Source organism: Bufo bufo, chromosome 2 (assembly GCF_905171765.1).
Source record: "Bufo bufo chromosome 2, aBufBuf1.1, whole genome shotgun sequence".
In the NCBI taxonomy this organism is placed as follows: Eukaryota; Metazoa; Chordata; class Amphibia; order Anura; family Bufonidae; genus Bufo; species Bufo bufo.
In genome coordinates, this window is record NC_053390.1 from 659,764,956 (window position 1) to 659,837,044 (window position 72,089).

General features: G+C 44.7%; 1 protein-coding gene and 1 non-coding gene across 2 annotated transcripts; both read right to left on the bottom strand.

Moving 5' to 3' along the window:
* Positions 1-4,165: 4,165 nt before the first annotated feature.
* Positions 4,166-46,265, bottom strand: PLRG1 (pleiotropic regulator 1). Its single transcript, XM_040418562.1, has 15 exons — positions 46,135-46,265; positions 33,194-33,300; positions 31,362-31,489; positions 29,978-30,031; positions 26,601-26,694; positions 26,334-26,418; positions 24,395-24,496; positions 16,843-16,935; positions 13,680-13,829; positions 12,977-13,078; positions 12,695-12,797; positions 10,357-10,465; positions 9,643-9,782; positions 9,350-9,543; positions 4,166-4,613 (listed from the first exon to the last, which is right to left on the bottom strand). Exons 1-15 carry the CDS (start codon positions 46,162-46,164, stop codon positions 4,554-4,556), a joined length of 1,551 nt encoding a protein of 516 aa, XP_040274496.1. The 5' UTR covers positions 46,165-46,265; the 3' UTR covers positions 4,166-4,553.
* On the bottom strand, positions 41,801-41,891 carry LOC120992647. The gene has a single exon (XR_005777045.1). It is a non-coding gene; the product is annotated as a Z30 small nucleolar RNA (small nucleolar RNA).
* Positions 46,266-72,089: the final 25,824 nt, after the last annotated feature.

Below are 72,089 nucleotides of genomic sequence, written 5' to 3' on the forward strand. Positions count from 1 at the left end.
TTTGCAGGTCACCATGGTTAACAATGGAAGAACAATGATTTCAAGCATCACCCTCCTTTTAACATGTCAAGTCTGCCATTTTAATCCAATCAGCCTGACATAATGATCTCCAGCCTTGTGCTCGTCAACATTCTCACCTGAGTTAACAAGACGATTACTGAAATGATCTCAGCAGGTCCTTTAATGACAGCAATGAAATGCAGTGGAAAGGTCTTTTTGGGATTAAGTTAATTTTCATGGCAAACAAGGACTATGCAATTCATCTGATCACTCTTCATAACATTCTGGAGTATATGCAAATTGCTATTATAAAAACTTAAGCAGCAACTTTTCCAATATTTATGTAATTCTCAAAACTTTTGGCCACGACTGTACATTGTATAATGGCTGTGCTTGGTATTGCAGCTCAACCCTATTCACCCTAATGTGACTGATGAACATGTAGTCACCCGCCTAGGAAAAGCAGCGAGCGCCGCTGCCTTCTCGAACAGCTAATCAGTGGGGGTCCCACTGATCAGATACTGATTACCTAAAATCTTGGAAGACCTCTTTAAAGTTCTCTCTCTAATGGCTTCCTTCACACACAAATCCCTGTATCAAAAAAACAGCTGAAAATGTTTAATAAAGACTAACTGAAAAAAATTATTTTTAGCCCAAATCCAGTAAAAGGCAATCATAAAAAGAATTGCCCCTGAAGAGGTTAAGAAATATCGTCTCATGTCACATAGGCTCTGAAAAAAATGTCTAAGAATTCTCACAGCTTAGCGATATGAGAAGTAGGATTGCAGCGGATATCGAATTATCAATACCCAATCGATACTTTTGTACCCGGATGGATACCGGGATCTGCGATTTACCGGTACTAGGCTGCGCTACTGGGCAGCCTAGTATCTCTTGGAGAACATGGCATTCGCCGCTCTCAGCACGCACCATGTTCTCTTCAGCTGCACAGTGAAGAATGAGAGAGTATCTCCCTCCCCCTGTGCCGCTGCCACCAATGAGAAGAGAGAGGGGAGCGGCTGTGGCCACTGCGCCACCAATGAAGATACACATGAATGCCGCGGGTGCTGGTGGTATCATATACACATGCAGGGCCGCTGATAGGCCAGTACAGCTGGCCCAGTTGTACCGGGCCCGGCTGGCAGGGGGGCCCGGGCTGCCGACTCCCGAGCCATTTTAATTTTTTTGCTGTCAGTGGGCTGGCTCCAGTAACAGCAGGCAGTGTGGGGGCGGCGCTCACTCACTGACGTCACACGCCTGCTCCTCCCACTAGGCGGCGCAGGCGCGTGACGTCAGTGAGTGAGCGCTGCCGCCCGCACTTGTTACTGGAGGCTGGAGAGAGGAGGCAGGAGCTGAATGTAAGGTAGTATTTTAGTAAAGAGATGAGCGCTGTGCCTGTGCTAAAATTAAAGTTACTGTCTGCAGCCTGCACGGCTGCACCGATTTATTAATGTATACTACTGTGAGTGGCGGGGGGGGGGGGATCTATATGGATGACGTCATGAGACTCATGACGGCACTGTTATAGGGAGGGCGGGGGATCCGTGGATGGCACTGTTATGGGGGGGGGGGGGGGTCTGTCATGTGGATGACACTTATGGGGGGGGCCGGGGGGTCTGTGGATGACACTTATGGGGGGGATCTGTGGATGGCACCATTATGGAGGGGGATCTGTGGATGACACTGTTATGGGGGGGATCTGTGGATGACACTGTTATGGGGGGATCTGTGGATGACTGTTATGGGGGGGATCTGTGGATGGCACTGTTATGGAGGGTATCTGTGAATGGCACTGTTATGGAGGGGTATCTGTGGATGACACATAGCATAAGATGCTATATACGGTATGTGTCATCCACAGATCCCCCTCTATAACAGTGCCATCCACAGATCCCCCCATAACAGTGCCATCCACAGATCCCCCCATAACAGTGCCATCCACAGATCCCCCCATAACAGTGCCATCCACAGATCCCCCCATAACAGTGCCATCCACAGATCCCCCCCATAACAGTGCCATCCACAGATCCCCCCCATAACAGTGCCATCCACAGATCCCCCCATAACAGTGCCATCCACAGATCCCCCCATAACAGTGCCATCCACAGATCCCCCCATAACAGTGCCATCCACAGATCCCCCCATAACAGTGCCATCCACAGATCCCCCCATAACAGTGCCATCCACAGATCCCCTCCATAACAGTGCCATCCACAGATCCCCTCCATAACAGTGCCATCCACAGATCCCCTCCATAACAGTGCCATCCACAGATCCCCTCCATAACAGTGCCATCCACAGATCCCCTCCATAACAGTGCCATCCACAGATCCCCTCCATAACAGTGCCATCCACAGATCCCCTCCATAACAGTGCCATCCACAGATCCCCTCCATAACAGTGCCATCCACAGATCCCCTCCATAACAGTGCCATCCACAGATCCCCTCCATAACAGTGCCATCCACAGATCCCCTCCATAACAGCGCCATTCACAGACGACCCCCCAGCGCCATAAATATCACTTGTAGACAAATCTGCATGTTGTTTCAAGGCGGCGTCTGGGGAGGGGCCAAGGGCGGGGCCAGGGGTGTGGCTGAAGGAGGGATCAGGGGGTGGAGCTGAAGGGGGCCCCGTCATGTATGCTGTACGGGGCCCCATGATTTCTATCAGCGGCCCTGTACACATGCCTCTATGGTGGTGCAGTGGCAGCTTCCAATCGGAGCCCCAGCAGTGAAGTCGCCGGGCGCTGATCGGTTACCATGGCAGCCAGGATGATACTGAAGCCTTGGCTACCATGGTAAGCTCCATGCTGCCGTGTGCACAAAGCATAGGGCAGCAGGGAGAGTGTGAAGTCCTATTCACCCTAATAGTGCTCTATTAGGGTGAATAAGATCCCAGGTTCTAGCCCCTAAGGGGGGAAACAGTTAAGTTTAAAAAAAAACACACCAAAATGTTATATTTAAATCACCCCCTTTTCCAATTTTACATATAAAATATATAAATAAACATATTACATATCGCCACGTCCGAAAAGTCCAAAAAAATATCTCCTATGCGCCATAACAGAAAAAAATAAATAAAATAAAAACCGTCATTCACCATTTTTTTGTCACCTTGTCCCCCCCCCCAAAAAAAATAGGACATGACTGCTCTATGGGTCGGACGTTCCATAAAATGTCGAATGCATGTGGCTTTTTTGACGTTTTATTTTTATCGCATGGTATCGAATATGGCAATACGTTTTTTATGGTATCGAAACCAAATCAAAATTTTGGCATCGTGACAACCCTAATGAGAAGCGAAGATTTTGTGTGAGGATGGCTATAATTAAGACCATGTACCAGCTTTGCAAGGTTCTGATTGTGTGGCTTTCTTGGCATCTGCTGCCACACATTCTTCCATTTGGCTGATGAAGTGTAATTTGACTTGTTATATTGCCATTGATGTGCATGGTTCACAGGCCTCAGACTTAATCTGTCCAAATACATAAACTGTAAATATCCTTCCTGGCATACTGCGCACAATTAACATCTTTAGGAAGAAGCAGTTTGTTTAGATAATGTTATAAAGCTTAACTGCATTCACCGTTACATCATTTCCATTTTTTCCACCGCAACTTTGGCCAAAAAATGGCAAATCATTGATTGTTTCCTGTGTTATGACTCGAAGACGTAATCTGACAATCCTGGCACGTTCCTACCAACCATTGTCTCTTCTGCCTTGATAATAGCCAACATCTTACCTAAAACAGCTTCCATTTTTGGGCAAACAGAGTAAACGATACTATTATCCACTCCAGAGATTCCTTTTTAACAAGCGTGTCACTTCATAACCTCAAAATTCAGCATCTCGTCTTTCTACACAGCTCATTAACTCACCGACATGATACAGTTGTAGACTCAGGCATATGTTTTATTGGGACAAAGGAAATATAAAAACACTTCCTGAATGGAAAAAAAAAAAAAACTGGATGGCTGCAGAAAAGTTAGGCCCTGTTGCATCCTGTTGAAAGGTACTTTTTGTGGGGCAGAAAAAAATATTAACGTGGGTTCTTTTTTTGTAAAACCGAAGTTAAATCGCAATAAGGATAGCCAACCTGTTCCAACCCATTTAAAGGGTATTGCGTCTGATATATTTAAAAAAAAAAAAAAAAAAAATGTAAAAAGTTGTCTTTCAATAGGATGCAAAAACATGGCATGAACAGAGCCTTAAATATGCAAATAAAAATTATGTATTGGAGGATGACAATATCGAAAATGACTGTACTGAAAAATTACAATACGTATGTATGTCCGCTCACAACGTGCTCTAGTCTTTAAAACACACAATGGGTTTTGTTTCCTACGTCGGGAAGCCAAAGGTTTCTACTTTTTCTAAAGTGTGACAGCTTCCAGGGATCTTGGAAGAAATAGCCATAACAGGATGTACTTGGATACAGTGATGAAAGATAAAGGCCGCAGCCATTTTTAGGTTTGATGTTTGAAACGGAATCCATGCTATGTCAAGCTATGATAAACAATCTGGAACAAAAAAAATTACAGACGCAGCTTGTTAAAATCTTTTCCTTTTGAGAATTTCAGGTTTCCAGTTGATTGGATGGGTTTCTTCAGTCTGAAAGAGCGAAATAGAGAAGGTGGTTATTGAAGAAGCTCATGGTTCACATACGGTATTTTACATATCTTGAATTTGTCAATTAACCCTCTGGGGCTGCACAGTTTCTTTGTTATACATCACTGATATGAAGGATATTCAGAAGTCTGCACCTGTGAATAGTCCTTATTAAAGGAGCTGATCAATTAAAAAAAAAATATGTCTACTCTGCCATCTATGGCTGTCCCAGAGAACTGAATGGAGTTGCAGCGTTCCAATGCAAGGGGGGGAGGGGGGGGGGGGAACTAACTCTCCTTAGGGAGAGAGCACATTAATCAGTGTGAGGAGACTTGTAGGCCATACGTGCTTCTCTGGAATTCTGGGAGGGAAGAAATGCAAATGAGCTCTTAACAAGCTCTGCCTCTAATGCCACCAGATATAAGCCAGCTATCCTATAAGTCAATATTCAGCTCTTAAAATAAGCCTTGAGACATGACTTGGATATTCAATAAGCCAGCACCTCATCTGCAGACAGCTGTTTCGGGGTGATTGACCCTCATCAGTGCAGAGCAGAGAGTACTGGCTTAACTGGGTAGGAGGCCTGTGTCCGAGCAAGGGGGGAACTAACTCTCTGCTCTGCACTGATGAGGGGCAATCACCCCGAAACAGCTGTCTGCAGATGAGGTGCTGGCTTATTTAATATCCAAGTCATGTCTCGAGGCTTATTTTAAGACCTGAATATTGACTTATAGGATAGCTGCCTTATATCTGGTGGCATTAGAGGCAAAGCTGGTTAAAGAGCTCATTAACATTTCTTCCCTCCCAGCGTTCCAATGAAACACAGGACCCTGTCCGCATAATCTGCAGGTACCGAAGCAGTCAGACACCCACCAATTAGAAACTTATACGCTCCTTTTAGATGAACAGATCATCAGAGATGAGTGTTTGTATGAACGCTCATTCCTGATAATCTGCCTATGTGAAAGGTGCCGTCAATTACCCAATGAATGAGCACCAACAATCATTGCTCCTGTGCAGCAGATCAGTCTGTCAAAACAAAGATCTGCTGCGCAGGAATAATGATTCTCTATGGGTACAAACAAAATCGCCATATTGTCGCTTGACCCCATACATGTAAATGCAGCCCTCATCTCTGATAATGATCTAACATAATGGGAGGGACTGCTTCATTCCCGATAATCTGCCTATGTGAAAGATGTCGTCAATTACCCAATGAACAAGCACCAAAAATCATTGTTTCTCTGAAGCAGATCAGTTGGTCAAAACAAGGATTCTCTATGGGGACAAACAATCGCTACATTGTCGCTTAAGCAGATGCAGCCAATATCTGTCAGATCATCAGCGCAGATGAGGGATACATTTACATGCAGTCATACAGTGGAGGCGATTGCTGCATGTAAACGTAGCCCTCAACAGCGCCGATGACCTGACAGATATTGGCAGCGTCTGCTTCTTATCAATAATCTGCCAGATCATCTATACATGTAAAAGGACCTTTATTCCCTATCCTGTGGATGGGCATAAGGGGATAAGTGTTTGTGATGGGACAACCCCTTTAAATGATCAAAAAGAGCAAGTTCTAGAAATATGCCAGTTCCACAGAATGTCCTGGGCTGGCACATCACCTGGGTAATGTGTGAAATGGCCTCCTAGCTGGCTCATTTCAATATCTAAGCAAGTGCAGATGCTGTGACAGAGAAGACCTTGAAATAAGTCAGTATCCATGGTTACAGACAACAATGCGTGTAGTCTGATCCTGTGGTCATGTGTTACTCCCGGAGATAATGGAGTAACAGGATTCCAACATCATTAGTAATCAGGAAGACATAAGGTTACTTAAAGGTTGTTTTTTTTATAATTATTTGCCCAATTTTGCTATACTCCATGCAATTGAGAAATAACAAATGGCCGAGAAGATGATATTCTTGCCTGTTGTCTTATGTAGGGCTGAAACGATTACTCGATTGAATCGAGTAATTCGACACCAAAAAATCCTAGAGGATTCGTTTGTCTCATGTGACCACAGAGCGGGAGTGAAGTGCTTGCTACTACTCACCGCTTTGTCACCCACCGGCCCGCACGATGCACTGTCCTCCTGACACATAGTGCATGTATGCGTGCACTATGACCTGACGCTGCATGATGTCAGGATGATAGTGCAGCACGAGGAGAAGACGACAGAGGAGTTGTGGAGCGGCGCCCCTACAGGAGACGCAAGTATTAAAGGGCTGCTGGAGACTAGGAGCAGAGCTGATGGCACTGGGGGGAGCTGATGGCGCAAAGGACTGATGGCACTGGGGGGAGCTGATGGCACAGTGAAGCTGATGGCAAAAGGGGGGGGTGAGCTGATGGCACTGGGGGGAGCTGATGGCACAGTGAAGCTGATGGCGGCAAAAGGGGGGGGGTTGAGCTGATGGCGCAAAAGGACCGATGGCACGGGGTCTGATGACAGTTTATAAAGGACAATGTTTTTATTAGTTTTTTCTTATTAGAGTACTCGATTAATCATTGGATTAAACGATAGATTACTTAATTACTAAAATAAATCGACACAGCCCTAGTCCCATGTAGAAATACAAATAACTGTAGCAAAATTTCAGGTGGCTATCCTTGTAGAATACGTCAAAGTTTCCAAAAGCAATGACCAAAAACTCTGATACAAAGTCCTTCCTGTCTGGTTGTCAGATGTTTTACTGAAGCTTGGTTCTGTACCTGCTTCACTGATCAGTCATGATTCCACTGTAAGGATACATCAACCAGGTCCATGAGATCTGAAAACTGAAAGGTCACGTAGACGACCATTCTCTGCCATGAATAGTCTTTCATAATGTTAAAGAGAAGTCATTTATTCCGCCGGTGTGAAAGCCACATCAATAATTAATTTGGCAGCTCATATCAAAAACCATCTCAAAGTGATCTATTTAGTGACAGGAGCCCTGCTCAAATCTAATTAAAAAGAAAGACTGCTGAGTGGAGTCCCATTAGAGGCCTGCAGACATGCAAAGGACAAAGCTATGAAAGGAAACGATGCTACCTGGCTTTATAATGAAGGCCGCCATTCACTAGACGTCTGCTGAAAGCCAAATCTCCACTAACAGGAAAGGCTATAGAAAAGCTGTGTAACTGTCCCTCATGTGTACAGCACAGAAGCCTGGAGTGTGCTTTACGGTAATGGTTGGGTCTTGAAGGTGTAAAACGACACAGTTACAAAGTCTGGCATATCGCTAGGACATCTGCGGGAGTCTGACAGTGCGGCAGCCTATTCACTGTTCCTCAATGCACAGCCGTGGACCAACATCCTACTCAGGGAAATCAGTGAGCTGGGAAGGACACCAAAATCATGCTCCCCCCAACGGTTAAAAAGGATGGCAAATCTTAGTGAAGAACCTCCTAAATGTTCATAGAAAAGACTGATCCCGAGTTGTACCACATCCTCTTTTTCCTAAACACTCAAATCTGCATATAAAGAGATTTTCTGGTGGTTTAATATTTATGGTCTATCCTTTCACCGCCGAGGGTCAACTATTTAAAGAGGCCGTGGCACTCCACACAGAATACCAAGCACAGCTCCATATACTGTATAGCCGCCCAGGCCCATCCTCTTGAATGGGACTGAGCTGCAAATAGGCCATCTGTCCGATGAGCGAGATGCCAATGGCGTAGGAAGAGGCATTAAAGTCAATGCAGCTAAACAGGAAAAGTGCCACATCCGGTCAGGAGCTGGGCAGAGGAGCCCACAACCTGCTACAGTGCAGTGCAGATGGCAGTATCGGGAGAGCGAGGGAGAGTAAATCCTGTTTAAAAAAGCTTCCCTCCCCAGATTAGCACCAGTCACTGCTTGGCAGCTGAAGGCATCTGTGTTATCCCATTTGCCCGCATTGCTGAGAAAAATGATGTTTTAATATATGCAAATGATCCTCTAGGTGTAACGGCAACGCCCCTGTTGCACCTAGAGGCTCATTTGCATATATAAAAACATCATTTTTCTCAATGCGGGCACATATGCACATGGGACCACAAAGATGCCTTCAGCTGCCAAGTGAACATGCAACAGATCAGCCAGTTATGCACATACAAATCTGCTGACAGATGCCCTTTAGGGTCCATTCACAAGTCCGCAATTTCGTTTGCGGACCTATTCATTTCTATGTGCTGCCCGAATCCGGAATTGCGGATACGCACTTCCGTTCCCGAAAAAAATAGAACATGTCCTATTCTTGTCCGCAATTGCGGACAATAGGCATTTTCTATTAAGTGCCGGCGATGTGCGGTCCACAAAATACGGAACGCACATCGCCGATGTCCGTGTGAAAGGACCCTTAAAGGGGTTCTCCGAGCATTTCATCTAATTATTACATAGGACTTACACTCCCTCGCTTCCTTGATTTTGCCGCCTGCAGTTTTTTTTTTATTGCTATATTTCTTTGTACTGAAGTAAATGGGGAAAGTTTCGATCCTAACAATAGAACATCTGGTCAGTGCAGCAGCCGCAGCACATGGAAGACAACTTGTATGAAAGTGCCAGTAACGCCATGTTCAGACGTAGCAGAACAGATCCGCTGTGGAGCACATCACTCTCTGCACTGCATCAGACACAGCATGGGCTAAGGCCTGTGCAGACTTTGGACATTAGGAATGACATGAAAACCACCAATATAAAAAACCATAGACAATTTACAGGTGCTTTGCCTTCATTCACACTGTATGAGGCCGTTTCCAGTAAAGGTCATACATACCGCAGTATCATCCTCTCTGTAGACTTTGACAGTTTTATCGGCTTCGGCAGTGATTAATCGGCTCTCTGACTGGTCGAAGGTGCATGCAAATATACCAGATTCGCTGTCTAGAGAGCCCGGCTGGACAGCAGCGTGAATTCTCTGGAAATTATAACCTGTCCGCCAGTCCCATAGGTGCATTGTTCCATTGTCAGCTGCAAGACAGAAGTGGGAGAAGTCAGACAGAGCCCACTATGTACGGAAGGAAATCCAAGCATACAGGTATTTTGTCTTATGAAAAGAAAGCGGGGCACCTCCTGACACCAGCACTCCATCAGAGTTGACCGCCAACGTGTTGATTATGGCATTGTGACCGGAGAGGTTCTGGATGAAGTTTCCATCAGGGAATTTCCACTGCTTAATATTATCTGGTGACCCAGATGCAAATGTGTACCTAGAATAAAAGAAACGATTGTGGAGTGAAGAAATGAAGCGGATAACTTTGGAAGTCACACAATAAGAGAACTGCAGCGGCGGCACTTATTGTGTCACACGGAGAGCTGCATCTAATGCTATTCCTGGATCCTCTCAAGATTCTGCAGAAAAAGCTTTTCATACACATAACCAAGTCTAAATCATCATCTATTCCAATATTTTATGGGTTTTCTAAAGCATAAAATTATAACTAGCCACTATGACACCTCGACATTTGCATTGGATGGCAGAAGAACCATGATGTGAGGATGTGGCAGTGGGCTAGGAGGGCTGTGGAGTCCGTAATCTAAAACGTCTGATTTTTCTCTTTTTCCACACTCGACGGCCATATAAATGGCTCATTTCTAATTAGTAATAACAAATTTACCCAAGGAATTTATGGACACACAGGAAACGCCATACTCAGACTTCACAAATTATGTAAAAATGTTAACGATGACAATTATCTGAATTAATATGTGAAATTCCTATTACCACGAGTCATAAAATGACCTGGGCAATACTAGAGTAGTCAACAATGAAGAAGCTCTTACTGTCGTGGATGTAATACAACGGATCTGACAGACTTCTTGTGATTTGTCAGCGTGACGCGAGTCTTTCCACCCACCATGTCCCACAGCCTAATTGTGGTATCGTGGCTTCCTGGAAAACAAAAATGGGAGAGCCATATTGTAATGACAACCATTGCAACCTCAAAGTGATTTGGATCAAATTAAAGTGACTCCCTCAATTTAAGGTGTACCTGCTGCCTGTAAACTACAGATCCAGTAATACTTCCTCAATTTAAAGGGAATGGGTCATCAGAAAATGACCTATTGTTTAAATCACGTTTAACATTTTTTTGGATGATATTTTTAATTTTCCATGTCAATATCTATATTAAAACAGAAACCATAAAATCCTGCAGTTTTCACACTGGCTACTAAGCCTAATAATAGATAACAGACCGATTTGCAGTTATCTGCTTATCTGTTATTTTAATCCTGCCTATAAATGATATCACCTCTCACTACTGCTTTCTAAATGCTGTTAAAGGAAATGCGTCAACAACATTTTTCATTTTATAGTTAGTTATAGAGCAGGAGGAGATGAGCGGATTGAGGTATAGTTTTGAGGGACAATATTCAGTCATTTATACAAAATTAACTGGGACATTTATTAAGACCGGCGAATTATACGTCGGTCTTAACCCCTCTGCACTGCTGGTGGATGCGCCAAAGTTATGTAGAGGTGCAGGCCTCTACATAACTGACTCTTGCTGCCACCGGACATGCTTTAAACTACGCCAGGTCCCTTACTGGAATAGTTTAAAGCTATTTTCCACGGCATAAACAACCTTTGCGGGGGAAAAACGGACACTATGACGCTTGTGTGAACAGAGTTATTTTCAATTTCTCCTAACTGCGCTAAGCATAGTTTAAAAATGCCACTGAACCATTCACACACCATTGAGCAACCCCAGACGGAAGCTATTGAGCTTATTCCATTGATCGCTCCACTCTTGGGACTTGTTCAATACCCTGTCTGTACACTGCGCACACTTGTACTGCTCTGCTCGCATAAAGAAGCGCAATGAAGGACATAACTCGGAACAGGTACAGACTGTTCACATCAGCTAGCTTTGTAAGAAAGCAGGATTGATTAACCCGTTAAGTACAAGGATCATTTCAATTTCTGGACACAATTTTTCATGCTACTGTTCTTCATAAGTGTATCATTTTCAGATTCTGTTTCACTAAGGCTCCATTCACACGTCCGCATCTGTTCCGCAATTTTGCGGAACGGGTGCGGACCCATTCATTTTCTATGGGGACGGAATGAATGCGGACAGCACAGTGTGCTGTCCGCATCCGCAGAGCGCGGCCCCGATCTTCGGGTCCGCAGCTCCGCAAAAGATAGAACATGTCTTATTCTTGTCCGCAGCTGCGGACAAGAATAGGCATTTCTGTAGGGGTGCCGGGCGGGTGTGTTGCGGATCCGCAACACACCACGGACGTGTGAATGGAGCCTAATTGTGGATCAGACTTTGTATTTAGATTTAAAGAGGACCTTTCACTAGATTAAAAAATCTAAACTAAGTATACAGACATGGAGAGCGGCGCCCAGGGATTCCCCTGCACTTATTGTTATACCTGGGCGCCGCTCCGTTCGCCCAGTATAGCCTCCGGTATCTTCACATGTTAGGCTCCACCCAGGGAAACCTGCCGGCGTCTCTTTCTCCCATGCCGTAGCGCTGGCCAATCGCAGCGCTCAGCTCATAGCCTGAGAGTTTTTTTTCTCTCTCAGGCTATGAGCTGAGCGCTGTGATTGGCCAGCGCTACAGCATGGGAGAAAGACGCCGGCAGGTTCCCCTGGGTGGAGCCTAACATGTGAAGATACCGGAGGCTATACTGGGAGAACGGAGCGGCGCCCAGGTATAACAGTAAGTGCAGGGGGATCCCTGGGCGCCGCTCTACATGTCTGTATAGTTAGTTTAGATTTTTTAATCTAGTGAAAGGTCCTCTTTAAATCTAAATACAAAGTCTGATCCACAATTAGGCTCCATTCACACGTCCGTGGTGTGTTGCGGATCCGCAACACACCCGCCCGGCACCCCTACAGAAATGCCTATTCTTGTATAATCTAGTGAAAGGTCCTCTTTAACAACATTTTCTATCCTATGAGGCATTTATGTACGAGAAAAGCAACATGGATCCTTGATATTCTTATGTATAGAGCCATAGATTTCTTAACAATTGCATAAGTAATAGGAGCAAAAAAGTCCACATAAAAAAATAAAATAAAAAAAAAATAAAAAAAAAAAGACAGTCTAGCCTTGCATGCACCCAAAAACTAATAGTGAAAGTCTAACAGGAGACAAGTGTCTTTTACCTGTTATGATCTGAGGCTCGGCAGCCTGGCATCGTACTGTTGCCACAGCATTGGTATGTCCGACAAGTGTATGCACACCGGCTTTCGTTCTTATATCCCAGATCTATGTAAATAAAAAAGCATGAATGACGCTAGACTGAAATAGTAGAAGGCAACAGTGGTTCTCTTAGGTAACCAGTAATAATTGATAGCTTCTCAAAATAAAATAGTTGAAGTCCAGAAACACCAATCCACATAGTAAGGCGTTTGAGCCGGAAAGCGAACCCTCCATACATTACTTACCCGTGCTGTGGAATCTCTGCTGCAAGTCACAAGCACATCAATGGTGGGATGCAAGTCTAATCCGTAGACTGCACTTAAATGACCGTGGTAATGCCTTATGACCTAGTCGGGGAGAAAAATAAAATCACAAGTGAGCACCCAAGAGCTTTTACTTAGATCTGAACTGGAATTTTCTCTAAGGTCTCATGCAAACAACCATATTTTTTATCTGTGCACCATCTGCATTTTTTGCAAACTGCACGCGCAATTGGAATTTTTGCGGCTGTTCTGCAAATTATAGAACATGTCCAATATTTCTACACTGTGGACAAGAATAGTCATTTCTATTGATGGGAGAGAAAAAAAAAAAGAGAGGAATACATAGTGAAGGTGTCTGTACTTCGCAGACAGAAATACGGACACGGTCGTGTGAATGAGGACTAAATCACTAAGCATTTGAATCACTGCAAAGAGAATATAAGCTTGAGCCGCCTCAGTCTGACTGTATATATAAAGTTTAGAGAGATCACACAGCTAAAATCAGATGGCATTGAAAAAAAATAATAAATACATAAAGCAATAGCAGACTGTTCCACAGAACGTCAAAGGGATTTTCAGGTAAAATAGTTTATATACAAAAAGACCAACAAAAAATAAAAACATTGTGGGAAAGCATAAAGAGCTGCAGAACCTAGGATAACAGTTTTATGGATGTAAGGCATACCTTATTATATTCCAGATCCCAGCATTTCACCTGCTTGTCCTCGCCACAAGAAAACAAATACGGGCTCCTGGTACTTACAATCACTCCCCGGACAGTGCTTATGTGTCCAGTTAAGGACAGCTTTAATTTACCGCTTGCCAGATCCCAGATCTCGAGAGAAGGGAGAAATGAAATCAAACTCTGAGCAGCACATCATTAATATTGCATGACACAAATACTCTCCATAAAGCAAGAACCTTATTAAAACAATGGCATGGAAAGCACGCTAGAGTTGTGCTTTGTATTAAGCGGCTATTTCTCGGGGGTCCACTGACAGGAGCAGAAACCAAAGACAACGCAAGCCAGAATCGGGAAGACTATAAGACGACAAAAGTCAGAGCTTAGGAACGTGGAGCAGGACACAAACGTGACCAAAACCACTCCAGGTTCACACAGGTTTGACCCCGAGAAGACATTTTAAATATATTTTCCTGCAAAAAAAAACAAAAAAAAAAAACTTTAAACAAAAAGGAACGGATTATGAGTTTTGAAATGGCTCCACAGATCACTTCACCTTTTCGGCTTTTGTTCAGAATTTCCTGATGTTCCAGCCAAGAACCATACAAGATCATTGCTTCGAATGCTTGGTCAGATTTCCAGTAACAGATATTTCTGGGCAGTATACAGTAATATACTTATAGTACACAGTATATGTGTAGCAGTATATATATTATATATATATATATATATATATATATATATATATATATATATATATATATATATATATCCATTAAAGGGGTCTTCCGGCTTTAAATACTGATGGTCTATCCTCAGAACAGGCAACCAACATCAAATTAGTGGTGGTTTGACACTGAGCGCCACTACTGATCAGCTGTTTGAAGGACCCTTTTCAATGTTTACCTGCTGCCATCTACATGGTAGTATAAGTGCAGGTCCAAGCAGTTTACTTGAATGGTACAACGCTGTAATCACCCAGCAGCGCCATTACCATGTAGACGGAATGCAGAGTGTACATTGAAGGGGCAGTCCCATCAAACAGCTGATCGGCGTCGGGAGTCAGACTTCCATGTAATTGAAATTGATGGTCCATCCTAAGAATAGGTCTTTAACCTTCTGAAACCAGAAATCCCAGTATTAAAATCATTGGTGGCAGTGGCCACAGGGTCACCTCCTCTTCATTAGTGGCAGCTTCTGATCGGAGCCCCAGCTGTGTAATCCTGGGGCTCCGATCGGTTACCATGGCAGCCAGGACGCTACTGAAGCCCTGGCTGCCATGGTAACATCCCTGCTGCTGTGTGCACAGAGACAGTGTGAAGTCCTATTCACCCTAATAGAGCTCTATTAGGGTGAGGATGAAAAGATCCCAGGTTCTAGCCCTAAGGGGGGAAATAGTTATTAAATAAGTAAAAATGTTCCATGCACGTGGCTTTTTGGGCGTTTTATTTTTTTTTACGTGGTATCGAATGGTATAGAGTATCGCAATACTTTATGGTATCAAAATCGAATCAAAATTTTGGTATTGTGACAACCCTAAGCCCAGATGTACAAAAAATTACACAAGTTAATACCACACTGAGGGAGAGTCATGAAAACTGACAGGAAAACTGCCTTAGAGGCCCACAGCAGCCATACAGCGCAGCTTCCTTTTTCAACAGCAGTATAAGAAATAAAAAGTGCACTGTGGTTTCTAAGGGCAACAAAGTTTTTCTGTAAGACAACTTTTATGAATCTCCCGCACTGTGCTTTAGTAAGGGCTGTCACACAGCACACTTATAGGACTTGTCATTAGGAACATGGTTATTAAACTGGCTTTAGATGTGTGCTAGAGTCAGCTGAAGCTAACAGTCTTTTGTCCCTTCTTTCTAGGTGCCTGCATTTTTGTGAAAAATTAACTTATTTTATACAAATGAGCCTCTAGGAGCAATGGAGGTGTTTACCCCTACTTCATCTAGCAGCAACATGCTGATTGAGTGTTGACGTCACCCTGCCGGGCCCTGTCAATCAACACGATTAGGGTGTGGGAAGAGGATGGAGAAAAGAGCCTCTAGAAGTAGGGGCAACAACCCCATTGCTCCTAGAGGCTTATTTGCATAAAATAAAAGTTCATCACAAAAATTTATGTTCCTGATGGCAGAAGCTCTAAACAGAACCTATCGGCACAAAATGCAGTGTAAGCTACAAGTAGCATGTAGCAGAACTGAGCAGATTGATACTTGATACAGGGCAGGAAAAGCAGAGCAGATTGATAGTTTTTTTAGTTTCAGAAAAAGTTGTAATTTGCCCGTTTAAATCTCTGCACTTTCTGAGCTCAAGTTGGCCCATTTGACTTATCAGAGATTCTTGTGTCAATGTGTATACAAAGATAGCTGTCAGTCACTGATAAAATGGTCCCGTGTACAACTGCACATAGAAAGAGCAGAGATTTACATGTATAAATTACAAGTTATGCTGAATTCTGTCCTATAAAACTATGTCAATCTGCTCAGCTCCTCCTGCTCTATATCATGCTGCCTGCAGATCGCATTGAATTTCTTAGTGACAGGTTCTCTATAAAAGGGACTAAGAATAGAGAACGAATTATGCCATATGATTAGTGCAGGGAAGAATTTTGAATTTCCATTGAGCAATTTACTTATCTCTACTGAGTTCATCTTCTTAAAATCTCAACATGGAAAAGAAAATTGCTTTTTATCTCCTGCATTGAAAAGCTGCTGAAGCTGGCATGAAGTTACAAAGGACCAACAGGGGTGCTGGAACGTATACCCTTAAAGGGAACCTGTCACCGGGATTTTGTGTATAGAGCTGAGGACATGGGTTGCTAGATGGCCGCTAGTACATCCGCAATACCCAGTCCCCATAGCTCTGTGTGCTTTTATTGTGTAAAAAAAACCATTTCATACATATGCAATTTAACCTGAGATGAGTCATGTCCCTGATTCATCTCACATACAGGACTCATCTCAGGTTCATTTGCATATGTATCAAATCGTTTTTTTTACACAATAAAAGCACACAGAGCTATGGGGACTGGATATTGCGGATGTACTAGAGGCCATCTAGCAACCCATGTCCTCAGCTCTATACCCAAAATCCAGATGACAGGTTCCCTTTAAGGAGTTTGATTCACAACAGAAATGTTTCCCTAGCTAAGACACCTTACCTTTATTGTTCTATCGGCTGAGCCTGTGACAAACCACTGGTTCCCAGGTTCGACTGCGATACAACGCACCCACCCCAGGTGACCACTGATGACCTGTGAAAGAACACACACTACACTTATAATAAAGAAAACGATACAAACGCTGTGGGGCACAGTAACTTAAAAAAAATAAACTTTTTTTGCACCAATATACTGGCACTTTGCACTGCATTTATAAAAAAAAAAAATTTAACACTTTTCTAACCCTTTTATGCCTCATCCAACAAAGACGTGTTGCTTCACAGGAAAGGGGACAGGGCTTAAATGTGTCTCCGTCCCCCAAAAGATGGGCCAAAATGTTGGTGCATTTATTGGAGTAAAATCAAGTCAATTTAAAAGTGGTGTAACTTTAGACAACACAGTACAAAGATGGTACAGATTTATCATCCAGCATCAACCATGATAAATCTGGGGCAGTTTAAGGGAAAAAATGGGACATGTTCTATTTTTTTGTGGTGTGGGGGGCACAGCCTGAAAACCCACGGAAGCGTTCCATGGTGCTTCTGATATATGCCTCCGCTCCATATCTTGAGGACACATTCAAGTCAATGGGTCCGCATCCGTGATACGGAGTGCACACGAACGGTGCCCATATATTGCGGACCTGCAATACGGACACGTGGCACACTACAATTGTCTAAGTTAACACTGGCTTACTTTTAGATTGCATTCGGAAACCTGCCCCTATGTTCACATACAGGGAGACCTCAACACTTTGTAACGCATGCCCAGCTGGCATAGGATAAGAGCTACACCACACAATATACAAAATAACAAAAACACAGAAAACCTATTGCATTGGGATAAAAAAACTATTTTTGCACTCACCGTAAAATCCATTTCTCGTTTAATTCATTGGGGGACACAGCACCATGGGTATACACCCAGCTACCAGGAGGAGGTGACACTAGATATCAAAAAGGTTGGCTCCGCCCATGTGGGCTATACCCTCTCCACAGACACTAGGCTAATCAGTTTGTACCAATAGCAGTAGGAGAGAGAAACAAAAGCAAAGACCCAACATGTCCTGGACCGGGGAAGGAAGAGCAGCAGCCAGTTGACAGAAAGAGAATGAAAACAAAAAAAGGGTGAGATCCTAAATGAATTGAACGAGAAAGATTTTACGGCAAGTACAAAAATCCAAATTTTCTCTTTAATGTCATTGGGGGACACAGCACCATGGGACGTCCCAAAGCAGTCCCCGAGGGTGGGAAGGATATTTCATGCAAAAAGTTTGGTGCACAGGTGCAGGAGAACCATGTGACCCAACAGGACCAGGAGAGGCCATAGCATGAAATGGTAAAAAGAAAATTAGGGAAGTGAGCAGAGAGGCTCCAGGACCAGGAAGAGTCTAAAGAGAAAAATTATGGGAGACCGCCAGGATCCCAAGTACAAGGCCATATGCAACAATGGAACAAAGGGAAACGCCCAGCTCCACCCAAGGTGGGAAAAATAAGAAGCTAGGGAATCGGGAGCAGGGCTAGATGTCCTGCGCAAGAATCCAGAGTTGAACAAGTGCGCACTAGAGAGCCAGAAGAAGGATCTGGAAGGGCTCCCTCTGAAGAAACTGGAGAGCAGCACAACCGGAAGGCATCTGTTGGTAATGACCTAGCGCTCTGAATATAGAAGGATGCTCCAAGAGGAGGATCTATAAGGGGACAGACCCAACAAGAAAAATTAGACTGAGGGGACCAGGCAGGAAAGAAAATGCCTGGGAAAAGGACAGGAGCAGTCCTGAAGCGGAAAAAAACTTCCTGGAGACAAGCTAAAGGAAGACCCAGTGCACCACCCCTCGGCAAAAAGAAGGCGATACCATAAAGGCCTGGAAGCAAGGGAACCGGACCAGTAAGAGGATCCGGCACGGTTAAAAACTCTAAATTGTCTCAGACCAAAAACATGGCCTGTCCGTGGCAAACAAAATGTGAAGGCCAGGGTAGAGGAAACAAGGAAGCACTGGAGGCTGAACGATTGAGAGAAAATAGCAAAGACTCACCATGGGATAGGAGCAAGCCTCCTTCCACTGCAAGGCCGGTGGGAAAAGAGAAACACCCTATAAGAAGGTGGAAACCCCAGCCTGCCAGAGAAAGCAGCCAACCTCTGGGGGAAAAGGGGTCCTCGGTAATGGCCAGGAGAAGGGAACGTAAAGACATGCATCCTGTAAAAAGGAGGCGAGAATTGAGCCTCAGAAAAACTGGAACAAAACAAACTGAAATGTAAGACCAGAGAATCCCTGGCCACATGAATCCTCAGGATAGAAGGAACCAGTCGCAGGCCCTGGTAATACAAGTGGAGACACACTCGTCAGAGATATTGGAGTAGAAGAGAGAGGACTCCAAACAGCCTAAGGAGGAACAGTGCTCAATCGAGGGAAAGCTCCATCCCAGAAGTGGCCAAAAGGAATGTAACTACAAACCGGAGCAACAAAGCTCCCAGGTACCAGGATCTGACCCTGGGGAGATGGGAAGAGAGATTAGAATCTCAAGAGGGAAACAAGCCTATGGGGACCCAGGAGGGAAAAGAGCCAAACCGGGCCTAAAGAAGCAGCTGTCATACAGAGCATGTGCGGTCAAAGATGCCATGAATAGCTTCCCCAGAGGGAATCAGCCAGTGAAGGCAAGGGTAGATATATGGTCTAAGAACCATTGGGGCAGGGACTCCAAGCAGGATTACCCAGTCAGAGGCTCAAGTAGGGTCCACAGAACTGGACCACTTGAGGACAATAATAGCCAGATTAATCGAAGGAAAAATGAAATGTAGCAACCATAAAGGAAAAAAAAAAAAAAAAAACTCAGCCCTGGTTAACCAACCATCTCAAGTGTAGTGACTAGCATAATGTATAACACTGCCCCAGAAGGGGCAAGTACAGCACCCTGGATTTTGTAAAAGAATCACCAAATTTTGCCAGGGGAAGCCGGGACAGACTACACTAACATGTAGAAACCAGCTACCAGTAGAGCACAATGAAACCCCCACGAAAGGGACGGGAAGGGCCAAGCGAACGGCACTTCTGTCATGTAGCACACTAATTAGAGAACATAAGGGAGTACCAAGAACGCCCGGACCATGGAAGAACTACGGGACCATGTCCAATACCAGAGTGTGCAGCGGAAAATTCCACGCACCAAGTAGATGTGTGGCGCTCACTAGTCCTGTCACAGTCATACAATAAGTAAAAATTGTGCCTAGTACATGGGCAATGAGAAGACTTTGTGCACTCAGGGGGCCCGGTTCAGTAGTTACTGCACCGGGTGTCAGATCTGAACAGGCCAGCATATACTGGATCTAACAACTGTACTCCGTCCAAGAAGGGGGAACATATGGTTACATACTACCACCAGAATGGTTTTTCAGATACAGCGCCTTGAGATAGTACAAGTACACCACCGAGAACAACGGTAATGGGTGCCAGATGCATACTAGAACAGAATGATTAATACAGCGTCTGGGGATGGTACCATCAGTCCGCATGAAGAGGGGTCACATGATTGCCTAGCACACAGAGCCAGGAAAGGGCAATGCAGGAGCCATATGGGCCAGAGATAGTACCAATAGGGCACAGTGCTTGGAGATACTACAAATAATCCGCCTGAGAATAGGAGTAATCTGGCTGCATGATGCACACTATAATGGGAGTGGAGACATGGCTACAGCATCTGGAACTGGTATAGGTACTCCGCTTGATAAAGCAGTTATATGACTGCGTGATGCACACTAGAACCAGACAGGTGTAATGGCTACAGCATTTGGAAATGATACAGGTACTACACCTCTGCATGGTGCACACTAGAACCAGACCGGTGCAATAACTACAGCATCTGAAGATGGCACCTGTACTTCGCCTGATAAGGGAGAAATACAGCTGCATGGTGCACACTAGAACCAGACGAGTGAAATGGATATAGCGTCTTAAGATGGTATGGGTACTCCACCCAATAATGGAGTAATATAGTGCATGGAGCACATTAGAACAAGACAGGAGAAATGGCTATAGCATCTAAAGATGGTACAGGTACTCCGCTTGATAAGGGAGTAATATGGTTGCATGGTGCGCACTAGCACCAGGATGGTGTATTGGCTACAGCGTCTGGAGAAGTAATACTGTGGCCTAGAGGGTGTTTTGAATATAGCCCCTGGTAACAGTGAAATTACTCCAACTGAAAAGGAGATACATTGGAACCAGGAAAGTCTGCCAGATACAGCATTTGGCAGTGTTACGAGTACCCCCCTGAGAAGGGGAAGGAGTACGTACCCGGGACACCACATAGGTGGGCCGGCGTGCTAAACACGGTGGCAGATAAAGCACCACCTACTGGGAGGCGGCAAGCTGACTTACCTGTAAGGATAACTACCTTGCAACCAGGGGAGTGCCATCTGAAAATCCACTAAAAGGGATACCAACCCTGGAGAGGAGGGGTTCTTCATTGGACATTTGTCTTTGACCACCCAGAGAGATTCTGTATGGTGGAAGACCGCCTGGTGCTCTGTTCCAAGTCAGACTCAGTGCAGAGGAGTCCCCCGATGAGGCAGAAGAAACCTGAGGCATTTCCCTCAGTGTTAGTCCAGTCTTGGAAGGAAACCAGGATGCAGGGGATGAGCATGACCCATGAGGGTAGACCCTAGGCCGCCATTGGACTCTGCCCCCTGATATTGACCGAGGCAGGAAGCAGAAAGGACTCCCAGGTGGGGGCCTATGCTGCGGCATGAGGGCAGGGATTTCTGTCCTGGAAGCAGGACCTGGTTGAGACAACCCAAGGTCGATTACGGGACCTGGTGTCTGAGCATGAGCGTACCCAGTTAGCAGAGGAGTCCCCGGGGGGGCAGAGGCGGATGCATTTGGGCAGGCAAGCGGTCCAATAACTACACCATGGATTGGGAGGGTAGGGATAGATTCCCTATGGCCTGGGAAAGAGAAGGGACCCAATTCAGGAGGGGCCTACGTAGAAAGGGTGGGCAGGGAGCCCTGAGGCACAAACAGGGTAAGGATGATCCACGGCAAATTTCTACAGCAACAGGCGCTCAAAAAATATGTGGGATCCCGAAGGTGGGCTGGGAATAGGGGACTTCTCAGCATTGCCAGTCTGGAAGCGAGAAGGAAAAGAAAAAAAAAAATATCAGCCGCAGGCTGTCCTACCGGACCCCTAGGTGCTGTGTCCCCGAAGGGGAGCTGCAAAAGCGTGCAGGAAGGCTGTATGGGATGATGCTTGATGCTGGCAAGATGGAGGCCCTGAAGCCAGAGTTAAGGGAAGACTGCGCCCACAGGGAAAAAGCCCGCGCTTGAATGAGATTGGGGGGGGGGGGGGGGGGGGGGGTAAGAGACCCCACCAAAAAGCCGAGAGGAGCGGGGAGGGACCAGGAAAAAAGGCCGGAAAACCAGAAGGGGGAGGGAGAGGATGCGGCCTAGGCCTCGATTAATGTAGCGGCCGGAAAAAGTGACGGAACTGCGGGAAGCCAAGGCCCCTCCGTAAAAAAAAAAAAAAAACACAGGCGTGGCGCTCGGGGAGGGGAAAAAACGGGGCAAAAAGCGCACCTGGGATCCGAGGACAGGGTGAAGATGCGGTCTAGTCTCGGCAGAAGCCGGGGACTAAAGTAGAATAGAAGGCCAGGGTGAGGCATGGGTGGCCAGGAGGAGAAGGGTTTCCCAGGCCCCCCGAATAAAGTGAAACCCACCCCCTGGCCAAAAGGAGGGGAACTAATGTGACAGGGGGTAATACTTAACGTCCGGCGTCTTTAGGCACGGCAGGGTCATCCCTTCGGCAAACGCGCACATACGTGGGATTACCGGCATGCCACTGCGGATGCAGTAATGGGGGACTGGGTGACCAGCGAGGTGCTCAAAGTACGTGCCCGCAGGGGGTGCGACTTAAGTGGTTATCCAAGAATAAAAATAAAAAAGCTGCAAGACCTGCAAAAAAACAACAGCAGGTCATGTCTGCCTCCTACGGACTAGACTAAAACGGATTAGCCTAGTGTCTGTGGAGAGGGTATAGCCCACATGGGCAGAGCCAACCTTTTTGATATCTAGTGTAGCCTCCTAGTGGTATCTGGGCATATACCCATGGTGCTGTGTCCCCCAATGACATTAACTAGAAACTTACATCATAGTTTTATGCTGCCCTATCTGAGGTGGCGGCAGCTAGGAGCTCATGAGCTTTAGGACTCCCGAGCATGTGCATTGCACAGGGCAGGCTCCAGTGCTCGAGTCTTGCCCTAGTTGTTCAACGAAAATTTAAAAAAGGACACTGCCAACATATATATGAATACTCTGTCATTTTCTTCCTAATAAATAATGGGTGGATGGTTTTCTGGATATAATTTTTGAAGTCACTCCAAGTATTCTACTTCCTGTCCTGCATCTTTAACTTCCCCTTCGTTTGGACATTTAGTGTGGCAAACAGCCTCACTGGACTTGGTCAGACAGATTTCCCCCTTAGTGACTTAGAGGATCACACATTTCCCTCATGAATGCAAAGCTCTTCTCTGGGCATCCGCATCTAGGCCCATCAAGACAGCAACAGTGATGTGATACTATTATAATAATTCTAAACCAACGATTATAGCACAGATTAGCTAGCAGATAGCATCTTCTCCTCAGGGAAACAGTAAACAGACAACAGATCACCTGTCTATATAGGACGTCTTATGTGTTGACTGCTACAGATGGAGAACCTTTTGTATTTAATTTTCAAAAGCATAGCACTGTTGAAAAGAAGAAATCCAAAAGAAAAAAGGGATTTTTTTCTGAATATTGAGTTTATAAACATACTCCTTTATGATGGAAGTGTCACTTTAAAGAGGACCTTTCATCAGAATCAAGTATGTAAACTGAATATACATACATGGAGAGCGGCGCCCAGGGATCCCCCTGCACTTACTATTATCCCCGGGCGCCGCTCCGTTCTCCGGTTATAGCCTCCGGTATAGTCATTGTTAGGCTCCACCCACTTGAGCCTGCCGGCGTCTCTTTCTCCTATGCTGTAGCGCTGGCCAATCGCAGCGCTCAGCTCATAGCCTGGCTAAGAGCTGAGCGCTGCGATTGGCCAGCGCTACAGCATAGGAGAAAGAGACGCCGGCAGGTTCCCCTGGGTGGAGCCTAACAATGACTATACCGGAGGCTATAACCGGAGAACGGAGCGGCGCCCGGGGATAATAGTAAGTGCAAGGGGATCCCTGGGCGCCGCTCTACACGTCTGTATATTCAATTTACATACTTGATTCTGATGAAAGGTCCTCTTTAAGAAAAGAAATGAGCAAGGATAAAAGGTCTCTGTCACTAGTTTATGATGCCCTCAGATAAGACTGTATACACCTGATGACTTTTTTCATTTTATTTCCCCAATGCTTGATTTTGGCTTCAAAAAGTCGCAACCAGATATGCGTCTTTTCAATGCCAATGTCACTTCTCTAGTCGCACGGACTGCCAGAGGAGGCATGTAATGGCTGCGCCTTATCCTCCGGTCCTGACAAATCAGTGCCTTTATGGTGTTGTTATAAATAGATAAAGAGTAAGACTCACTCTGTACAGTTTCCAAGGTGGATGCCACTGTGGTTTGGGCATAGTTGGTGCTTTCTTTGCCATTAATGCAGAGTTCTTCATTCCACCAGACTCCATAGAAGCCTAAAACAGATATAGAAAATAAAACTTGTCACAAAGCCAGACAGTGAGGCCTATGAATAGGAAGAATTAAGAGGCAAGCAAACTATAAATCACTTAAGAGGACTTCTCATCACTCCTGACATGTCTGTCTTAGTAACTGATTGCATTAACCATTTAATAACACTTCTGAAGCATCTATTCTTATAACTCTATGCTGCACAATTTCTCTATCATTCCTACTAATATAGGAATGAGTTGCCAGCTGGAGGAGGTCCCTGCAAAGCCTGACACTATCCAAATCGGTGCTGCCAATGTCGGGCTGTGCAGGGACACACCCCCTTACAGGTAACACTCATCTGGACCTTCATTGTAAACGGCTAGTAATTCATTCATAACTTCTAGAAATAATAAACAAATGACACAGAGTTATAAGAATGGATGCTCCAGGAATTGTAAATTGGCTGGAGGAGGTGAGTGAGTGATCAGTCCTTGAGGAATACTTATATAGACGATACATTTTGAAGACGTGGGTTTCATTTTTGACCATTATAAAGATGACTTATCGACTGACCAGTTTGTTTATGCAAGCATGAAAAAGCTTGCTGGTCAGCAGCATGTCTGTTCCCCGAGCACTTTCAGTCCGCCTGTGTAAAGGCCTTTAAAACAAACAGCAGCGGCGTAAAAGGATCTTTCGAGCTGCACGATTATATGGAGTAATTATAGGAATACTCATTCCTGATAACTGGCCCGTATAATCGTGCAGCTGATCAGCAGACTCATTTGTCGGCTGATGGGCATCACTCATCAGGATGGAAGATGAATGATTATCCGCAGTACATCTCCCTGTGTAATCAGAAATGTGCTGCTGATATTCCGTAGAACCGAATAGGTAAACCACTGCAGTCTATGGTATAAGCCAGGGACGGCCAACCTGCAGCTCTCCAGCTGTTGTAAGACTACAACTCTCACCATGCCCTGCCGTAGGCCTAGTAGATGGGCCCCGACACAAGTTTGATCAAAATGTGCGCTAAGAGGTTCCATTTTTCCCATTTATAGTAGGTATACTACAACTTTAATTTAGAATGATCCCCATTTCTCAGCTCTATTGTTTGTATGTGTGCAGCCATTTTTTTTTATCAATCATGTTTGCTTTATGGATATGCACCTGTGACTATGAATATGAATGTGCTAGTCAAAATTTCTATATATTATATAGTAATAATGTAAAAATTAAAATCGCCCTCTTTCCCCATTTAAAAAAAAATTAAGACATTGGCCATTTTCAAACGTGGTGTTGCCAAAATATAATCTAAATGTATTTATCCGATATGGTGAATGGTGTAACAAAAAAAAATAATAATCAAAACAGCTGATTGGTCATTTCTGAGTCCCATCACCCACACCCCCTCCCCAAAACTCTTTTCAAAAAAGTGATCAAAAAGCCCCACACCCCAAAATAGTATGAATAAAAAAATACAGATTGTCCCACAAAAAATGAGCCTTCACACAGCTCTATAGACAGATACAAAAAACATTAAGGGGGTCAGAATATGGCGATGCAAACAAAAACACTGTAAAAACAAAACCCATAAAACAATAGCAGAACTGCATTTTTATTCCAATTCCACCCCATTTAGAATTGGTTTTGGCTTCCCACTACAACGTATGCAATATTACCCGATGCCATTAGAAAGTACAACTTGGCTTGCAAAAAAAAAAAAAAAAACAAGCCCTCTTACGACTTTGTGAATGGAACAATAAAAGTTAAAGCTCCGGGAAGGGAGTACAAATCAAAAAAATTGGAAAGGTGCTGCATCAGGAAGGGGTTAAATATATTAAGGCAAAAAAGTGAACTTACCAAACCAGGGGGCTGTGAACGCTCGGGATGTCCAGCCTGTCTGTAAATATCTCCAATACCAGGAGCAATGCGATGGGCATCCAGTCTGGTGACAGATGAAGATCAGAGAGGTTACAGGTTACCATCACAACAGTGACAAAATATCCTGGATGTGCTAATAAGTTATATTCACAAGTCTTATATGCTAATTTTTTGCAAAGAGTTAAAAAACACTGTACAGACAGTAGGTGTAGACTACATGTGGAAGGAAAGTTTAGTAGCAATTACCTTGCCTGTGAAGGAGGAAGCGCCAGTGCCAAGGACTGTGCTGCCGATTCACTCGGCATTCTCTGGATCTGAGTGTCAGCTGTTAAGGCTACACCTAGAAAAGAAATCAACACCAATATAGGTTTATTCTACGTGGCATACCAAAAATATAGAAATGCTATCGTTTTAATGAGTCACGCAATTCTTAGTTTCATGTAATCCTTTAACAGCAAGGTGTGCAATATTAACCCCTTAGTGACTAGCCTGTTTTGGGCCTTACTGACCAAGCGTTTTTCTTCCTTTTTTCATCGTCTTATAACTTTTTTATGTTTCCATCTATATAGCTTTATGGGGCTTGTTTTTTTGCGGGACAAGTTGTAGTTTTTAGGGGTACACAACTTTCTGATTAACTTTTATTAACGCTTTCTGTGAGGGAGATGGGGAAAAACAGCAATACTGCCACTGCGTTTTTACGTTATAAATTTTACAGCGTTCATTTTTCGGTATAAATAACAATCACTTTATTCCCTGGGTCAGTACGCTTACAGTGATACCAAACTTTTTTTTCACATTTTACTACTTTTTTGCAATAAAACCTTGTTAAATTATTATTTTTTTTTTTTAATTATGTCTTGTATTGCTGCTTCCCAAGACCCATAACTTTGAGTGGGGGGGCTTCATTTTTGCGGGACAACTTGTATTTTTCATTGGTATCATTTTGGAGTAAATGGTGCTTTTTGATCACTTATTAAATTTTTTTCGTTGGCAACCAAGAACAAATGATCAATTCTGTCTTTTTTTTTACGGCGTTCACCGTAGGGGATAATTTATGTGATATTTATGTAGTTCGGGTCATTACGGACGCAGCAATACCAAACAAATGGGGGATATTATTTTTTTGCAATTTTTTTTCACTGAAAACCATATTTTCAATGGAAATAAAGCGTAATATTTTTTATGGAATTTTATTTTTTTTACCACTTAATAATCTCAAAAGGGGACTATAACAGACAGTGTTTTGATTGCTTTTAAAATGTAATGCACTATCCCTATAGTGCATTGCCTTTTAATGGCAATGCTATTCTAACATTGACCAGCAGGCTGCGCCAGAGAGACACAGCATGCTGGAAATTACTCAAGGCTGGCCTGGGGCCTACATCAGAGCCCTGCTAGCCTTCACACACATCGGTACCCCGCGATCGCATTTGCAGGGTGCTGATGGGAGTCCGCTCCCTCTGTCAGCACTTAACATGACGCGGGCAATGGCGCCCGTCGCATGTAAAGTGTTCAACAGCTCGGATCGGCACTCCTGCCGGTACGGGCTGTTAGAGCAGGGCCGCGGCTCTCATGCGAGAGCCAGGTCCCAGCTCCTTGCTGCACGGGGGACCCATAAAAAAAGCAGCGGCCCAGCCTAAGGCTCCTTAGTGACTGCCGTAAAAAGGCGTATGGGTGGTCACTAAGGGGTCAATGCGATTTACTGGGAATTTCATGGCCTGTCTGTCTAACGGCAACCCCACAGATCGAGTTTCTCCCTGATCTGGTTCGCTTCGCACCGATACTGGTGCTAGCATCGCAACCATCAGCATCGCAATTATCAGAAACAGCATAAGCCGCAGCATAGTAACAATTCAGGTCGGCCGCCAGTGACACGTCCGCGTGCACCAGACTGGTAGGTTAAGATTTAGAATCCGTTATTCTCAGTACATACCAAAGGCTCCTAGCACCGCTCTGTTGGAAATGTAGCTCTAATTTTCTTCCATGGTGACATTTCACTTCCTTAACTGCTCTCCGGATGCTATATGATGCAGTCTTTTTATACTCGTCCATGTTTCCAGTGACGAGCCCCGTGTTTTAAGCTGCAGTATGGAGTGAAAAGGCATTCTGGATAATTCTATCCACCCATGGCTTCTGATCTGGGAATGATCTGATGGTATATCTGTGGATCGTATCATCCACAAACTTGGCAACAAACCCTACAACGCTTCCTCTGGCTAAACATATCAATCTGCATCGTCGGGAGCATCCTGCAGGGCGGCCTCTGAGTGATCTGTCCACCACAAGACCTCCCTCTGCACCGGAGCTACCCGCTTAAGTCCCTCTTCATGTTTGGGCATAAGAAAAATAGCAGCATGATCAGATTGGCCCAGTGGTGCTGTCTAGCCATCTCTAAATGGGGGTCTACCAATGATCCAATGTCCAGTTGCCTCTGGAAGGGCATGTTATGTGCTGGTAAAGATTCAGCTTTACAAGTTTGAGACTGTCGCTATTAAAATCTCCAGCTACAACGTGTGCAGAATCAGTGTTGTCAGAGGGCCTCATATAAAGCGTCGTCTCTGTTAGCCTGCGGTGTGATGTAGACAGCACTGACTAGAACAGAAGGGGTGACATTTCAACATTAGAAGCTCCAGATAAGGTGAGCAGGACAACACCATCCACTGTTCACCACTAAACTCACCCCCCCTCCACTATTTTTCTTAATACTAGTCGTGACGTCACTGGGCCAGCGGTAAACAGTGAGAAGGCCGCGGCGCTGCTGAAGCGCCGCTGCTTTCTCAAACAGCCAATCGGCGGGGGTCCCGGGTGTCAGACTCCCGCTGATCAGATCCTGATGATAGATCAGTTAAAACAAACTGCAGAACCCCTTTAAAGAGAGCCTGTCACCACAAAATGCAGTGCAATTTACAAGCTGTATGTCACAGAGCAGGAGGAGCTGAGCAGATTCATATATAGTTTTGTTGGAAAAGATTCAGTAAAACTCATAAATTTATATATTTATTTCTCTGCTTTTTTTGACCGTTTTAAGCTCAGACAGAGCAGAGATTTAAATGCATAAAAAAAGCTGTATATAAATCTGCTTAGCTCCTCCTGCTCTATAACATACTTTTAAAGTACAGTTGATGTCCTGTATCACCAGTTCCGGCGAACAGTAGAACCACAGGGGACTCTTTTAATGATCCCAAGTCCTGTGTCAGTTGGATATGATGTGGAAAGGAAGGGGCTGAGTCCATCAGAGTCTTCCATAGTAGCTCTTTGTTCTGGCGTATACAGTGGAGGGAGGGTCTTTAACATACATTAATTTCATAAAGGACACGAAAATAGTTGCATAAATGGCTCAGTGGTTAGCACTGGTGCCTTGCAGCACTGGTCCTGGGTTTGAATCCGACCAAGGACACCAGCTGCATGGAGTTTGTATGTTCTCCCCGTGTTTGGGTAGGTTTCCTCCGGTTTTCTCCCACACTCCAAAGACATACTGATAGGAACCTTAGATTGTGAGCCCCACTGGGGACATCATGATGCCAATGTCTGTAAAGCGCTGCGGAATACAGTAGCGCTATATAAGTGCATAAAATATTTCATTAGTATTTCTGAATATAACACAAATGAATAAGCTGAAATACCTGGTCCTGAAGGGTATGGGTGTGTTCCGGTTACCATGTATTCAGATTCAAGACCTAATAAAACATAAATATATTAGCAAACATATATTAGATAATTATTAGCAAAAGTCTTAACATTTTGTGGTAGAAATATAGGACAGGAACCAGGCTCATATTGGTCAGTGCTTGTGGACATAAACATAGGACTTATACCAGAGAAGTTAGACTCGATTATAAAAACAGCAACATTGCACAGACCTCTGCAGTAAAGTGGTCATTCTAGAAAACGGGGACCAGCAATGTCTGCAGGACTACACTAATAACACCTCCTACAAAGCCGGTATATTTCTGTGGGAGATCGGAGGGAAGAACAGCCATGAGGTATCGCTTCTCCACCGACAGCCAGTCATAATCTGCACATTAGGACCTGTGTGTCCTCAATCAACAATCTGCTTTTTTTTTGTTGCAATCATTTGATGTCTCAGGAGGATAAAACCAGTGGAAGACTACAGTGTGGTATAATGGGCAACTAGTAACTTTCATTTACTTGGGGGGGGGGGGGGATATTCTTCACTCTTAGGCTACATGCACACGACCGTTGTGTGTTTTGCGGTCCGCAAATTGCGGAACGGCTCGGGCAGCCTTTAATAACTGCCTATTCTTGTCCGCAAAGCGCAGACAAGAATAGGACAGGTTATAGTTTTGGGGGCGACCACGGAACAGAGCAACGGATGCGGACAGCACACAACACGGAGTGCTGTCGGCATCTTTTGCGGCCCCATTGAAGTGAATGGGTCCGCATCCGAGCCGCAAAAACTGCAGCTCAGATGCGGACCAAAACAACGGCCGTGTGCATGAGGCCTTAGTGAGTGTTCACACTTCAGTGATTTCCATCAGTAATTGTGAGCCAAAATCAGGTGTGGATCAAAAACACGGAATAGGAGCAAATCTTTCTATAATGCCTTATCCCTGTGTAGGCTCCACGTCTGGTTTGGCTCACTGATGAGAATCACGTGTGGTGAACTAGGCCTTAAGGTGGCTTTACATGTCCTGAGGAAGCAGGCGATTGCCCTGAATGAAGCGTTCCTTCTCGAAAACTGCCTGCCTATTAGTGGAGGTGAAGTGCAGCATTTACATGCAGTAATCACCTTCAACTGTACGGGCATGAGCGATGCCTACTGTTTTTGCCAACTCCCATACAGAGTCTTTGTTGCCCAGAAATAATGATTTAGATGTCTGCACGCTCGTTCATTGGGTCATCTGAGCAGATTATCAGGAACAAGAGTTCATATCAGGGTTCTTCCCCAATAATCGGCTCGACAAGCGGGCTGTGTAAATCCACCTTTAGAAAGGCCGTATTACTTATAGTATTACATGAAGAATGCAAATCTTCACTTGTGCAAACCTTGAATACTAGGGTAAAGTTCATATGGATCCCCCAAGGGTCCCTTGTCACGATTTTCTCTAACAGTAGGCATGTGTAACACAGGTCCATATTCAGTGCGTAACTTCACACACATCTTCAGCTTGTGGCTACAAGGAAAGAAATACAACTAACGTGAATTATTCTGCACATATCCACATTTCTATACATTCCCCAGTAGCTCAGAATGAAACAGGAGGAGAGCACACCTGTGCGACTTTGCTGGGCTGCCTCAACTTACATATAAAGAGAAAATAAAAAATAAAAATTAACAGAAAATAATAGCATAGTATATATATATATTTATTAAAAATTCCTAGGCAATGAACAGAACACATCCCACCTAGCACGAAAGGGGATCTCAGGAAGGCAGGGACCTACACCATTTGATACCATTAGGCAGTTAGTCAGGAGAGGCACTGTACTTCTGCATAGGATAATGTAAAGCACTTTTGCTAACAAAACATAGGTTACGGTGAGTTTACACTTCAGTATGGCCAGTTATTCCCATCAGTTTTTGTGAGCCAAAACCTGTAGTGAAGCCTCCACAGAGATCAGGTGTAATAGAAATATATACGCGGATTCTGTGTTTTTGACCCAGATCTGGTTTTGGCTCACAATAACTGATGGAAATAACTGAAGTGTGAACTCAACCTTCTTTTTTTTTTTTGGCAGGGAGCTGATTAAAATAAGAAAAAAATCCTTACCAAACAAATGTCGGATGCCTTTGCTCAGTCCCTCCTGGGCCTGCAGTGGTCACTGTGCATCATTCCCATGACGGCTGCAGTTAATCACTGGCCTCCTCTGTCGCATGCCGTTCATGCACACGTGACCATTGAAGGCGGTGATTCACTACAGCTATCACGGGACCTCCTCTAGGCTGCATCCTGGTTCCTGGAGATGATGCAAGATTACTGCCCACCAATCGCCTCTGTCCTCCCTTGCAGTGGTTCGGAGTTTGAAATGGGCCTCATTTAAATGCTGCTGCACAGGACACAGTCTCACAACGCCACATGTGATGACTGAGAAATGTATGACAAGAGCACCTAAGAGGACCCGTCACCACTCTAGACATTTCCATTTCACTACATACTTTTATTCCCCATGAACCAATTCTGATCCAATAACTCTGTGTTGTGCTGTTCCTCTGTTATTCTCCCGAGAAACTGGTTGCTACCGTTTTCCTTGTCAATGGGGCGTGTCCTTACAGAGTGTGGCACTGTCAACTCTGATTGGACAATATCACAGCACTGTGTGTAGGAACACCCCCCACCCCATTCATACATTTCCAGGAGGAATAACAAGGCGCCACTACCATGCAGAGTCATAAGAAGAGATGCTCCATTGTTTCATAGGGAATACAAGTGGTCACTACAACAGATGAGTGAGGGGCAGTCAGGGTTGAGGGTAACACACAAACCTCCTTTAGCCCTGTACAGATATGCAGATAACGCTTCTTCAGAGCACCAGATGTAATGTGCTGAAATAATCATGGAAAGCCTTCCCTCTGAGCCGAGCAGCAGGTTCCAATGATAACCAGTTTATTTCTCTGCATTATTTATCGTGCTGGAACTTCAGAGGAGCAGGAGACGGGTAATTGAATTCTCCACATGCTGTTTGAGGCCTTCAAACTCAATGAGAAGGGCCTTAATTGTGAATCCCTTCAGCTGCTCCCCTGGCACAGTCATCTATTCTGCCGCAGCTATGGATCGCCACCTCCATCTCACTGGATATTTACTTAAAAGCCATTAAACAGATTGACGGGCTCCATTGACTGGCACGGAGGAAACGCCGATACGAGGCATTTATCTTACCTCTTGTCATCTATAGGGATTGGCTTGGCATTGTCGGCCACAAACATGTCATGAGTCCTCTTCAAAGATCTAAACACCAGGGTGTGGACAGAGTGTTTCTGCACATCCTACAAAAAGAAAGATAGGAATATGTAAGTAATGGGCAACTTTCTGAAAAACTATGTAATAAAACGCAGGGCTGGAGTCCATGGCTTCTATAGTGGTCGGCTGACTCCTATGGTCTCCAGTACATTCATCATTTCAGGTGAGATGCCTTGAATGCCTTTGTCAGGGCATATTCACATTCAAATGACAAATCTGTAGCAGAAATCCAGTTAGGGTGCATTCACAGGACCGTATGTATTTTGCGGTCTGGAAAAAGCGGATCCACCAAAAATACGGATGACATCCATATTGCTGGCAGATCCATTGTGAGCGGGCTACGGAATGGACATATGGAAATGGACAAGACACAGCGTGCTGTCTGCATTTTTTGCGGCCCCAAGTGAATAGGTCCGCATGCTATCTGCAAAAACCGCGGATGGGATGCGGACTAAAAATACTGTCTTGTGAAAGGGGCCTAAGAAGTGCTTTTCCAGTGAGTTTATACATCTGCTACACAAAGAAGCCGAAGAACACTGGTACAAACCCCCATGGCCTGCGATACAACCATTTTAAACCTTGAAATATGCACAAGTGCTATAAAGGCAACAGCTCAAAACTCCATGTGAATCATGAAAGCAGGAAAAATGCTTAGACAATCCGAAACATAAAAAAAAAAATCTCAACCTCAACCACAGTCTGCAGCGATACCAGTCAGGTGACTGCTGAAAAGCGATGTGAACAAAGAAGTCCAAACAAACTTGAAAGCCGGATCCGGCACTAATGCATTCCTATGTAAAAAAAAATGACGGATCCGGCATTCCGGCAAGTGTTCTGGATTTTTGGCCGGAAATAAAACCGTAGCATGACAGAACCCCATGGTGATGCCATCTGCTAGTGAATGAGCACCATTATGTTTTCATTTATCCAGGAACCTGCCTGAAGCCCCTCGGTGCACTGGACGGTTTGACTATGCACATGGCGATGAGCTGACCTTTTTTGTATATGTAGAATCATTTTGCCGTTATTCTAGTCTCTACACAAGGGTAATGGTGCATACAGACTTGAGTTCAATGAAGAGCAGCGTGCATGAGGAGTGAAGAAATATCTGGTCAGATTTTGTGATAAAACTGATTTTGGAACTTTAGACAGTGATTAAAATTAAAGCATCCATGTTCCTTGTAATATTACATTAAAAGAGTGCTGGATGATCACTCCTCCAGCCTTTGTTCTGGCCTTTAAAGCAGGTATGTATACATGTTGGATCTGTACATTATTCTGCTTGACAATTCCCACCTTGTAGCCAGTGAATCACTGTTTCAATTAAAAGATTAAAGGTATTTTCCAGGATTTGGATATTGATGGCCTACCCTCATAATAGGTAATCAATATCTGATCAGTTGGGTCCAACTCCTAGAACCCTTACCTCATCTGCTGCTTGAAGAAGCTGATGCACCATGACCTATCTGTAGCTCAGTCCCATTCACAGGACCACAGTAGCTTCTTCAAACAACTGGTCAATGGTGATACGGGGAGTGGGACCATGACCAGATATCGATTAATATTGACTGCCTGGAACACATGCAAAGCAGGAAATGGCAACAAGCTCCCTCTCTGCAAAAAAAGAAAAGCTAGCCATGCACTCTAGATAGCTCTCGGCTATGACCATCTGAGCCTGGATGTCTTCTGAATGTGGAGAATAACTTGTAGCCAGATACCTCTGGAAGTGGCTTAACTCCCACGAGAACAAAAAACCTCCTTACACATTAGATGGTTGGCTGGTCCTGTGACACGTTTCGCCAGCTTTAGGGTTCTTTCACACAAGCGTGTACCTGGCGGGAATGACGCTCCATGTGAGGGGGATTGTGCATTCTAGACTACAGAAGCGCACAACATTATCATGATTGATAATGGTGTGTGACTCTGCCTGACCTTCCTGTAACAGAATCATACTGACAGTTTTATGTCAGAGACACACAGCTTTATGTCAGTATGATTCCGTTACAGAAAGGTCAGGCAGAGGCACACAGTATTATCAATTATGATAATGTCGTGCGCTTCTGTTAGTCCACAACGAACGATCCCTCTCTCACACGGAGCATGATTCACGCAAGGGACACGCTCATGTGAAAGAGCCCTTTGTGGGATTTTTTTTTTTTTTAACATTAATGTTTAACAAGAAGTGTGCTGGTGAAAGATGTTCCGAATTTATTAAGGAGGTGCAGGCCGCTTAATAAATTTAGTCATCTTCCGGCAGTCTGTGTTCCAGGCTATGGGCTGGCCTAGATTTCAGCTATAATTTAATCCCATTCGACCAACTTTATTTTTTAAGTAGTGAGTCTGGCATCAAATTGAAAAAAAGTCTCAAATTTTGCACAAACATATGCACACCAGAAAACTAGCAATTAGGCGTGGGCGATATGCAATATAAACTATATAAATTTGGCCAACGATAGAGATTTTGTTTATATCGCGGTAGAACATGGCACGCACCATGTTCTCCAGAGCCGACACAGTGGAGTAGGAGGGAGTCCCTCCCTCCCCACTGTGTGCGGCTGCAGCTGACCACCAATGTGAACAGACTAGGAGGAGGGGAGGGACTGTGGCCACCAATGAGAACAGAGAGGAGGAGGAGGAGAGGGACTGTGGCCACTGCACCACCAATGAATATAGTTAATATGCCTGAATACAAACGTAGCCTGCATGTGCCGTCCATATCCCATACCTGGCATATGGCCGGCACATGCAGGCTACGTTTGTATTCAGGCATATTAACTATATTCATTGGTGGCGCAGTGGCCACAGCCCCTCCCTTCTACTCCCCCTCTTCTAAGTATTATATTAATTGCGGCCCCACCCCCCCTCCACACGATTAAATCATTGGTGACAGTGGCTCCAGGGTGGCAGCTCCGATCGGTTACCATGGCAGCCAGGACACTACTAAAGCCCTGGCTGCCATAGTCAGCTCGCTGCTGCTGTGTGCACTATGTACAGGGCAGCAGGGAGAGTGTGAAGTCCTATTCGCCCTAATAGAGCTGTATTAGGGTGAATAGGACAAGGTTTCTAGCCCCTAAGGCGGCTAATAGTTATTAAATAAAAAGTTTTAAAAAAAAGTTTAACCCGCCCGAAATATAGAATATATTGCAATTATATATCGAATATCGCACATGGTTAAAATTATATCGCAATATAGATTTTAGCCCATATCGTCCGCCCCCTACTAGCAATATCCCTAAAAATCATGATAAAATCTCCCATAGTTTCAAAAAGAGTCAGACGTGGGGAGAAGTGTCCGCTGGGCGGAACCCCCTCCACCCAGCTTAATTGACAGGTGTCCCCTAAACACAAACAGGAAGAAATCGGCCAGTCAAGCAGGTCTGAGCAAGGAGGAGCTGGAGGGCACCTCTCGCTGTTCAGGCGCTTTTTGAAAAATAGTAAAAAAAAAAAACTCTGTTGTTTATTACAAGGAGCCTGTCGGTATTTCACGCTGTCTATAAATCTCCTGGACAGGTTACCTTTAAATATAATTTAAAAAATTATAATTTTGACACTTAAGAAGAAGAAAAAACAGCTCATGGAATTACGCTGAGTATTTTCCTGCAGGCCTGTACTATTCAGCTGGTGTGCTGGCAGGTACAGAATACTAAGAGGGTAATTACATTCTGCACAGTACCAGCAGTATGAACAGCGCGGCCACACAGAGCAGATGAATCATTAGCAGTGTGGCTCAGCACACAGCACTAATAGATCCCAATCTCAATATAAATCATCACTTGCGCCATTTTATAAATGACGGGTGATCGCTAATTCAGACACACGTGGGAGTTTCCACAGCAGTGGCTGGCTCATCCTAATATCTAGAATGCATCCAATTTTGCTCTTTCGGAAAATAACGGTAGAAGAATAGTGCAGCAGAGTACATGTGGTTTTTCTCACGTTTCTTTAGGGTACGGCTGCAAGTGGCTGGTGGGGTCAGATCTGGAGACCGTGTTGGCCAAAGCCCCTTCGAAATCTCTGCCGCGCTCCCTGCCGATGTGTGACACATTGCTCCATCTTGCTGGAAGTGACCTTCCGTTAACTCACAATCATCCACTTGATTCACGAACTGTTCACAAATGTTCAGGTACACATGGCAACATGAAGACGCGGTGCTCAGTACTGAACACCACCATGCCGATGAGAAGTCGAGTGACTGAGTGAAGAGGTACGAAGGTACGCACCCAGAAGTCGCTAACAGAGGTTAAGTTATGACGGCTGTCCAGTGCCTACCTAATCGCTCAGACGCGGGACCTTGTTCGGAGCTGCACATATTGAAGAGCACAACAAGTTGTGCCGTTCTAGTGAGCGTTACAGAATATTCCCGGCCTCTTTCGAGTGACTCTCCCTGTATAAAGGTGCCTTTAAACATGGCAGAAATATAGAAAAGAAAATATGCACACATAGGTCACACAAAAAAAAAATCTGGAAGAGTAAAAATACTCTTCTTGCCATTTTTGAAGAGCATTTTAGCCAAGGAGCAGTACAAAAGTTGTAGTAAGTGCTCATGCACATGACCATTGTTGGCCGGTACCTGTATTGTGGTGCGCAAACAGCGGATCCGCAATATGCAGGCACCGGCCATTTGTGCACCCCATCATGGATGTGGACCCATTCACTTGAATGGGTCAGCTATCTGGAAGGTGCGGAAAGGAGGCACAGAACCCCACGGAAACACTATGGAATGCTTCCGTGGTTTTCTGTCTGTGTTCTATTTTTTTGCGGTGCGGACAGATCACGGACCCATTCCATTGGGAACAGTGTGCACGAGCCTGAAGTCAGGCGTTGAAGGCTCCGTTCAGAGCCTCTGTTGCAGATTCTGCCAAAAAGACCAGACAAAAAAGCCTTATATGCAGGACTTTTTTGTCTGGTAAAACGACAGCATCCCGAATGGAAACTGAACAGACTCCATTTATAGTTAATGGAGTCTGTTCAGCACTGTTCCTGACAGTAATATGCCCGATCCAGCACTTCCAGGCATTATTGCGACCTCTGTATGCAGGTGTGCATTTAAACAATGGTGTGGATTTGGTTGTGGATTACATCCCCCACTGAAATGAGTGGAGACCTTCTGCTTTAAAAAAGCCACAACACATCATTTCTGCAGAAGAACCATAAACAGGGGATAACTTAATACAACCGGAATACCCCTTTAAGTGATGAACCACTTATATGCACATAATAGACTTGACACATGTCAGTAACAGCTGTGTGTCTTTACATTATTTCTAGCAGCTACATACAAGAACCTCTACAGTCCCAGACATCAGGAGGGGACATGATCTGAATTACTATGTGAATGGTGAAGGCAAGGAAAGACTAAATAAACCACAACCAGCGTTACAGTATTCTCACTGATCCCCATACAGGCCAAGTCGTCTACATATACTGAGTCTACCGGCCGGGAAGACGTCAGACCCAAGATAGAAAATAGAGACACGCAATCACAGGGACAGGATGAAACGGTCGTCTGGAATAAGAAAAATAAAGCATCTTCATGCTGAAAAAAATAAGTAAAAATATCCTGTCCAAGTGTTACCAATTAGTAGGAGCAATAACAATCCTCTGTGGCGTTCCCCGTCATGTTTTCCACCAATTTCATGTCTAGAACTTTCCATTGTGTTTCTACTATTTGCAACCATGTGGTTCCTGTTCCACTGCTGGTAATAATATTGCTTCCTCTGGATTCACGCACTCAAGGCTATGACTGCAGGAATTACCACTACATCCAGGGGTAGAGAAATGGCTGCGAGGACACCAGACCTTTGTAGATTGTGCAGTGCTAAGAGACCGGTGCCATCAGATGGGCGGGGTTTAAACTCCCGCCAATCCACTGTTTGAAGAAATACCGCTCATGCAAGCGCTACTTCCTCTTCACAATGACCTGTGCATTGTTTCGCCTGCAGAGGCCACGCAATTTATTTTCTAACTTCTCATCCAATCCAAGTGAAGGGACGAGCAGTTGTAATTACACTGTGCCACCGCCGTAAATAAGATGGCACACAGGTCATTTTGAATACAAGGTGCTGGGAGTTCCACCCCTGCTGATCTTATATTAATGACCTATCCTTTAACCTAAAAGAAAACATGCCCTTTCAAAGGCCAAAAAAAAAAAAAAAAAAGGGTACTTTCACACTAGCGTTTTTCTTTTCCGGCATAGAGTTCCATCGCTAGGGCTCTATACCGGAAAAGAACTGATCAGGTATATCCCCATGCATTCTGAATGGAGAGTAATCCGTTCAGGATGTCTTCAGTTCAGTCTTTTTGACTGATCAGGCAAAAGATAAAACCATAGCATGCTACGGTTTTATCTCAGGCGAAAAAAACTGAAGACTTGCCTGAATGCCGGATCCATCCTTCCGGTATGCGCAGACCGGTAAAAATGTGAAAAAAAAATAAATAAAAAAAGATACAAGACGGATCCGTCTGTCCGCATGACAAGCGAAGAGACGGATCCGCATCCGGATGAGTCTCACAAATGCTTTCAGTCACATTCAGATCGGAACTGCTTGCCGGATCACACTGCCGCAAGTGTGAAAATAGTCTAAATAAAAAGTGCATGTGCAAGCAGAGAAGTTTTAAAAGTAAGGCTGCTTTCACACTTGCGCTTTTTCCCTTTCCGCTATTGAAATCCGTCATAGGATCTTAATAGCGGAGAAAAACGCTTCCGTTTTATCCCCATTCATTGTCAATAGGGACAAAACTGAACTGAACGAAACGGAGTGCACCAGAATACATTCAGTTCCGTTGCGTCGCTATCGCGGACAGAATGACGCTGCAAGCAGCGTTTTTTCTGTCAATGATGTAGTGTGGAGAAAGACAGATCCGTCCTACCTCACAGGTTTTTTTTTTGCCTTCCTCTGGATCAACTTGCAGGATGACAGGCCGAACTGGATGGACAGATGTCCTTTTTCAGCTTCATGTACTATGTTACACAATGTAAGTCAATGGGGTTCAAGACGGATCCGTCATGGCTATAGAAGACATAATACAACCGGATCCGTTTATGACGGATGCATGCGGTTGTATTATTGTTGTAACGGAAGCGTTTTTGCAGATCCATGACGGATCCGCAAAAAAACGCTAAGGTGAAGCCTTAGTGGCTGTGGGTGGGGTCTGGGACGAATGCACAGGAGGTAGTTACAGGACAGACATATACAATATATTGGACTACTGCACAGTATAGTGTACTTGACGTCTCTGTACTTCATATCTACGAGCACTGTGGCTTTCACTATAAGGTCTCAAGTACACGACTGTATCCGTTTTGCGGTACGCAAATCACGGATGTGGTCCGTGTGCAATCCACATTTTTTTGCGGACCCATTGACTTCTGCAGCATGGAGATGTGGATAGCACATGGATGTCCATATTTTGTGGTTCCGCGATTTGCAGACCTCAAAATGGATACAGTCATGTACATGAGACCTAATGGGGGCAAAATGGCTGTCTCTATATCTGGGACAATCTATTGCCCATTTGCCAACCCTGCTTGGTTTTTCTGGAGTCTCCCTAAAAATGTAAGCCCTCTTAGATCCCAGCAGGACATATAGAACATTGCACCAATCCCAAATTGTGCTGTCTAATTACGATTAAATAAATGTATGAGATCACCAATCATAAAAGTCTTCTATGTGATGACAAGCTACTAGTCCCATAGCCACAGTCACTTTATGAAGTTTCTCCATGTGCTCACAGCGTCCTCTCCAGTGAAGAACGTGCGCCCAAACTCATAGCCCACGCCAACACGTCACTGACTGGGTGAGCACTTATTTCAAACATGTGAAGAGGGACCAAAAAGAAGACACCACCGGTAGGAGACCTCGAAGCATCGAAATGGAAGTGGCAGAGGACCAGTAAGGTCGTTATTTTACACCAATCAGGGCATTTTATATGCATGGAGAACCCCTCTAATCATTGTCTGGAGCCCTTTTTTGTAGAGGAACTACTTCTAAAAGGGGAATAACCTGGTAATGGGATGCACCATAAACTGCCACACAAAGCCCCTGTGGTTCCATGTGTCACTGAACAGTCTGTCTGCACGTTTCTGTATACAAAATGGCCTTAGGTCCGATTCAACGAAAAATCTGTTTTTTGGTCCATGTACTTACCACGTGTACTGCTTGACTGAAAAGGGATCTCCTACCAATGGTCAGTGAAAACCAGTGAAAGAAGCCAGATGTGCGACTGAGCCCTTAGAAAGAGAAGTCAGCCTCCATATGTGGTTTGTGTGGCGCGGCTGTTTCCATAACTCTGCCCACCCATGGTCGCTGCTCATGAGGGTTATTGAAAGGCTCAATTGGGAATAACTCTGTTATGGAACCGGACTATCTATGGAGAAGTGGCACAAACAGCCTAAGAAACGGTCCAATTCTAAAGATCACCGAGTCCCAGGGGGATTTGCAATACAGAAAAATTAAAGGAAAACGATAATAAAGTTGAATTTGCCTCCGAATAAAACTACCTGCAGAACGCATGTCCTGTTAGCTTCAGCTCAGAGAGAAGATCACGTGATCATTATCTGGTCAATGCAGACTTAACGTGCAATACCAGGTCATACTAAATCTCATTCATCACAGCTGAAAACAAGTCAGGAAACGCGACACAGTAAAACACGTTCCCAAATGTGAGACAAGAAGCCATACAGGTGAGACAACCCCTATGCTCGCAGTCCCACCTCCAACCACGGGGCGCTTGGGTGTACATTCTGAGAGGACGGCTTGCAGGGGGGGGGGGGGGGGTTGACGCGAGAGCAAGTCTATAGCCGAAGTGCTAATTGCTATAATTCCAAAAATGAACACGCATCCTAAAATATACATAAAGGAACAGAGCACGGGCTGCAGAGCATTCCACTATAGTGGAGATTATATAATTAGACGGAGCACACACTCCATGGTGAGCGCACCATCTATTAATATGTCGCCAGTCATGGAGTGTGATATATTCATGCGTGTGCTCCATCTGTTAATACAGATGCATCTTGATAAATTAGAAGATCAAAAAAAGTATTTATTTCAGTAATTCAAAAAGTGAAACTCATGTAGATTCATTACACACAGTGATCTATTTCAGGCATTTATTTCTTTTAAAGGAAATCTGTCACCAGGATAATTGCTATTGAAGTAAAGCCATGGCCTAATAGCACTTAGTACCTTATTTCCAGATGTGCCTTTGTTCCAGCAATAGATGTTTTCTATCTTCTGAAAATCCAGTTTATTTGGTATGCAAATGAGCCAGTAAGGTGCCCAGAGGGGCGTCACTCTTGCAGGAAGGAGCCCAGGCATGCCTTCTGCTAGCGGTGCCCAAGCCCACCCTTCATGCTGGGAACGGGAAAAAGGAGGGGGGCAGAGTTATAGTTTGAATGTGATGTAGGAGGGGTGGGTGGACACATTGTGGCAGGGAGCGTGTCTGGGCTCCTTCCTGCAAGAGTGACGCCCCTCTGGGCACCTAAGTGGCTCATTTGCATACCAAATAAACTGGATTTTCAGAAGATAGAAAAATCTGACCGGTAATTCCTTTTCCATGACGGCATAATATAGGAGACTGTTCCCCTGACTTCTGTAGGGGCAGGAAAACAAAGAAATATTAAATTGCCCCCGCCCACCTCAGTGTTTATCAGATTATTATAGTGTCCGTGAAACAATTGTTTGTTTTTTTGTATTTCTTCATACTAAAGCTACTTTCACATTAGCGTTTTCAATTCCGCTATTGAGATCCGTTATAGGATCTCAATAGCTGAAGAGAACACTTCAGTTTTGTCCCCATTTATTGTCAATGGGGACAAAACTGAACTGAAAGAAATGCAACAAAATGCGTTCCGTTGGTTGCGCTCCCATTGCGGTCCGTGATGTGGTGCAGAGTTTTCTCTGACACAATGGTGACTTTCAATGGTGTTCATGACGGATCCGTCATGGCTATAGAAGACATAATACAACCGGATCCGTTCAGGACGGATGCATGTGGTTTTATTATGGTAACGGAAGTGTTTGCAGATCCATGACGGATCCGCAAAAAAAGGTAATGTGAAAGTAGCCTAATGTAATTTGGAAAATACGATAACTCAAGCAGTATAACACTATATGGTTCATTTTTTATTTTTTTTAGGGTGAGAATTCCGTGCAGTCATGGTGGATTCATGGAAAAGGAATTACGAGTAAGCCATATTCAGATTTACCCATTTCACCACCATGACGACGTGATATAGGAGACCTACCAGATCACCAATTAAGAGGGGAGTATATGGCTTGGATGACCTTCCTACCAAAGGATAGATCGGAAGATCCTGACAAGTCGAGTCTATAATGCTCAATGAAGGTATGCACATTGGACCAGGTCGCAGCTTTGCAGATCTGCTCCAAAGATGCACACCCGCTTATTCTGCATAAGATGAGGAGACTGCCCTGGTAGAATGCGCCTTAATCTTAATGGGGCGAGGAAGATTCTGACCATGGTAACAATCACAGATCATCAGTTTTATCGACCTAGCAATGGAGGCCTTATAGGTAGCTTTCCCTCTATTTTTTCCCCCAAACTGGACTAGAAGATTTTCCAAGGGTTTCAGGAAGGTTGACACTTAAAAGTACCTTAGTACCACACGCCTGACATCTAAGGAATGGAATTCCTCTTCTTTTGGAATTTTCAGGTCATTACAGAAAGGAGGAAGCACTATCTCCTGGTTTCTATGGAAGTCGGAAACTACTTTTGGAAGGAAACCCAGATCCTGTTTAAAAATAATTCTGTCGTCTAAAATAGTTAAATAGGGATGTCTGATAGATAAGGCCTGAATTTCCCCTAATCTCCTAGCAGAAGAAATTGCTATAAGGAAAGCTGTCTTAAGGGATAGAATTTTAACTGAGGCCTCCCCCAGATGCTCAAAGGGGCTCCCTGTTAGGGTCCATTCACACGTCCGTTGTTTCTTTCCTGATCTGTTCCGTTTTTTTGCGGAACAGATCTGGACCCATTCATTTTCAATGGGTCCTGAAATAAATCGGACAGCTCAATGTCTGATTTTTTTTCAGGACCCATTGAAAATGAATTGGTCCAGATCTGTTCCGCAAAAAACGGAACAGATCAGGAAAGAAACAACGGATGTGTGAATGGACCCTTAGACCTTGTAGAACTATGTTTAAAGGGAACCTGTCTCTGGGATTTTGGGTATAGAGCTGAGGACATGGGTTGTTAGATGGCCGCTAGCACATCCGCAATACCCAGTCTCCATAGCTCTGTGTGCTTTTATTGTGGGGAAAAAAACGATTTGATACATATGCTAATTAACCTGAGATGAGTCAGAGCTTGAAAACATGACTCTTCTCTGGTCACACAAGGCCTCTTTCACACTTGCGTTGTCCGGATGCGTCGTGTACTCCATTTGCCGGAGGTGCCCGCCGGATCCGTAACACTGCAAGTGAACTGAAAGCATTTGAAGACGGATCCGTCTTCAAAATGCGTTCAGTGTTACTATGGCACCCAGGACGCTATTAAAGTCCTGGTTGCCATAGTAGTAGTGGCGAGCGGGGGAGCAGTATACTTACCGTCCGTGCGGCTCCCGGGGCGCTCCAGAATGACGTCAGAGCGCCCCATGCGCATGGATGACGTGTCCATGTAATCACGTCATCCATGCGCGTGGGGCGCCCTGACGTCACTCTGGAGCGCCCAGGGAGCCGCACAGACGGTAAGTATACTGCTTCCCCGCTCCCCAATACACTTTACCATGGCAACCAGGACTTTAGCGTCCCGGCAGCCATGGTAACCATTCAGAAAAAGCTAAACGTCGGATCCGGTAATGCGCCGAAACGACGTTTAGCTTAATGGGCATTAATTCCGGATCCGACCTTGCGGCAAGTGTTCAGGATTTTTGGCCGGAGCAAAAAGCGCAGCATGCTGCAGTATTTTCTCCGGCCAAAAAACGTTCCGTTCCAGAACTGAAGACATCCTGATGCATCCTGAACGAATTTCTCTCCATTCAGAATGCATGGGGATAATCCTGACCAGGATTCTTCCGGCATAGAGCCCCGACGACGGAACTCTATGCCGGAACAGAACAACGCAAGTGTGAAAGAGCCCTTAGAAATGACTCTTATGTTAATTTGCATATGTATCAAATCGGTTTTTTTACACAATAAAAGCACAGAGAGCTATGGGGACTGGGTATTGTGGATGTGCTAGCGGGCATAATGGGGAACGAAGTGCGCAGGCGCGGCAAATCTGTTAAAAGGCGCTGGATTTCTCACTAAGAGGAGGACGTAATCAGAAGAACCTAGGACGGGCCAGAAGGGTGAAAGGGGCGGGGTTTCGTATGAAAACCACCGAGGGGCCTGGGCAACAGCCGCATTTACACCGCCCCTGGGCACCTTCAGAAGCTAATTAACATATTGTATAGAAGTGTTTTTCTGAGAAAATCGGCGATGGACAGCAATATAGAAGGTAGCATTCTAATATGGGGAATGTAATGGAGATCCTGGTGTTAGTGTTTCATATTGGTGATTTTAGGTGAAAGACTCCCTTTAATATTAAAAGAACCCCAAATATGAGGCACCGGCCCTGGATGTGCTCAGCCCTGGCACATACTAGCAGTGCCACACTACACCCCGTGACAGGTGTAATCACACATGACCCCAGCTGGGTGCACATGGGGGCATCAACCAGCACTCCTCCTGGCACTGGGTGACTACTGCACGTTACACGCGGGTACCTGCCCTCTCTGATGTATTCAGAAGTCTGGCATCAGTACGGGCACACACTGGACTGCCAGCATACACACGCTGCATGCCATGCAAACTGTCAGAGCCTGCACAGAAACCGCCATGCCCCCCCCGGAGACTTACCGCCACAACGCCCCATTCCCGCTGAGACATCCTGCCGGATGGCCACGAGCCCTCGAATAGGAAAAAGCACCGCTCCACCAACACAAACCAAACCGGATGTGACGTCCCAGATCCGGAAACCGTCAGGGAGCAGAGAGTTAGTGGAGTCTGTGTTCACCTGCGTGCAGCTCTATAGCGACACCATGCGGCTGGGAGGTCTGTGTTCACCTGCGTGCAGCTCTATAGCGACACCATGCGGCTGGGAGGTCTGTGTTCACCTGCGTGCAGCTCTATAGCGACACCATGCGGCTGGGAGGTCTGTGTTCACCTGCGTGCAGCTCTATAGCGACACCATGCGGCTGGGAGGTCTGTGTATGAGGTTACAGCGCGGCTCAGCAGCATCCTGATGTGAAAAGAATTAGCCAGAGTTGTTTTTACTATTATATTAACAGCCAGATCCATATTCTTCCAAGATTACTTTAGCATTCTGTGTGTGATATTATTTATCTAAATAACTAACATATGTATGTCATACCGCCCCGACTTTTGAGAATCGCAAAGAGGGACAATATGTGCGGCACGCATCACAGCAAAGTCAGGGCATCATCCAAATCGTGTGTGCTGTAGGGCCTATTCACACGACCGTATATTTCTGATCGCATCCATTTTGCAATTTTGCAGATTGGATGTGGACCCATTCATTTTAGTGGGGCCGCAAAATATACGGACAGCACACCGTGTACTGTCCATATCTGTATGTCTGTTCTGTGGTCCCACAAAAAAGTTAGAACATGTCCTATTCTTGTCCGCATTTGCGGACAAGAATAGACATTTCTATAATGGAGAAGGATGTTCCGTTCTGCAAAATGCAGAAGGCACATGGCCGGTATCCCTGTATTGCGGATCTGCAATTTGCGCTCCACAAAAACGGATACAATTGTGTGAATGAGCCCTAAAGCTGCTTTCACACGTCCGTGATTTTCATCAGTGATTTTGAGCCAAACCCAGGTGCGTCAAATTTGCGCTGTCCTGTCCCGAACATGGGCGGGCCAACACAAACCCTACCCAAAGGTGGTTGTTACCGATTGGATTCGGGGTGTTCCCAGGGTGGGGCTTATATGCCCTGATTTTACCAACTCAGATGTTGGTAAGTGTTTTATAGACCAGCGGTCAGCAACCTTTGGCACGCCAGATGTGTTGAAACTATGACTCCCAGCATGCTTCATTAACTACCTCAGCCCCCCTAGCTTAAACCCCCTTAATAACCAGACCACTTTTTACAATTCTGCACTACACTACTTTCACTGTTTATTGCTCGGTCATACAACTTACCACCCAAATTAATTTTACCTCCTTTCCTTCTCACTAATAGAGCTTTCATTTGGTGGTATTTCATTGCTGCTGACATTTTTACTTTTTTTGTTATTAATCGAAATTGACCGAAATTTTTGCAAAAAAAGACATTTTTCACTTTTAGTTGTAAAATTTTTCAAATAAAACTACATTTCTATATACATTTCTCTCTAAATTTATTGTTCTACATGTCTTTGATAAAAAAAATGCAATAAGTGTATATTTATTGGTTTGCGCAAAAGTTATAGCGTCTACAAACTATGGTACAAAAATGTGAATTTCCGCTTTTTGAAGCAGCTTTCTGAGCACCTGTCATGTTTCCTGAGGTTCTACAATGCCCAGACAGTAGAAACACCCCACAAATGACCGCATTTCGGAAAGTAGACACCCTAAGGTATTCGCTGATGGGCATAGTGAGTTCATAGAACTTTTTATTTTTTGTCACAAGTTAGCGGAAAATGTTTTTTTTTTCTTTCTTTTTTTTCTTACAAATTCTCATATTCCACTAACTTGTGACAAAAAATAAAATTTTACATGAACTCACCATACCCCTCACGGAATACCTTGGGGTGTCTTCTTTCCAAAATGGTGTCACTTGTGGGGTATTTATACTGCCCTGGCATTTTAGGGGACCTAAAGCTTGAGAAGAAGTCTGGAATCCAAATGCGTAAAAAATGCCCTGTGAAATCATAAAAATACTCTTTGGAATTTGGGCCCCTTTGCTCACCTAGGCTGCAAAAAAGTGTCACACATGTGGTATCACCGTACTCAGAAGAAGTAGGGCAATGTGTTTTGGGGTGTATTTTTACATATGCCCATGCTGGGTGAGAGAAATATCTCAGTAAAAGTCAACTTTTCCCATTTTTTTATACAAAGTTGTCATTTTACAGAGATATTTCTCTCACCCAGCATGGGTATATGTAAAAAGACACCCCAAAACACATTGCCCAACTTCTCCTGAGTACGGCGATACCACATGTGTGACACTTTTTTGCAGCCTAGGTGCGCAAAGGGGCCCAAATTCTAAAGAGCACATTTAGGATTTCACAGGGCATTTTTTACGCATTTGGATTCCAAATTACTTCTCACGCTTTAGGTCCCCTAAAATGCCAGGGCAGTATAAATACCCCACAAGTGACCCCGTTTTGGAAAGAAGACACCCAAAGGTATTCCGTGAGGGGCATGGCGAGTTCCTAGAATTTTTTATTTTTTTTGGCACAAGTTAGCGGAAAATTATTTATTTATTTATATATTTTTTTCTTACAAAGTCTCATATTCCACTAACTTGTGACAAAAAATAAAATTTTACATGAACTCGCCATTCCCCTCACAAAATACCTTGGGGTGTCTTCTTTCCAAAATGGGGTCACTTGTGGGGTATTTATACTGCCCTGGCATTTTAGGGGACCTAAAGCGTGAGAAGTAGTTTGGAATCCAAATGCGTAAAAAATGCCCTGTGAAATCCTAAAGGTGCTCTTTAGAATTTGGGCCCCTTTGTGCACCTAGGCTGCAAAAAAGTGCCAGACATGTGGTATCGCCGTACTCAGAAGAAGTAGGGCAATGTGTTTTGGGGTGTATTTTTACATATACCCATACTGGGTGAGAGAAATATCTCTGTAAAAGACAACTTTTCCCATTTTTTTTATACAAAGTTGTCATTTTACAGAGATATTTCTCTCACCCAGCATGGGTATATGTAAAAAGACACCCCTAAACACATTGCCCTACTTCTTCTGAGTCCGGCGATACCACATGTGTGACACTTTTTGCAGCCTAGATGCGCAAAGGGGCCCAAATTCCAATGAGTACCTTTTAGGAGGGCATTTTTAGACATTTGGATTCCAGACTTCTTCTCACGCTTTAGGGCCCCTAAAATGCCAGGGCAGTATAAATACCCCACATGTGACCCCATTTTGGAAAGAAGACACCCCAAGGTATTCCGTGAGGGGAATGGCGAGTTCATAGAAGATTTTTTTTTTTGGCACAAGTTAGCGGAAAATGTTTTTTGTTTTTTTCTCTCACAAAGTCTCCCTTGGGGTGTCTTCTTTCCAAAATGGGGTCATTTGTGGGGTGTTTGTACTGCCCTGGCATTTGAGGGTCTCCGCAATCATTACATGTATGGCCAGCATTAGGAGTTTATGCTATTCTCCTTATATTGAGCATATGGGTAATGAGATTTTTTTTTTCCGTTCAGCCTCTGGGCTGAAAAAAAAAATGAACAGCACAGATTTCTTCATTCGCATCGATCAATGTGGATGAAAAAATCTCTGACAAAAAATGTGCAAAATAAAAAAGGAGGGGAAAGGCTTCTGCCAGGACATAGGAGCTCCGCCCAACATCCAAACCCACTCAGCCCGTATGCCCTGGCAAACCCGATTTCTCCATTCACATCAATCGATGTGGATGAATAAATCATTGCCGGAATTTTTTTTTATTTTTATAAAAAATGTTTGTCAAAGCATATGAACACCGCCCCTCAGCTCATAAGCCTCGGCAAACGTATCTTTTTTACTGCAGAGGAGAAATCTCGTCTTGCAGCGCTGCATACACCGACTTTTGTGTAATCTGACAGCAGCGCAATGCTTCTGTCAGAATGCACATCAGTGCTGCAGCTGGTTGATCGCTTGGTCCACCTAGAAGGTAAAAAAAAAAAAAAAAAAACAGGCCGCAACGCAATAAATTTATTAACATTAACTTTATATAACATTTGAAACAGAACATTAACTTTTATAAACTTTATTGAACTTTTGGAACATTAAATTTTTTGCTTACCTGTGATTATTTTTTATTTTTTTACCTTTATAGGACAAACCTCTCCTTCCCCATGGGACAATGTGCAAAGCGCAAAGCGCACAGAGATGTGGTGAAGTACATTATGCACTTTGTCCCATGTGAAAGGAGAGGTTTGCAGCAGCTGTGAGTGAAAGGGCCCTAAGAGCCCTGTGTGCCTGTCCTGTGTAATGTAATCCCTATGCTAAGTGTACCTGTGTGTGGTACTTCCGGAAACACTCCCCTAAGCATAGGGCAGGGTGGTCAGGGCAGTCAGGACAGAAATAGCGGGTGTCACGCCTTATTCCACTCCTGCTACAGACACGACATCTTTTTCGGGGTGGCGCTTGGGTTAAGGTACCAGCAACGACATTGGGGAAATGTCGCTCGTGTAGACTGGTCACTACACTGGTGGTTGGGACCACGGAACCTCCTGGATACAGGAGGTTCTCGATGATCTATTCCTGAAATTTGAGAAGGATCGTGTTCTCCCAGCCTTACTGTAGAGAACAAAACTATTGTACATAGCCAATTGAATTAGGTATACAGACACCTTCTTATACCAGCGTCTGGTTCTGCGGGAAAGTAAATAAGGAGCCAACATCTGGTCATTGAAGTCCACCCCTCCCATGAGCAAATTATAGTTGTGGACACAGAGGGGCTTTTCAATGACTCTGGTTGCTTGTTTAATTTGGATTGTTGTATCTGCGTGAATGGAGGAGAGCATGTAAACGTCACGCTTGTCTCTCCATTTCACCGCGAGCAGTTCTTCATTACACAAGGCAGCCCTCTCCCCCCTTGCAAGACGGGTGGTTACAAGCCGTTGGGGGAAGCCCACGCGACTAGTTCGCGCGGTGCCACAGGCGCAAATCCGTTCTAGAAACAAATGCCTAAAGAGGGCCACACTTGTGTAAAAATTGTCCACATAAAGATGGTACCCCTTGCCGAATAAGGGTGACACCAAGTCCCAGACTGTCTTCCCACTGCTCCCCAGGTAGTCAGGGCAACCGACCGGCTCCAGGGTCTGATCTTTACCCTCATAGACACAAAATTTGTGCGTATAGCCTGTGGCCCTTTCACAGAGCTTATACAATTTGACCCCATACCAGGCGCGCTTGCTTGGGATGTATTGTTTGAAGCTAAGGTGCCCGGTAAAATGTATCAGGGACCGGTCTACGCAGATGTTTTGCTCAGAGGTATACAAATCTGCAAATTTGGTGTTAAGGTGGTCTATGAGGGGCCGAATTTTGTGGAGCCGGTCAAAAGCTGGGTGGCCTCTGGGATGAGAGGTGCTATTATCACTAAAGTGCAGGAAATGCAGGATGGTCTCAAATCGTGTCCTGGACATGGCAGCAGAGAACATGGGCATGTGATGAATTGGGTTTGTGGACCAATATGACCGCAATTCATGCTTTTTTGTCAGACCCATGTTGAGGAGAAGGCCCAGAAAAGTTTTAAATTCGGAAACTTGGACTGGTTTCCTCCGGAAAGACTGGGCATAAAAGCTTCCCGGGTTGGCGGCTATAAATTGAGTGGCATACTGGTTTGTTTCTGCCACGACTAAGTCCAAGAGCTCCGCAGTGAAGAACAGCTCAAAAAACCCCAGTGCCGATCCAATCTGAGCTGTCTCAACCTGAACTCCAGACTGGGCAGTGAAAGGGGGAACTACAGGTGCGGCTGAAGTTGGGGGCTGCCAATCAGGGTTTGCCAGCACCTCAGGGACTCTAGGGGCTCTACGGGCCTGTCTGTGCGGTGGCTGCGACGTGGGAACTAATGCACGTGTAACCGTACCAGCTTCAACTGCCCTTCTGGTGCTCGCCACTTCACCATGTTCTACGGCAGTGCTGGTACTAGGTCCAGGATGGGCTGCGCTGCTGGTGTATGCCTCACCACGTAATCCGACAGCGCCAGCCCCACTCTGCTGCCCTTGAAGCAGATCCTGCGCAACCTGTGGTCTAGCAACACAGGGCCGGGTACGCCTGGTGCTATCAGGGACCTCCACCTCATCGTCCGAACTTTGGGTCAGACTGCCACTGCTTTCTACAGGTTCATATTCTGACCCGCTAGATTCGTCAGATGAGGGTTCCCATTCCTCATCCGACTGGGTCAGAAGCCTGTAGGCCTCTTCAGAAGAATACCCCTTACTTGCCATTTGGTCAACTAAATTTAGGGGTATTCCCTGAGACTACCCAAGAAAAAAAGCAAGCCTGTCTTACAAATGGGAGGCTAGCGAAGTACAGGAAGCCGCTGCGATTGCTAAAAAATATCAAAACTGATTTTTTTATCGCCGCAGCGCTTGTGTAGTGATTGTGCAGTGATTAAAAAAAAAATAATAATTTTGGCACTGCGGCCGGGCGGGCGTGGGTGAACGCACGTATGGGCGACCGATCAGGCCTGAGGGCGAGCTAAGGTGACACTAATACTATTATAGATCTCACTGTGATCAGTTCTGATCACTTACAGATACTATAAAAGTACCAATGCTGATTAGCTAATCAGCGAATCAGTGACTGCGGTGCGGTGGGCTGGGCACTAACTGAAGCTAACTACCTACCAAAGGGACCTAAACTATCCTAAACCTAACAGTCAATACTGGTGGGGGAAAAAAGTGACAGTTTACACTGATCACTTTTTTCCCTTTCACTAGTGATTGACAGGGGGTGATCAAGGGGTTAATTGGGGTGATGGGGGGTGATCTGGGGCTAAGTGTAGTGTTGGTGGGTACTCACAGTGATGTCTGCACCTCTGCTGGAACCAACCGACGAAAAGGACCAGCAGAGGAGCAGAGAAGCCATTTAACACCTTATATTTATAAATATAAGGTGTTAGATGGCTTCTGATTCGATATTTTAAAAGTCACCAACCTGCCAGCGACGATTATTGGCTGTCAGGCCGGTGACGAACTTCTCCTGCGACTTTTCCCGGCCCGCATTGCGCATGTGCGGGCCGGCTATGCTCGAAATCTCGCGTCTCGCGAGATGACGCACCGATGCGTCAAGGAGGAACAAACCGACCGCCCGCAGGACGCATCCCTGCGTTAGGCGGTCGGGAAGCGGTTAACTTCTATGGGTGTTCTGAAAATAGCTAAGCAAGTGTGCATGCTGGGAGTCGTAGTTTCACCATAGCTGGAGTGCCGAAGGTTGCTGATCCCTGTTATAGACATCAGGGGGCCGAGGTGACATGTAGGTACAGAGATAGGCCACAAAGTACCCTCTTTCCCCAGGGATCTGCCTTCTCAGAATCGTTCAGGGACCCTATAATCAATCATCTTGAGAGTCTGTGTGAGCAGCTAGCATTTGCATGTAGTTATACAGTCGGCCCCTAGAATGAATTTTACTGGTGGGCCCTGGGCACCTCAGCCTGGCACTGCCTCCACTCCTGGGACCCCCAAAGGGGGGAGGGGCGGACTGAGACAGCGAAAAGAGACAGGCTTAGCCTCTTTGAGAGATTGAGCACCCCCAGCTGGGCACTTGCATATCCACCATGGCTCTTTCTCTGGGGATCGGAAATGGCAGTAAAAGTACTAAAGGTGTGATTTGAGCCCTGTTGTAGTGCAGTACTTTATCATTATGGAATTATAACGTTGGGGCAGTGTTAGTGGACTCACTCTAACAGCCAAATAAAGAGGAAGAGGCAGTGCCACACCATATAAAGGGGCGTGATATACATATGACTGCTTTTCAAGCACTATGGGGATCATTTACTATGCTGAAAAAAGCCTAACCTAGGCGTATTTCAGGCCTATTGGTTTGTTGCACCGCTATCTGCAACTTTGCCCCGCTCACGCCAGGTCTCAAATTGTGGGCGAAGTGGGGAAGGGGACAGACTGGCAGGCCCATCTTATTCATCATTTTCAACGTCTGTTTTAGGCCGCATGCACACGGCCGTTGTGCGGCCGTTCCGTGCATTGGGGAATGCGCGGGCAATGCACGGGCAACATCATAGGCAATGGGTCCGTGGTCTGTCTGCATCGCAAAAATATGACATGTAATATTTATTTGCGGTGCAGAACAACGGAAAGAAACACCACGGAAGCACTCCGTAGTGCTTCCGGTGTTCCGTTCCATGACTCCATCTCCAGAATTGCGGACCCATTCAAGTGAATGGGTCCGCATCCGTGAGGCATGGTGCACACGGCCAGTGGCCGTGGATTGCCGACCCGCCATTTGCAGGCCGCAATATGTCCACGGCCGTGTGCATGAGGCCTTAGGCATAGAAAATTGTCTAAATGTAAGACAGCAAGGAAGCATGGCGGTGGATCATTAAGTGTGCATATAATCATCACCATAATTATCAGGGCCATATTAAATGCATTATATTCCTTCACAGCTCCATACACTACCTAAATAATACTTCCATATAGTTGCCAGCTTTGTATCCCAAGCCATCAGTGACGTCCCCTTCAGCAAGGATGTGTAACATGACCTGCGGAATCAATCAAGTTGCACGCCCTTAGGTCCAAACCTGCCTCAGATCAGGTTGTTGGAGGCTTAGAAGGAGAAATTGGATCAGCTCACCTCCATATGCTTGCATTGCTTGAAACCCGGGCCAGTCACCCAGAATACCAAATGGAAATACGTAGATGGATTGGGCACTCGATTAAAATCCAAAGATCCTTCACTGAAGGACAGAACATAATAGAATAAGTTAAAAACACTCTCGCTCACCCGTTTAGGGTAGTAGTACCCTTAGGCCTCTTGCACACGACTGTATGGCGTTTTCAGTATTTTGCGGTCCACAAAAAACGGCTCTGCAAAAAATACCGATGACGTCCTTGTGCATTCTGTTTTTTGCGGAACGGAACAGCTGGCCCCTAATAGAACAGTACTATCCTTGTCCATTATGCAGACAATAATAGGACATGTTCTATCCTTTAACGGAACGGAAATACGGAAATGGAAGGCATACGGGGTATCTTCCGTTTTTCTTGTGGATTCATTGAAATTAATGGTTCTGTATATGGTCTGTATACAGAATGAAAAAAACGGAACGTAAACGGGAAAAAAAGGCCTTAATTATAGCATACATTTTATAAAACATAGCACAATTAAATACCCTAGATAACATACAGGCAATGCTGGGAAAAAAGTTCCAAGTTCCATGGTTACGACCACCCTGCTGGCACACCATAGAAAATAGCACCAGCCTATGTGAGCTCCCATGTCCCGGCCACCAGAGAGGCTGGTATTTTTTCCTATAGTGTACAAGCACGACCATCGCTGATAGATTACAGGGTGGTCGTAACCATGGAAATGAGCCATGTATAATGTGATGGAAAAATGAATCAAGCCAGCAAAGGAGGTAATATGGATAATAACAATACATTAGTAAGTGCCTTGTATTAATTTTCTCTACATAATAAACAACCCCTTTAGCTCTCTCGATCGCTTTCACCTGGAACATGTGTTCTTTTGGTGACGGTTTAAAAGGTGCGGTGCCTAACCAGATAGATTTTGTTGATCAGGATTCCTGATACTGTTTAAATGTTCCACAATTCTTGTTCTGCTGGTAGTGCACCCAATAAACTGTATTGTATCTTACATTCTGTGCACTTGAGAATATAAATAATATAAGCGGTATTACCATTCATACAGTTGTGATGGTGACTATCTGCTGTGGGTATCTAGTGTCCCACTAGGTAGGAGTGGGCACTACACAAGGGTCACGTGTTACTCCTACTCCTAAGGGACAGTAATATTATATTTGACCATGTATGTTAATGTATTTTCTGTGTGCTTTTGTATGCAATGTTTCCCCTGTGTCATGCATAGCAGGCCTATGAGGGTGTAGTTAGGCATCCTAGCCACTAGAGGGAGACAGAGAGCCCCTAGTATAAATGTTCAGGCCCAGACAGGGAGGGGTCAGAAGAAGTCTGTAGTCAGGAGTCTGTGGACACAGAAGTGAGAGGGCACCTTAGCCAGAGATATGCTGAGGGCCTCCTCCTGACATGCAGCTAGACAGTCCTGGCTGCTAGCTGCTACCAGGAGGCTAGTGAAGGATTATAGCCTGCCTGTTGATAAAGTGAGCCTCAGTTAGCTCAGAAGATTACCCCAAGAGAAGAGATGTGCCTCCTGGGAGAAACCTGCAATTACCCTCAAACCAAGCAGTGCCATTGTATCCAATTAAGATAAGTAAACTGATGGGCAGAGGAACTATAAAGTAGGAGCAAGGGTCAATACGGGAGGAAGATTTATTTACCAAGGATTAAAGCCACCATTTAGGCATCCGGGCCTTGGGATAGAAACCAGACAGGAGTTCTAAAGAACAGTGTACACTATTTCTGAGGAGAAGGTACAACCTGATTCTGAGTGTGTTGTTGATTACCCTCCAAGTATCTTGCAAGATTATTAACTGCCATATTGTTGAGAATAAGCCTGCTTGTGGAACATATGCTAAAAGGGACTGCATCATTATCATCTGTATGTACAAAGTTGGACTGTTTAAAGTAAAGCAACGTTTGGTTCACTATACCACCTGTGTACCTCACTTATTGCTACTGGAAACCGGTGTGCCACCGTTACAGGCACTGGCGTCACGATCCCTAAAGGGACCTTGCCCCAGGCACTCAAAATACCTGTAACATCCAGGGCACCTCATCCACCATCAGGCCGGGTCCCTACATACAGAGTGTGCCCCAGAGGAACTTGTGTCTACCTCTCCTTCACTGTCGCGTGCCTGCCCAGGGTTCTCCTCCAAACAGTGAGTAACCCTCGATTGCCCATAACCGTGACCTCACTTCGCAATACCCTGCAGATCTGGTGTGCTGCAGGTACCACATATTTACTAGGTTTAATATATTTGCATATACTGCATCTATTACAGCTGCAATTGAAGAGATCTTTGCAAGATAAACAACTTTGATTTTCTTGGCATTGGGGGGACACATACATGGAAGGAGCTGAATTAGGGCTCTTTCACACTTGCGTTGTACGGATCCGGCGTGTACTCCACTTGCCGGAATTACACGCCGGATCCGGAAAAACGCAAGTGTACTGAAAGCATTTGAAGACGGATCCGTCTTCAAAATGCGTTCAGTGTTACTATGGCACCCAGGACGCTATTAAAGTCCTGGTTGCCATAGTAGGTGTTAGGAAAATTTACTCTCTTTTACCTAACTTGTCCCTGTCTTCAGATTTCGGCGATCAGCTTGAATTAAGTCTATACCGGTACCGGGAGAATGAACTAGATTGACCACATGAACACATGTCTATTTCCAATCCATTCTGGTTTATTCACAGCTGGCAAACAGTTTTAATAGAGGGGGTTGAGCTTCCTTGACATCCAATCATATGTTAGCATTAGTATTTGACCTATAATATGGTCACACATGAGCTCTGCATTAACATAATAGCTGACTCATAGTAACAGCATTTGACCAATCAGGTATATACACATGAGCTAGCAGACACTTGAGCCAGATGACCTTATATGGCTTGGACTGTTCATACTTTCAAACTAAGGAATGTATGGATTCCTTGAAACAGTTTAAGGAAGTGTCTCACATTCCATAGGGGGAAGGGAGGTTTTGTAGTGCACTAACCAAATGTAATACACGTGGCTAAATGAGACAAAATGGAGTCACATATATCCCATCAAATCCCCTCTTAGAACCTTATATAAATATATATATACTATATGGTTCTTTCTCTGCTCTTCCTTGGTTTGCTTATAAGCCTTTAGGTATTCCATGTACCCTTCAGGAGTATAATCCTCAGGCTTTGTTGAGGTTGGGTTTACCTCTTCTACCTCTACCGGTGTATAGAGGAATGTTGAGTGTACCCCTCTTTCGGCCACATTTTTACATATGGTAAGAAGAGAGGGCACACACTGCAGACAACAGCAGAGACACACTATTGCAGCGATCACGGCGAGTGCCACTCCTAAAACATATCTTATTTGACCAAAGTCAGGTATTCAGCCAAAAAGCCAGTCCCACCAACCTTGGTCAACATCTTGTTTTATATGTTTTCTCATCTCCTCTAATTGGCCTATTTTATCTTTTATTCCACGGGAGTGATCTGATAAATTGAAACAACAATCCCTGCGAACGCTGAGCATCCTACACCATGTTGGAACAATAAATAGTCAATAGTTGCCCTATTCTGCAAGATAGCCTTTTTATATGATTGTATATCCAGCAGCATATCTTGCAGAACTGCACTAGTGACATTTATCTGTTTTACCATAAAACAGGCTAAGTTAAGATATTGTCCTGTGGTTATATATGGCCAACCCTGGTACCCCTATCAAAAATACCCCTAAACTCATATATTCTGATCTAGAGAGGAGATTCATATTATAATCACAATTTTCTGGTAACTGTAGGGAAGTGTCTCTCGTGTGTCGTGTCTGCATTGCTGGGAATAGTGGTATCATTGCTAATGTCAGCCTAGCTATTGTACAGGGTCCCTCTGTAATATTGGCTGGTATGTATGTGTAACTAGTATTCCCACAGGCCAATACCCATCCTGCTGGTAGAGGTACATGTTTGTCTAGGGATGGTACTGTTTTTGTAATATTACATTGCATATTCTTTCCTGATATTATCTTTTTACAACTACCTAAATCTCTATCACAAATATTTGGTTTAGTCTTGTTCTGCATTTTTGCTTGTATGCAGGGAGGCAATAGTGTCTCATCACAGGTGAAGTTATAACATATTTCTGCTGCTGTGACAAGACCTGTAATTACTTCTATCATATTACTCTGCAGATTCTCATATGTAGGACAGTCATAACAAGCATGATAAGGATTTGCAGCGTACTCAAGTTGTGTGTAGTAGGTGTTTCTGGGTGATGTAGTGCAATATACACTAACCTGGTACAGCTGACTCTCTGCAAGGGCAGGTATAGGTAAGGAATAGTTCGTGACGCCAGTGCCAAGTAAACGGTGGCACGCCGTTTGCGGATGCAGGAATAATTTGAGGAAACGTAGGATTAAAACAGAACTCAAACTTTAGTAGGTTTTCCAAGCAGAGACAATAAAGGAAATGCAGTTCCTCAGCATACAGTCGATTTTGCAATTCGGTCGATGCAGGCAATTCAGTACAGCAGGGTAATTACAGAGTGTTGAACACAGGACTTGCAGCAAAGGAGCTTGCACTCTAACTCTGTCTGATCCTGGAATACAGCAATTCTTCACCAAGGCCCATTAACCTAATTCTGGCTTTATATCCTTGGCTGTGGCTTTTATAAGAGTACCTCCTCTGTCTTTCTGAGTACCTCTTGCTTTCCTGATCTTTGCTTCTGTCTCTCTCAGCTTCTGGACACTTCCTCAGGCTCTAGAAACTTCTGAGCTGTGGTCTAGACTGATTTTTACTTCCTTGTCTGTGCCTTATATAAACTAGGGCTCTCTAGCTCCCTCTAGCGACTAGAAGCTGGAATGACACCCCTGCAGGCCTGTACATGCAAGTTTCAGTAACAGAAAAATACATACATTACATGACATTTTATAAAACTGACATATAACAACTTCCCATAATTAGGAGGGACGACAGCACACCAAGTGACACTTTGGTAGTGACGGGTATTACAGTTCCCGTACACTACATACCCCACTGCTTTAAGCTGAGTACGACCTTGTACTCCATCATGGGTCGCCCAACTGGAATCTCTACCTGAAATAGAAAATAGAGACATGCAGGCATACATACATGTAATTCATCTGCATTTACATTTACATCAGGTCCAATTGGCAAAGGTGAAGGGTAGTGACAAGGGGCGTCGTTCTCTTCTCTCAGGATAATGAATGGAACGGGGGCGCTGACCTGGCACAGCGTAACATTATAACCAGGATAGTCCATGACAATGAATAAGTCCATGATAGAACAGTAGCAAACGGTATAAAAGTTCTTGGAGGCTCAAATAACAAACATGAGTCCGTACCCAGGTCATTTCTTATTAAATCACAGAGGCTCTCATGCGGTGGAGTCCATCTCTGGGCACAATACTTTTAAAAGAATAAGAATCTCAGAGGCTCAGGTACTTTTGAGTCTGTCTCCGGGCACGGTTCCTTAGTATGAAATTGCACTATAAAAGGACAGCAAAGACAAGTGCTGTAATACCCCTGATCAACCTGAAAAGGGGGTGAAGGGTAAAAGGTGCAACAAAGGAACAGGCACAACTTGGCGTGGATAGCAAAAGCAGGCAGGAGGTCCTGGAAACAAGCCTGGCCTTGCTGACTTTGTAATTTCAGTGGTCAACACCTACCACTGAGCCGTGGACAAACTGGCAGGCACAACAAAGGACCAGGAAACATAGGACTCCTGTCCTGGAAGGGTTAACACATATTTCTTCAGTGAAATAAATCAAAGGCCTAGCAGGCTGATTACAGTGGCATCTCATAACCACCCGGCTCCGCTGGCAAGTATCGTCTGTAGTAGTCCTCTACAGGAGGATGAGCCCACATAACTGTATCAGGGGGCAGCTGTAGGGTAAAGGGGCCCCTAATAGGTATTGGCCCCATAGGCCTAGGGGTGAACCCTCTGATGGACCGTGCCGGCCCTGGCATGATCACTGCAGGGTGTGACGTGCTTGGCACCGCCGCAGCAAGCGGTCCGGTGCTCTGGGTGCAGCAGTTTACGGCAATCGCGGGTCCGGTCTGGGGCACTGACGGAGCGGTGGCAACAGAAGGCGGTCGGCGGGTGGTGACAGGCACCCTTACCTCATCCTTCCTCGGCGGTGTCTGGATCCTGGCGGTGTATGTCTTGCGCAACTCCCGCAACTTCTCCTCCAGCCGGACGATCTGCTCACCGATGCTGTCTGTGTCGGAGTCGCTGTCCTCTGTTGGCGCCGCCGGCGCACGTACAGTCACCGATGACGCGGACTCGGCCTCTGCAGGTTCTGGCGATGCGTCTGGTCTCCGTCCCATCCGGATGTTCTGAAAGGTAGCACTAAGTCCTCTTAACTGCTCCAGCTCCGATATTGTCCTCTCCCGACGAGGCAGCTCGGGGGAAGGATAGGGGCTCACCCATTTCTCCAACACGGTTGGCTGCCAGAAGACATTAGGCCCAATGAAGGAGCTCCGCTCCTGAAAGGCGTGATGGGCCGGCTCTGGAGAGCGTTCAGGTTCCCGCTCGCAGCCAGAGTAGTCTTCTCCTTCTTCTGCCTCCCAGTCCTCAGGAGCTCGCTTGGGACGGGTCACGGCAGTTGCATAAGGGCCTCGTAGGCTCTCGGCAGGGGTGTACTCCACTTCCTCTCCCTCGCGGAGGCTGTGCTGGTACGAAGGGAGGTAGTCTCTTTTGACAGACCTTCGGTTAACATAGAGGTCTCTGCCAGTTAGATAGTCCTGAATAAACCCGTAGCCACGGGATTTGTCAAATGACAGCACCACTCCCTTTCTCCTTTCCAGGCGGGGTTGGGTGTGCGTATGCTTCTCATGTATGGTCTTGGTTAGTTCCTCATAGATAATTTTGGTCTTTGTATTCCGCTTTATAGCGGCCTCTCGGATCTCCGCCATCAGGGAGGACCATTTGAAAGATGGTTGGAAAAAGTCCCTCCACAAGCCATAGCAGGGCTCGGGTTTTTTCTCCCTTGGGCGGCAGGCGGGTTGCTCCGGTCCCGGAGCGTAGGCCGGTGGAGCCTCTTCTAGCTCTACACCGATGTCAGTCATCTTTTCAATTTCAGGTGCGGACGCTGCAGCAACACTCTGCTCACAATCCAACATGCTCGATCCTTCTGAGGAGAGCGATAGGGTCGCGTCAATTAGAGTAGCCAGCTCCTCCCATTGCCCTGGGAGGCCGCCCCCCAGGTATTCCAGTATATGGAAGGCGGTGTCCATGCTGGCAGACATGCAAATGTCCAGATAAGCCGTGGCGCCTGCCCTTGACCTTCTTCCCGCTTTTTCCTCAGAAAGGCGCCAATTTTTCCCGCCTTTTCGGGATGAAGGTGACGCAGCAGTAAATTCAGCAAGCTCAGCGGCCATCTTTAGGTACAAACGCTGTCTATTCACTGACAGCAAGCAGGAATGTTTAAAGTCCACAAAACCACATTCCAATGCGGCGATTTTCTTCCTCTGTGCAGCGCAACACTGCACAGCGCTTTTTAGAGTTTTTTGGGTACACTTTGGGTATGATTTTCAGTCCACAAAGTCCACTTGAATAAACAGGCAAATTGTCACTTTGGTCACAGGGCAACTGTATAAGGCACAAAGTTCACGCTTCTTGCACTAGAAAGCGTGCGTATCCTGTTCGTGGAACGCCAAAAGAGAGGTGCAGCGTACTCAAGTTGTGTGTAGTAGGTGTTTCTGGGTGATGTAGTGCAATATACACTAACCTGGTACAGCTGACTCTCTGCAAGGGCAGGTATAGGTAAGGAATAGTTCGTGACGCCAGTGCCAAGTAAACGGTGGCACGCCGTTTGCGGATGCAGGAATAATTTGAGGAAACGTAGGATTAAAACAGAACTCAAACTTTAGTAGGTTTTCCAAGCAGAGACAATAAAGGAAATGCAGTTCCTCAGCATACAGTCGATTTTGCAATTCGGTCGATGCAGGCAATTCAGTACAGCAGGGTAATTACAGAGTGTTGAACACAGGACTTGCAGCAAAGGAGCTTGCACTCTAACTCTGTCTGATCCTGGAATACAGCAATTCTTCACCAAGGCCCATTAACCTAATTCTGGCTTTATATCCTTGGCTGTGGCTTTTATAAGAGTACCTCCTCTGTCTTTCTGAGTACCTCTTGCTTTCCTGATCTTTGCTTCTGTCTCTCTCAGCTTCTGGACACTTCCTCAGGCTCTAGAAACTTCTGAGCTGTGGTCTAGACTGATTTTTACTTCCTTGTCTGTGCCTTATATAAACTAGGGCTCTCTAGCTCCCTCTAGCGACTAGAAGCTGGAATGACACCCCTGCAGGCCTGTACATGCAAGTTTCAGTAACAGAAAAATACATACATTACATGACATTTTATAAAACTGACATATAACAACTTCCCATAATTAGGAGGGACGACAGCACACCAAGTGACACTTTGGTAGTGACGGGTATTACAGTTCCCGTACACTACAGATTTACATATCCATATTTAACATCATGATCCTCCATATCTGCGTCATTCCATTGGGAACGTAGTAGCTCCGTCCATACATCTACTGGGGTGGGGACCGCTACCAGACATGTCTCCAAAATGTTAGATGCCGATAAAGTGGTTTGGAGACAAAAGTCAGTTAAGTTCAGAGTTTTGGCCAGGTACAGCCATAAGTTCTCCTTTGTCTTGCATAGACTGTCTTCCCCTCTGCATTCTGTTTTCAAGTATATCTGTCTGTTCCACAGCCATAGGACAGTAAGTAGGAGACACAAAATTACAATTATTAAGGCACTACATCTCAGCCATCTCGAGGAATTTCCCGACTGCGTCATCTCGTTGGGGGTCAAGGCTGTCTGCCTCCGTTAGTACTCCTTCTGTATCTTCTTCGAGGTCAAGGCTGTCTGCCTCCGTTAGTACCTCTGGGCCTCGTTGGAGGTCAGGGCTGTCTGCCCCCGTTAGTACCTCTCTTTTCTTCACCACCTTAATCCTTGTGGTGTGGATCCACGTGGGCGATTGTTCAGTGAGGACTGCTGTTCTGGTGATCACGACTACCTCGTGGGTTGTCCGTAGGTGAAACTTCCTGGTTCCTTTCCCTTCTTTAAGATCTTGATCATCACCTGGTCGTCTATCCGGAATGGACGGGTTGATTCCTGTGAAAGAGAAAAAGACTTACAAGCAACTTATTCTTCAGTTTTACTGACGACCTTGATCAGATTATTACTCCTCTCTGATCAGGTCCAAGTCCCCTTCCTGCACCACCAGGGGGCGTCTTGCCCATGGTGTGGGGAAAGGCCTACCCATGAGTATCTCAATTCTGTTATGTCCTACTCTGTGGAAATGTGCTATTAAGATGGAAGCACTGTGTTGGGGAATGCACAACTTCCCCTCTTCGCAGACTAATCCTATCTCAGGATTTTTCTGCAATACTGGATAACACCAGTCTTGCTGTTCCTGTTCAGTGGCATACCACTGAAGATCAGTAAGCATTTGCAACATCTCAGGGGTTGGAGGTGCCAAACATGGCATCTCCCAATGGTTATACAAACCTGTGAGGTTTCATTTGGCCACTCATTTCGCCATCTTAACTGCCAGCGCATTGCCCTGTGAGACATGATCCTTACCATCTGCTGCCGTGAATCCTCTCCTCTGCCAGATCATACCATGGTCCCACACTACCCCATGTGCGTACCTACTCTCAGCATAAATGGTGACAGGTCTATCAGCATGTAGAATACATGCTCTAGTGAGTGCAATGAGCTCAGCTGCCTGCTGTGTGGAGTGTGGATGTCCTTGAGTAGGCCTACAACATCATGAGTGGTGTGCAAAATGGTGTAATGTCACATTGTGAAAGAATTTGGCAACTCTACCATCATAGCACAGGCTGCAAGAGAACACAGACATGCCGGCATCCCTTGAACAGGGGTGGGCATTAGCTTTGAGAAAAACACACAAGGACGCAACTTGCCTCCGTTTTCTTGTGTCAGTACACCCGCCATGGTTTTACAATTTTGGCGTGCAAACATGTGGAAGGGCATATTATAGTCAGGGAGGCCCAGCCCTGGACTCGACATGAGCGAACATTTCACATAATCAAATGCATTGTACATTTCAGAAGACCATTTAATCAAATCTGGATTTTCTCCCAGAGTGGCTTGCCTCAAAACATTGTCAATAGTGGGAGCAATCAGGAATCTATTGTCTACCGTTTATCGTACCAAGGAAAGATAACATTTCTTTCCTGGTGTGCGGGGCGACCAAACCCGCAATAGACTGGACTCTTTCTGCGCTGATTCTCCGTTCACCTTTTGTGAGGACAAAGCCCAAGTATTCAACCTGCATTTTACACCATTGCATTTTCTTAAGTGTCACTTAGTGACCACATCCTGACAATCATTATAACAGTGATAAACCATCCTGAATGCTGGCCTCCGCTGACATGCTACACAGTAATAAATCATCGACATATTGCAGCAGCACAGAACCTTGGGGGGATGTACCATGATTCTAACATCGCTTGGAGGACTATGCTGTACACTACAGGTGAATCAGCATATCCCTGGGGCATTTTTGCACCAGGTCAGTTGGCGTCTGTCAAAGGAAAAAGCAAAAAGTAGTCTGGTTATCTTATCAACTGGGATAGAAAAGAATACATTTTTCAGATCTATCACACTGAAACAAACAGTGTCTGCTGGAATGGCAGATAATAATTAAGTGACATCAGGTACAACAGGGGCTATAGGCACAATGATGTTGTTGATGGCCCTTAAATCCTGTACAAAGCGGGTAGTACCATCTGCCTTTGTCACTGGATTCACGGGCGTGCTGTAGGGTGAAATCACCTCTGCCAGGATTCCCTTTTGTAAGAATTCCTTTATCATTGGCCTAAATCCATCAAGTTTATCTTTTTACAGCAGGTATTGTTTCTGGAACACTGAGATGACACCTGGTTTCACAGTAGCTTTGTAAGGTGTGCAATCTATGAATCCTGTGTCATATTCATTTGAAGACCATAATGCAGGGTTAATGTTAAGTTCTGGGTGGTTCTGTATGTTTGCAAGAATCAGTGGCACTGGTGTAGAGACTGGAATGAGATCTGAGTGTATTCTAATGCCCTGAGTCTTTGCTGATACCTGCAAGTCAAGCTTAATGAACAAATCTCTCCCTAATAGGCTGACTGGGCAATCTAGTATAATGCTAAATACATGACATGATGTATTCCCTGTCCATGGTTTCTACTGGTAAGGAATCTGTTCTGTATGTCCTTGTCAGTACCCCATTTATTCCCATAGAGGGCTCACATTTCCTTCCTGACACTCTGAGTCACCTAAGTCCACCCCTTTTGGTCGGACGCTTTGGTCTGTCTTCTGTTCTGCCATTAGTATCTTAGCTGTCCATACGAGCAGAGCTCTGATGTTAAGCACAACACTGAACATGTAACATGTAACTGCAAACATTGAAACAAACAGATCTGACAATACAGACATGAACACACAAAGGGCCCATAAAAACTTTTCATTGAAATAAAAATGTACAGCTTGATCAATGCTGTTGGTACCAATAAAACCCAAAAACTTCCAAGAAAATAAAATAAAATTCTCAATGCGCATATTTAAAAACAAATACCGTATTCCATATGCATTCATATACATTTTCATGTACTCATCTTCACAAACCAGCTCATAACCACGCCATTACACATAAAATATGAATTGCACACACAGCTCTGCTACGTACATACAACTCAGAGCCACACCCATTCACATTCCACTGAATCATGTATCTTTCACCCAATCACACAATCTCTTTGTTACATTCCAAAATTTGCAGCACAGACAAACACAGCTTTCCGGGAAGCAGATATTCATACCACACCCAGAATTGCTGATGGTCTGTCACTGTAAAACAATATACATGTTAATCATACAGTCATTTTGTTAAAATTAACAAATCATCTTATATGCCATGTAGTTTTTTTGGTTTAGTGTTACACACATCATTACTTATTCTATATAACTACCCTCCTACTTCCTCTTGTCTTGCGTCTCTTATTTCAGGAGTGTTCAAACAGGGGAAGTAAAGCAATACATCAAGACGTTCAGCTGTACCACATGTTCCTCAAACTTTTACTCATATCTGAATAAGGACTTAGAATGGGTGCAACCTTAGATTGATAGGATTGGACACTTCCAATTAGCATCATCACTGCAGGCACATTTTAAACCATCGGAACATACAATTGGGAAAGATCTAATCCAATACTGGAGCCCTGTCTGGAATATCTTAGAAATAACACAGGTTAGTATCTTCACATTCTGCTGATGCATTTACCAATTAGCAGCCCCCCTCCCCTCTCAACCCCCATATGAAATTCCTGAGCAGAGAAGGGGGGTGAGATGGGAGGGGGCTCTCTCTGAAAACACATCTCAGACAGAACAGGAAGAAGTTTTTTGTTTTTTTTTGTGGAACTACAAGTGACATTTTGGAGTTTACAGCAGATGTGGTGGTGGGGGGGGGGGAATGCCTCATGGCAACTTCTTTGTTCTCTATATAGGATTCAAAATCCTCCATCTTGAAATAAGAAATGCTGCTCATTTCATTTCTCTAACTTCAATTATCAATACACTTATGCATTAACTATCCATCTTTTAGTGCTGTAATCTCTAATTTTAGGACTATAAATCGTCACTATTTAAACACACACAGATCATTAGGGCAACAAAACTTAACGTTTAACACAAGCCCTTTCTAATTGCAAACACTGAAACACTTTTCCCCTTGCCATGAATTAACTTCCTGACTCTGCTGTGTCTTGTCACTCACTATAGCCCCCCTTCACAATCACGGGAGTTCTGATGTAACCAGTCTGTAAGCTTCTAACAGATTTTTACAGATTTTCATCCCTGTTGCTAGCCGGGCATAACATTCTGTTTCACATTTTAACTGTCAATTCTCACATCTTGCCCAATTGTCTACTCATGTGTTAACTAGGAAATAATTTGTGGGACTAGACCGTGCAACAAAGTTTACATGTTGGCAGTGATAGAAATAGAATGATTTCAAAGCGGGATGCGACCGTAAACTTACCACCCGGCCAACATCTCACACAGACAGATAATCTTAATACTTCTAAAATACTTATACTATATATATACATAAGAGTTAATTCAAGCTTGTATCCTTCTGTTCCCGGAACAGATTATTCTTATATATAGTGCACTATCTAACGATACGGACCCAAATGAGCCTCTTACAATCAACATTTTATACCTAACGATATGGACTCAATGATATGAGCCGCTTAAAATCAACATTTGCGTGTCCCAGACATCGCATCACTGAAATCATAAATAGATGGTTCGACTTACTTGAATGGGATTTTGGTCATTGCTCCAGGTCCAAGAGGACAAAAATTGATGTCCTTCACTGTAGACCTTAAGAGGACCCTCCCAATCCCGGAAACCGAGCCCCCAGAACTGTTAGGAAAATTTACTCTCTTTTACCTAACTTGTCCCTGTCTTCAGATTTCGGCGATCAGCTTGAATTAAGTCTATACCGGTACCGGGAGAATGAACTAGATTGACCACATGAACACATATCTATTTCCAATCCATTCTGGTTTATTCACAGCTGGCAAACAGTTTTAATAGAGGGGGTTGAGCTTCCTTGACATCCAATCATATGTTAGCATTAGTAAGGCTAGCCGACTGCCTTAATGAATACTTCTGTTCAGTTTTTACAAAAGAAAAAGGAGAAGGACCTCCACTAGAAAGAATGACTATTAAATCGTTTGATGCATGTATCTTTACAGAGGAAGATGTTCTAAGTTTGCTGTCTAAGGTGAAGACAGATAAGTCACAGGGGCCTGATGAGATACACCCAAAATTATTAAAAGAGCTTAGTGGTGAGCTGGCAAAACCGTTAACAGATTTATTTAACCAATCATTAGTAACAGGAGTCGTCCCGGAAGATTGGAAATTGGCAAATGTCGTGCCCAGTCACAAGAAAGGTAGTAGGGAGGAATCGAGCAACTATAGACCAGTGAGTCTGACATCAATAGTAGGCAAATTAATGGAAACCCTATTAAAGGATAGGATTGTGGAACATCTAAAATCCCATGGATTGCAAGATGAAAAACAACATGGGTTTACTTCAGGGAGATCATGTCAAACAAATCTTATAGATTTTTTTGACTGGGTGAATAAAATAATAGACGGTGGAGGTGCAGTAGACATCGCATATCTAGATTTTAGTAAGGCTTTTGACACTGTCCCACATAGAAGACTTATCAATAAACTGCAGTCATTGAGCATGGGCTCCCATATTGTTGAGTGGATTAGGCAGTGGCTGAGTGACAGACAACAGAGGGTTGTAGTCAATGGAGAACATTCAAAACAAGGTAATGTTACCAGTGGGGTTCCACAGGGATCTGTACTGGGACCGATTTTGTTTAATATCTTCATAAGTGATATTGCAAAAGGCCTCGCTGGTAAGGTTTGTCTTTTTGCTGATGACACAAAGATATGTAACAGGGTTGATGTTCCTGGAGGGAAACGCCAAATGGAAAAGGATTTAGGAAAACTAGAAGAATGGTCAGAACTCTGTAAACTGAAATTTAATGTGGATAAGTGCAAGATAATGCACCTGGGGCGTAAAAACCCAAGGGCAGAATATAGAATATTTGACACAGTCCTGACCTCAGTATCTGAGGAAAGGGATTTAGGAGTAATTATTTCAGAAGACTTAAAGGTGGGAAGACAATGTAATAGAGCAGCACGAAATGCCAGCAGAATGCTTGGATGTATAGGGAGAGGTATAAGCAGTAGAAAGAGTGAAGTGCTTATGCCGCTGTACAGAACACTGGTGAGACCTCACTTGGAGTATTGTGCGCAGTACTGGAGGCCATATCTCCAGAAGGATATAGATACTCTAGAGAGAGTTCAGAGAAGAGCTACTAAACTAGTACATGGATTGCAGGATAAAACTTACCAGGAAAGGTTAAAGGACCTTAATATGTATAGCTTGGAAGAAAGAAGAGACAGAGGGGATATGATAGAAACTTTTAAATACATAAAGGGAATCAACTCGGTAAAGGAAGAGAGCATATTTAAAAGAAGAAAAACTACCACAAGAGGACACAGTTTTAAATTAGAGGGGCAAAGGTTTAAAAGTAATATAAGGAAGTATTACTTTACTGAGAGAGTAGTGGATGCATGGAATAGCCTTCCTGCAGAAGTGGTAGCTGCAAATACAGTGAAGGGGTTTAAGCATGCATGGGATAGGCATAAGGCCATCCTTCATATAAGATAGGGCCGGGGGCTATCCATAGTATTCAGTATATTGGGCAGACTAGATGGGCCAAATGGTTCTTATCTGCCGACACATTCTATGTTTCTATGTTTCTATGTTTCTATTTGACCTATAATATGGTCACACATGAGCTCTGCATTAACATAATAGATGACTCATAGTAACAGCATTTGACCAATCAGGTATATACACATGAGCTAGCAGACACTTGAGCCAGATGACCTTATATGGCTTGGACTGTTCATACTTTCAAACTAAGGAATGTATGGATTCCTTGAAACAGTTTAAGGAAGTGTCTCACATTCCATAGGGGGAAGGGAGGTTTTGTAGTGCACTAACCAAATGTAATACACGTGGCTAAATGAGACAAAATGGAGTCACATATATCCCATCAGTAGGAGCGGGGGAGCGGTATACTTACAGTCCGTGCAGCTCCCGGGGCGCTCCAGAATGACGTCAGAGCGCCCCATGCACATGGATGACGTGTCCATCACTCTGGAGCGCCCCGGGAGCCACACGGAAGGTAAGTATACTGCTCCCCCGCTACACTTTACCATGGCTGCCAGGACTTTAGCGTCCTGCGGCAAGTGTTCAGGATTTTTGGCCGGAGCAAAAAAGCGCAGCATGCCGGAGCCAAAAAACGTTCCGTTCCGGAACTGAAGACATCCTGATGCATCCTGAACGGATTTCACTCCATTCAGAATGCATTAGGTTAAAACTGATCAGGATTCTTCCGGCATAGAGCCCCGACGACGGAACTCTATGCCGGAAGAAAAGAACGCAGGTGTGAAAGAGCCCTTACTAATGTAGCTCCATGTTTTACTACATATCTGCATCCTTTACTAAGGATGCTTTTATGTGGAGGTCATCTTCTAGAGTAGGTAAATACCTGAGTATTAATTGAACCATTTTTTCATATTCTAAAGAATAGTTTGTAGTAAAAGTGACAAGATCCATATTTTTTGTAAAATAAATTTAGTTTTTTAACCCCTCCAGCCCTATTGTACTATGCATTCTGTATTAAGAATGCTATTATTTTCCCTTATAACCATGTTATAAGGGAAAATAATACAATCTACAGAACACCGATCTTTTGCGGGATGCGGGAGATATTTTTGAGTTGGAGGCGGCAGGTGGTGGAAAGGGCTTGGATGTGCAGTCTGAAGGAGAGGGCAGAATTCAAGGTCACTCCAAGGCAGCGGACTTGGTTGACCGGGGAGAGTGTGCAGCCATTGATCATGATAGATAGGTCTGTTGATGGGGGGTGGGGGAGGTTTGAGCAAGATGGGGGAAAGATGATAAATTCTGTTTTATCCATGTTAAATTTAAGAAAGTGAGAGGAGAAGAAGGAGGATATGGAAGATAGGCATTGTGGGATTCTGGATAGTAAGGTGGTGTGTTGTCAGCATAAAAGAGATACTGAAAGCCATGGGACTCTATGAGCTGTCCCAGGCTGAGGGTGTAGATAGAGAAGAGCAGGGGTCCTAGGACAGAGCCTTGTGGGACACTAACAGAGAGCGAATAATAAGACGAGTATGCATGAGAGTGGGAGACGTTAAATGTCTGGTCGCGTAAAAGAAACTTAAGAATAACAATCTGCATCTCCTAGCAATCACCAGTGAAGAACACACTGCATCCAGATGCCTTCTGTTTTTTACTGAAGCCCCATTCACTTTTATGGAACTAAAGCTGCAAGAAAAGCACAGAATATAGAACATGCTGTGATTTTTCCTAAAACCAGAAATTATGCGTGAAGAATTGAAATGAATGGGTCAGGATTCAATCCGGATGCTATGCGTTTGCTTAACGCATCGCACACTGATGGAAAACTTGCTTGTGTGAAAGAGGCCTTAGTGTTATCCTGGTGGAGGCTTAGATAGATCCAGCACTGATGTGAATTAGAGCCCTCAGAACTTGCTTTTGGAGCCTAAGGCCTCTTGCACATGAGCGTGACGAATTTGGCCAGGATACATTCAGGGTGCGTTCCGTGATAATCGCACAATTTTGCTTGCGTCTGGCTTCC

Bases quoted from the DNA above. Each gene is read 5' to 3' on its own strand.
- PLRG1 (XM_040418562.1), bottom strand. From the start codon at position 46,164: ATGTCTCAGCGGGAATGGGGCGTTGTGGCG. The intron at 31,490-33,193 runs GTAAGATAAATG...CTTTCCTTGTAG, and splicing joins ATCCCTATAGATGACAAGAG to CCACAAGCTGAAGATGTGTG. The intron at 10,466-12,694 runs GTAAAAGACACT...TTTGTTTTCCAG, and splicing joins CGAGCCTCAGATCATAACAG to GAAGCCACGATACCACAATT.